We start from the raw sequence: 56,595 nt of genomic DNA, 5'->3' as shown, positions 1-56,595 counted from the left end.
CACTCCTTCAACCCCCAACTCCAAATTTAGAAATAACTTCTAACTCTTTTAAGGAAATGTCTTTTATTTCTTTTGGCCACTGTGATTGATTTCGTGAAGGATCCACGAACCAAGAAAGCCAATCAAGGCCAATAAGTTTCAATTTTGGGACTACTGTTTGAGCTACTGAGAAAGTAAGATCTCTTTTTTGTTGTTTGAAACTGAAACCTTGTCACTCCAAGGACAGTCAGTAAACACTTTTCAATGTTAAGGGAACTGAGAGAGAGAGAGAGAGCTTCCTGAGAGAACAAGAAGGCAGAGAGAAGAACGAGAAGTGAAAAATTGGTCCTGGCCATATTATTGTTCCTCTAGTCCAGTTTAACTGGTGATAAGCTTAACTTGTGATAAAGATCCTAGATCCCTTTCCAGTCCTGCTGCATCCAAATCTCCCAGGAAGTCCTAGAAAACGTCTAGTCTCCCCTGAAGCTAGCCCTACTGCCAGAATTTGAGGAAAATGAATCAATAAATTTCCATTATAGTTTAAGAGAATTTAAGATAGATCTGTGTATTAGTTTGTTCTCACACTGCTGATAAAGACAACTGAGACTGGGTAATTTATAAAGAAAAAGAGATTTAATGGACTCACAGTTCCACATGACTGGGGAGGCCTCACAATCATGGCAAAAGGTGAAGGAGGAGCAAAGGCACGTCTTACATGGCAGGAGGCAAGAGAGCATGTGCAGGGGAACTGTCCTTCATAAAACCATCTGATCTTGTGAGACTTATTCACAAGAACAGCATGGGAAACACATGCCCCTATGATTCAGTTACCTCCCACCAAGTCCCTCCCATGATGTTGGGGATTATTGGAGCTACAATTCAAGATGAGATCTGGTTGGGGATGCAGCCAAACTATATGAGTCTCTTATTTGCCAACAAAACATCCTAACTGATAGAGGCCAGATAGATTTGCTTCTTTTTGTTTTTTTCAATATTTTGTTGTGAAGAAGTAAGCATAAGCTCTCAATAGGTTATGTTTTACAAGCCTCTGATGAAGTTCAAAGGACAACCATGCTTAGGATTTCCAGGACAACCTTGAAAAAAAAACAGGTTGAGAAATAGGTGTGTTAATCTCCCTTCCCTCTGCTCCTCCCTCTGGCCTTCCTTTCTTTGATTGAATAGGCTCTAGGACACCTTTTTAAAAAGACTCTCTGTGGTGTTCAGAATCACTCCTACAATCGGATTCTCTCTCCACAATGGATCTCAGTGCTGCAAGTCACCGCATACCTCTAAATGATGGAAACAGCATTCCCATCATCGGACTTGGTACCTACTCAGAGCCTAAATCAGTAAGCTTATCTTTTCTCTCTTTGCTTGTTTGTTTCTTTTAACATTTGCCTATAGCATGATCTGCAATTTATTTTAAGCAGATCTCATTGACTTACTTTTTGTAGTAATGGAAGCAACCTCAATTTGTAATAATGAAAGGACTACTATTTACTGAATAGGTATTGAGCCACAGGTTAAACTAAATCAATTCATGATTAAAAATTAGTTTGGATTAGAGAAGGAGAACTTTCTGCTTCCTTTACTGAAATTTAGCTAAATGCTGATTACTAGAGTGAACTGAGTCACATGAAATTTGTGTGTTTATGACTTGTGTTTTTTTTAATATTAGATAATTTTTAGTTCAGTCTAACAAACACCTAGTGAATACTTGCCATGCACTAAGCATTAGGTGATAGAAGTGTCATATTGAGAAAAACAATGTCTGTGTTATCCAGGGATTAAAAATCAAATAGATGGGGCAGATTCTTTACAACTAATTGTAGAATGACAAAGATAAGGATCAATGCTATTCTAGAACTCTTTGTAAACAGTCTCTGAAAGCGTATGTATTAGTCAATTCTCATGCTGCTATTAAAGACATACCCTAGAGACTGGGTAATTTATAAAGGAAAGAGGTTTAATTGACTCAGAGTTCAGCATGGCTGGGGATACCTCAAGAAACTTACAATCTTGGCAGAAGGGGAAGAAAACATGTCCTTCTTCATAAGATGGAAGCAAGGAGAAGTGCTGAACCAAAGGGGAAAAGCCCCTTGTAAAACCATCAAATGTCATGAGAACTTACTATCCTGAGAACAGCATGGAAGTAACCTCCTCCATGATTCAATTACCTCTCACTGGGTCCCTCCCATAACATGTGGGGATAATGGGAACTATAATTCAAGATGAGATTTGGGTGGGGACACAGCCAAACCATATCAGCATAGAAATGGAAATAATTAAATTTGACCATGAAGATTGAAACAGGCTTCCTTTAAAACAGTAAAGTTTCAGTTTGTGAGAATATCTTTTCCTTGTTGCAGTTCAACATTTAATGCTGATTACGAGAATAAACAGTGACATGTGTAGAAATGCTACCGAAATTTGAGTGGTCATGTATGAATGAACTATTTGAAGTTGAGCATGAATGTACCAGACAGAGAAGCACACCTAAAGCAGGACATTTTTGGCAATAAGAAGTATAGAGATATTTTATTTAGACAGAGAAGGATATATGATATATCCAGGGAATGCCAAGCCCATAGTGCCTGGCACAGGGAATTAATGGTGATGGTAACTGAATCTGAAAATGCAGATTAAGACAGGGATTACCAAGGACCTTGAACACCATGCCAAGGAGTTGAAACTCTGTTGGATTACCAAGGACCTTGAACACCATGATAAGGAGTTGGAATTTTGTTGGATTACCAAGGACCTTGAACACCATGGTAAGGAGTTGGAACTTTGTTCGTTTGTTTGTCTGAGGCAGGGTCTTACTCTGTCACCGAGGCTGGAGTGCAATGATGCAGTCTTGGCTCACTGCAACCTCTGCCTCCCAGACTCAAGCAATCATCCTGACTCAACCTCCTAAGTAGCCGGGACCACAGGCAGGCGCCACCATGCCCAGCTAATTTTTGTATTTTTTGTAGAGAAGGGGTTTCATCATATTGCCCAGAACTCCTGGGTTCCAGCAATCCACCCGCCTCAGCTTCCCAAAGTGCTAGAATTACAAGCATGAGCCACTATGCTCAGCTAGGAGCTAAAACTTCATTCTATAGTAATGACACATCATCTAAAGTTTAGAAGCAAAGAGAGAGCATCACTAGATCTGTGTTTTTGAAAGATAAAACTCAGGTTGTAGCATAGAGAATGGAAGGCAGACGAGGAGAAATAAACTACCCATAGCAAGAGTAGTTAAAACTTGGATCACAATCCCACATTCCACTTCAACTGCCCACCTCCCTTGTTTTTGGTAATGCAATTGAAAATTACTCTTGGAACAATTATATGAGTTTGATCCTTGGCCCCTTTCTCTTCTTTCTTTGTACAATGTCTCTTTATGATCTCATTCATAATCTTGGCTCCAACCACATATATGCAGAGATTCTCAAAACTATATTCTCTATCATTTGTTATATCTCCCCCATGTAAGTCCCTTACAGGAGATAACTATTGTTCAAAGATGAAAGAAATGATGAGCAAGTCTAATTATGGGGTACAAGCTACAGAGAAGGCATGGCCCAGAAAGTTAGATGGGGGAATATTCCTTCCTGAGTGGCTCTGGTTGAGACTGCTGTAGTTGCAGCAAGTTTTCAGAATCTGAACGAGCCATGCGGCGAAGGAGAAGTGCAGTCCAAGCTCTTGGTGAGTACCCAGGAGAAGCCTAAAACACCCACTATATTTTTGCCCCTGAGCGGAAGGAGGTGGGGGTGCAGGGCTCAGAACCCATTTCTCAGGAATGTGCCATCCTTTAAACATTCCTTTTATTTTATTTATTTTATTTTTATTAGAGGCAAGTTTTTGCCATGTTGCCCAGGCTGGTCTCGAACTCCTGGGCTTAAGTGATCTGCCTGCCTCAGCCTCCCAAAGTGCTGGGATTATAGGCATGAGCTATGACACCCAGCCCTAAACATTCCTTACTTTCTCCCCAATGCCCATCTAATTCCCCTCTTCTGATCCCCCAGGGAGCTTTGTTTCACCTGAGGAAAGAAAAGCCTTGCTCTTACACCAAGTAATTTTTTCTGATCTGGTTTTAAGCTGAAGACAGGGTAAAGGTCTCATAAGCTCTACCTAAGGGGACCAGGGGCCAGGCAGAAAGCATAAATGAATGGTTTCAGAGAGTTAAGCCTATTTATCCATTTTGTCCTACTTCCCTGTTTTGATACTAGACATGAGTGCAAGCAATGCTTTATTTTCCTCTTTATTTCTACAAGAAAAAAGAAAAAACACAAGCAACTAACACTCGGGGGACTATTATTGAGGACACAGTAGAGATCACACTACAAGAGGGTGGCAGCTTGTCCTCCAGTACAGACAATCATCATGAATAATAATCCAGTTGTTGGCCAGTCTTGTAACACTTTTTGGAGAACACTGTAATTATTAATTTGTAAGCAACAGCAACTCATTCAGATTTTGGATGACATATGGATGGCATGCTGTCTTGTCCAACTTGTGTCTAATCACAAATGTGCCAATTATATCTTACAATGGATTGCCACTGACCCACCCAAACTTACGTTGTAGTGGATTTTATATAACCCAGCTCATAATGGGCAGCTCTGGCCACACAGTCACATCACAGCCCATGGCCAGATATACTATCTCTACAGGGCTCAGCAGCAATGTCATCAATGTAGATGGCATGACTTGCTCCAGAACCCTACAGGCTTACCTTGTAATTCTCCAACTGAGGCTTGCCATAAATTCCATGCCACATGTAAACAATAGGGCCTGCTGGGTCATATGGCCCAAGTGGCAGGGATGCTTGTGGTAAAGTCTAGACTTCTGCTGAGCCCTTCCCCATTCTGGGCCTACTGAAACCTGGTGTATTCATGTCACTCAATAAATGGGTAGGGATAGTACTGCAAGTATGGAATATGCCGTCTGTGGAGCCTGAGGGCGCCTTCTGGGTAGTGTGCTTCCTTCTTAATGCTTTTCCTAGTATACAGCCATACCTATGACTTTATCTTGAAAGAACTTCCATCAGCCTTCCAGTAATCCATTTTTTTGTTTAATTCTTAATAGAAACGAGATATTTCTATGTTGCCCAGGATGGTCTGAAACTCCTGGACTCAAGCGACTCTCCCACCTTGGCCTTCAAAATTGCTGGGATTATAGGCATGAGCCACCATGCCCAGCCCAATAATCCATGCAGACTGCTTTGGTTTCTGTAAATTATGCAATACACTTGTTGGCTGCCTATCTAACTTGCCTTTAGGGTAGGGTTGCCAGGTTTAGCAAGTAAAAATATAAGATGTCCAGGTAAATTTGAACTTCAGATGAACAATGAGTCATTTTAAAATATAAGTATGTTCCATCCCATTTAATATTTGGAATGTGCATATACAAAAAAGTCTTGCCCATTTGAATTTCAAATTTAACTGAGCATCCTGTATGTTGCCTGAAAACTCTAGGGATTTCATGTCTAATTAACCATCTCTGCAAAGCATCTCTGCAGGTCATTTGATAACAGTGCCCACTTCACTTCTGAAGTTAGTACTACCATGTAGCCTCTATTATTTTAAAATTCCATCATTCCTAGCTTTAAAAACAAGGACAGGATCTCACTATGTTGCCCAGGCTGGTCTTGAACTCCTGGGCTCAAGCAATCCTCCTGTCTTGGTCTCCTGAAGTGCTGAAGTTAGAGGTCTGGGCCACCACATCTGGGCCCTAATTTTTTTTATTAAACCTAGTTTTTCAGCATCTCACACAGTCTACCTTGTCTACAGAGGACAGCTGTAATTGAGCTCAACAACTCTGGTATTTTTGTCGCTAAAGCATTGCTATCTCTCTGGTAAAAGGAGTGTTATCTGGGCCCTGATGCAAAACATAGGTCATCCGTGGGTTTCCGGCCTTACGTAGTATATCCACTATAGTGGGCTCCCTTCTCTGAGCTTCCTGAGTCCTCTCTTGACCATCTGCCATGGTATTTCTGGAATGTCTACTTCATGTATGTGGATCTCACTTTTTCCAAGATTTCAAGAGTTACGCTGGCAGTGTGTTACCACTGTTTCCTGAGGTGTTAAGTGAGGTATCAGAGGATAGTGTTTCCATATCAATAAACTCTCCTTTATCCAACTTGAAATTCCACCTTCCTCTTGATGCTGCACCCCCAGATCCACTCTCACACCTGCTCTCCACCTGCATTGCACGTGGTGTCTCGGTGTGTAGTTCCCTCAGTGTATCACCCTCTGCCTTTATTCAGCCAGGAGATCTCATAAGGGATAATATCCAAAATATAAAAGGAACTCCTACCTTTTTTTTTTTTAGACAGACTTTTGCTCTTGTTGCCTAGGCTGGAGTGCAATGGTGCGATCGATCTCGGCTCACCAAAACCTCCACTTCCCGGGTTCAAGCCATTCTCCTGCCTCAGCCTCCTGAGTAGCTGGGACTACAGGTGTGTACCACCACACCCAGCTAATTTTTATATTTTTAGTAGAAACGGGGTTTCTCCCTGTTGATCAGGCTGGTCTCTAACTCCCAACCTCAGGTGATTCACCCCCCTCAGCCTCCCAAAGTGCTGGGATTACAGGCATGAGCCACCATGCCCGGCAAGAACTCCTACCTTTTATATTTAGAAGGATATATTCTAACGTGACTCCATGGCTGTGAAATTAGTCTCTCTACCAAGTGATATTCACTGGAAACCCCCTCTTGGAACAACTAATTATTGGTCTGGTGACTAGGAGGCAATATGCAGGTAGATCCTGCCTGGAGCACATGTTCCAAGGCAGCAGCTTCTGCGTCATTTTCAAAAGACATGGGGAATGCTGGACATTAACATGGAGAAGCAGTGCTGGATCATTTCTGCTGATTTACCTTCTTCCTTCTACCTAATTCCTTCTTGCCATGTCCGATATGCTACTGATGCATCCATTTAATTTTAGATGTCTTACCAGATTTTTGTTTTGTTTATAGAATTGCTGTGTTTGGTTCTTTCCTAAATCTTCTAGGGTACTTTTCATAGTTTCCTGTCCTCTACAGAGATTTTCACATTTATTTCTTTGTTTTTAAATTTAATTTTTTTTTAATAGAGATGAGGGTCTTCTGTCACCCAGGCTGGACCGCAGTGGTGCAGTCGTAGCTCACTGAAGATCTCAACTCCTGGGCTCAAGCAATCCTCCTGCCTCTGCCTCTCGAGTAGCTAGGAGTACAGACAGGTGTACATCACCGTGCCTGGATAATTTTTTAATTTTTGCTTTTATTTTATTTTATTATTTTATTGTAAGACAGGGTTTTACTATGTTGCCCAGGCCAGTCTCAAACCCCTAGCATCAAGCAACCCTCCTGCATCAGCCTCCCAAAGTGCTGAGATTATAGGCATGAGCCACCATGCCCAGCCTCAAGTTTATTTCTTTAATCAAAACAATCATAGTTATTTTAACTTTGGACTAATAATTCCGATTTTTTTTTTGTGGTATTACTCTGTGACTGAATTATTTCACTTAGTATAACGTCCCCCAGGTTCATCCATGTTGTTGCGTATTGCAGAATTTCCTTCTTTTTTGAGGCTGAATAATATTACACTGTTTATGTACCACATTTTCTTTACCTGCTCATCTGTCAGTGACCATTTTGGTTGTTTCCATATCTTACCTATTGTGAACAATGCTACAGTGAACATGGAAGTGCAAATATTTCCTCAAGATAGTGATTTTATTTCCTTTGGATATACACCCTGAAGTAGGATTGCTGGATCATATAGTAGTTCTATTTTTAATTTTTTTTCTTGACCAACATGGTCTAATATATCTTTAATTTTTTTAGGAAACTCCATACTGTTTTCCATAGTAGCGGCACCATTTTAAATTTCTACCAACAGTGAACAAGAGTTGTAATTTCTTTACATCCTCACCAATAATTGTTATCTTTCAGTTTTTTGATAATAGTCATCCTAATGGGTGTGAGGTGTTATTTAATTGTAGTTTTGATTTGCATTTCCCAGATGGATAGCGATGTTGAGTATCTTCTCATATACCTATTGGCCATTTGTATGTCTTCTCTGGAGCAATGTCTACTCAACTCCTTTGCCAACTTTTTAATCAGGTTAGTTTTTTCTTTGGGATGTTTTTGTTTGTTTTTTGTTTTTGTTTTTTTGCTATTGAGTTGTAGAAGTTCCTTTTAATTATATCTGGGATATTAACACCTTGTGAGGTATATGGTCTGCAAATATTTTCTCATATTCCATAGGTTGCTTTTTAACTCTGTTGAGTGTTTCCTTTTCTGTGCAGAGGCTTTTTAGCTTGATGTAGTCCCAACAACCTATTTTTGCTTTTGTTTTTTGTGCTTTTGGTGTCATATCCAAGAAATCATCACCTACCCCAACATCATGATGCTTTTTCCCTTATGTTTTCTTCTAGGAATTTTACAGTTTCTGGTCTTAAAAATCTTTAATCCATTTTGAGTTGACTTTTTGTGTATGGTGTAAGATACAGGTGCAATTTCATTCTAATGATAGTTCCAATATTAGGATCTATGGTTCTGTTTAGGCTCTCAATTGTTTCTGCCAGTCTTCCTTTATGGAACTTTGTTTTCTGGGGTACCTAAATTCTTCAACTGTGTGCAGGTTAATACTACTTTAAAAAAAGTATTTGTGAGCGTGCATCAAGGGTGAAAAACAAGTATTTTCTTTCAGACAGCATTTGTGTGTGTTTGCTCCAGGTGCCCTGGAGGCACTGCTACCCAGTGACCACATTAAACTGGTCAGCAGACTCTGGTTACATAGGTTATGAAATCTCCCAGGGACTGGAGGTGGCCATAGCCTTTCAGGGAGTTTTTTACTTAACTTTTTCATCTCCTGCACTTCTCATTTCTGCATTCAGACTTTCCCATAAAATTTAGTTTGAATTAATAAATGCCTACTGTCTTTTCAGCACTTTTTAAAAGTTTTAATCTAGTTTTGTTTCTTTGGTTTTTTTTTTTTCTTTTTTTGAGACAGGGTCTTGCTCTGTCACCCAGGCTGAAGCGCATTTGCATGATTATGGCTCCCTGCAAATTCTGCCTCTCAGGCTCAAGCGAGTCACCAGACCCGGCTAATTTCTGTAGTTTTTATAGAGATGGGGTTTTGCCATGTTGCCCAGGCTGTTCTCAAACTCCTGGGCCCAAGCGATCCTCCCACCTCAGCCTCCCGAAGTGCTGGGATTACAGGCGTATGCCACCACGCCGGCCTAATCTAGCATTTTTAATTTTCTTAAGTAGAAGGAGATGCTGTCAGTCATTTTAGGAAGCCGGATTTTTTTTGTTTTACTGTTCAGTGGGATTGTCTTCATTGTGGAATCAAATTTTTATATTTTAGATTCTCCTATCATATCATTTATGTGGTATCCTATTTGATCTTTCTGATTTTTTTTCAAAACTGGTTTTCCTAAAAAATGTGTCAGAATTTATGTAAAATTTCTTTGTGCCACATTTAAGAATTACAAAGTGTGGGCCAGGTGCAGTGGCTCATGCCTGTAATTTCAGCACTTTGGGAGGCCGAGGCTGGCAGATCACAAGGTCAAGAGATTGAGACCATCCTGGTCAACATGGTGAAACCTCGTCTCTACTAAAAGTACAAAAATTAGCTGGGCGTGGTGGCGCGTGCCTGGAGTCCCAGCTACTCAGGAGGTTGAGGCAGGAGAATCGCTTGAACCCGGGAGGTGGAGGTTGCAGTGAGTCGAGATCACACCACTGCACTGCAGCCTGGCGACAGAGCGAGACTCCGTCTAACAACAACAACAACAACAACAAAGAATTAGAAAGTGTGGTCCTCATGTCCACAGTCCCAACTAGTTCCTCCATATTGATTAGAATTAAGTATAAAATAGTAATACATCTCACTGCTGCTTCTGCCTTCTGAGGGACAATATTTTTCAGCAAGTATATAAATATAAACATATAAATAAATAAGTCAATAGTAAATATCCAGCTTTTAGAAGAGACTCCGCGGTGATAGCTGAATAATTGCAAGATTTTCACTACTATAACTTGTTTCTGTGCCATAATCCTTGTTAAATGAGTCATCATCCAAATATGCAGCACCATGGTGGACTACACTCCTGCCTTAACCTTGCCTTTACCTCTTTCTTTCCTTCTTTCTTTCCTTCCTTCCTTCCCTCCCTCCCTCCCTCCCTCCCTCCTTCTCTCCTTCCCTCCTTCCCTCCTTCCCTCCTTCTCTCCTTCCCTCCTTCCCTCCTTCCCTCCTTCTCTCCTTCCCTCCTTCCCTCCTTCCTTCCTTCCTTTCTTCCTACCTTCCTTCTTTCTTTTTTGAGACAGAGTCTCGCTCTGTCACCCAGGGTGGAATGCAGTGGCATGATCTCGGCTCACTGCAACCTATGTCTCCCAGGTTCAAGAGATGCTCCTGCCTCAGCCTCCCAAGTAGCTGGGATTACAGGTGCCCACTACCACGCCTGGCTAATTTTTGTACTTTTTAGTAGAAGCGGGGTTTCACCATGTTCGCCAGGCTGGTCTTGAACTCCTGACCTCAGTTGATCTGCCCGCCTTGACCTCTCAAAGTGCTGGGATTACAGGTGTGAGCCACAATCCCTGGCCATACTTTCTTTATCCTAAATGCTCTCCTCTGTAATTCATTTTTTGGGTTAATCTTTGAAAATACAAGCGCCTACTTTAATATGTATTTGTCTGGGGCACCCTTCATTGTGTACTTTAGCTCTTCATTTAAATGATCAGTTCCAGCCCACAAAATCTCAGTGATGTTTCTGAGATTCTATTTACCATCTAGTATTAAGCTTCATGTATTAATAATATATATGTAGAGGGAGGCCAAGGCAGGAGGATCGCTTGAGCCCAAGAGTTTGAGACCAGCATGGGCAACATGGCAAAACCCCATCTCTACAAAAATGTTAGCCAGGCATGGTGGCACATGCCTGTAGTCCCACTTACTCGGGAGGCTGAGGTGGAAGAATCACTTGAGCCCAGGAGGCCGAGGCTGCAGTGAGCCATAATTGTGCCACTGTACTCCAGCCTGGGTGACAGAGACCCTGTCTCCAATAATAATAATAATAATAATAATAATAATGTAGATACTTGAGAATGAAAGTAGATGTTTATTTTCTTCCCTGTAAATTTCTGGACACCATGCCTCACTTCCCCTTCCCACTGTACTTTGGTTGTCACACTTGTCATTCATAACATCTCATTTTACAGGCTTTTTCTGGCCTTTTGACTCAATTACTCTCCAAGTCCTATTAGTCATGTTGTTAATTAACCAAACAAATATTTCTAATATTCCTGGAATGTGTGTCTCCTCCTCCCAGCTATTTGATATTTGTGACTATGAATCTTATAATATCATCTACGTAGCCAGTTTGTTAATTTTTCGTATCCTCTTATCTTCTCTATAGTGACGACTTTCAGCTGAAGCGGCGGGGGGCAAAAATACAATATATGCTCCCAAAGCTTTCTGTTTCCTGCCCAGGACTATAAAGTCACTAGAAATACATTTCAGATTTATTCTCTTGCTCAGCCTACAACAAATCAATAGCTGTGGACCAGAGTTCATATGTCTGATGTGATTTGTCCAGCATTTGGTTAGAACACTAAAGAAAGCACAAGTAGTTGACCAACATTTGTTGAGCAAGATCAGAACAATCAACCTTCAATACCAAGTCAGCGCAAATCAGAAAATAGAACTAACCCTCTCACACAACACACTCTCTAAAAGATGCTTTGAAAATTATATTTGATGAGACTAGATGTTTGTCTTCAGGGAAATCTCATTGCTGTTTCTCATTAAAAAAATGTAACAAAAATGAAACACACTCGTATTTAAATGCCATCAAAACCGAGGCATAGGGATTTCTGTGGAATCTGAAAAATGGTGTCTTGCTCTATTTTGTGTGCTGTAACAGAATGCTTGAGACTGGGTAACTGATAAAGAACAGAAGTTTATTCTCTTACAGTTCTGGAGGCTGGAAAGTCCAAGATCAAGATGCCAGCAGGTTAGGGCCCAGTCTGTCTGCCTCCAAGGGTGCACCTTGAATGCTGCATTCTCTGGAGCGGAGAGACACCATTACTCACATGACAGAAGAGTGAGAACCCACTTCCACAAGCCCTTTTTAGGGTGGCATTAATCCCAAACTCCTCCCATTAGGCCCCACCTCTCAACACCGTTTTTTACATTGAAGATTCAGTTTCAACATGAGTTTTGGAGGGGACAAAAATAATCAAACCATAGCAAATGAAAAACCAGTGTTCAGGGGACAGGATATGCTCATTCTTAAGTTTAATGTGAGTTAATAAAATGAACAAAGATGTAGCTACCAAATTTTATTAAAATATATCCTAAAACATAAAATGTTCCTCAACAATATTTTTCCTCAGTTTTATTGAGACATAACTGACATATAATAAACTGTCCATATTTAAAGTATACAATTTGATGAGTCTGACGTATATTCATCTGTGAGGCCATCACCACAATCAAAATAATGAACATAGCTATCAACTCTATAAGCTTCCTCATGCCACTTTGTGATCCCTCCTCCCACCCACACTTCCCCGACTCCCAACCCCAGACAATCACTGATCTATGTCTGTCGCCACAGACTGTGATTCCATTTATATAAAATGCTAGAAGAGAAAAACTGAAGTATTTATTCTTTTTGGGCTGGCTTCTTTCACTCAGTATAATTATTTTGAGATTCATCCATACTATGTGTTGTCATCAATGCTACATTTCTTTTTTTTTTTTTTTTTTTTTTTTTTTTGAGACAGGGTCTCTGTTGCCCAGGCTGGAGTGCAGTGGCATGATCATGGCTCACCACAGCCTTGAACTCTCAGGCTCAAGCAATCCCCCTACCTTACCCTCCCAAGTAACTGGGACCAAAGGCGCATGCCACCACACCCAGCTAATTACTTTAATTTTTGTATAGATGGAGTCTCCCTATGTTGCCCAGGCTGGTCTCAAACTCCTGGCCTCAAGCAATCCTCCTGTCTCAGCCTCCCAAAGTCCTGGGATTACAGGTGTGAACCACCACACCAGGCCTACTTCATTCCTTTTTATTACTGAGGAGTATTCCATTCTGTGGATACATCTCAATTTGTTTACCCAACCTTTGATTTATAATTTAGCCTTCTTCAATCAGCTCGTGCCCTCCGATAAAAAAGGCTTCCATGAATTCTCATGTCACAAGAAATATCGATCAAATCACATTTTGTTTGTTTGTTTGAGATGGAGTCTTGCTCTGTCACCCAGGCTGGAGTGCAGTGGCACAATCTTGGCTCACTGCAAGCTCCACCTCCCAGGCTCATGTAATTCTCCTGCCTCAGCCTCCCGAGTAGCTGGGACTACATGCACCAGCCACCACGCCTGGCTAATTTTTTGTATTTTTAGTAGAGACGGGGCTTCAACGTGTTAGCCAGGATGGTCTCAATCTCCTGACCTCGTGATCCTCCCGCCTCAGCCTCCCAAAGTGCTGGGATTAAAGGTGTGAGCCACCGCACCTGGCCCAAATCACATTTTTGATGCCACAAAGCTGAGGGCAGACCTGGGACAGATAGTGTCTCCCACTGAGGAAGGGGAGGCCCCTGGGAGGTCAGTTTCTCCTGCTGCTGAACACCATCTTCCAATCACAACAGCAAGGAATTGGGAATGTGTCATTCTAGCTGTAAAGGAACGTACATGCAAAGTGTCCTGATTAATGATGATTAAAGGAAAGACCATTTCTCTTTTCCCCAAACCCAACCTCTTTGTCACTTCAGACCCCTAAGGGAGCCTGTGCAACATCGGTGAAGGTTGCTATTGACACAGGGTACCGACATATTGATGGCGCCTACATCTACCAAAATGAACACGAAGTTGGGGAGGCCATCAGGGAGAAGATAGCAGAAGGAAAGGTGCGGAGGGAAGATATTTTCTACTGTGGAAAGGTGAGATCTTGCCTTCAGCCTCCAATGGGGACGGTGAGAAGGTTTCAGGTGTTCATTTTATTATTCATCTTCTGTGTGTGTGTGTGTGTGTGTGTGTGTGTGTGTGTAATTGCATTCATGAGTACGCAGTACTTAATAACAGTTTGGGTTGTTTCTTTGTTTAAAAGATAAGTGTTAAAATGAACCAAAATCATGTAAAATAGGATTTTCGACATTCTTGTATCATATTAATGAATTATTTATTAATTTGGGAGAAGTAAGCAGAGTAGCATTTGGGGGAGAGAAAGAGGGTTTTAAAAAAGTACTTGGCTGGGTGCAGTGTCTCACGCCTCTAATCCTCACTTTGGGACGCTGAGGCAGGTGTTTTGCTTGAGCTCAGGAGTTCAAGACCAACCTGGGTAATATGGCAAAACCCTGTCTCAACAAAAAAAAAAAATACAAAAATTAGCCAGGCATGGTAGCTTGCACCTGTAGTCCCAGCTTTTTGGGAGGTTGAGGCAGGAGGATGGCTTGAGCCAGGGAGGTCAAGGCCGCAATGAGTCATGTTCATATCACTGCACTCCAACCTGAGTGACAGAGCAAGACCCTATCTCAAAAAAAAAAAAAAAAAAAAAAAAGAATTTGAGCAAATGTAATTAACTCAGAAATGGCATTTAGATTTTATTTTATTTTTTTTTTTGAGACGGAGTCTCGCTCTGCCGCCCAGGCTGGAGTGCGGTGGTGCGATCTCGGCTCACTGCAAGCTCCGCCTCCCGGGTTCACGCCATTCTCCTGCCTCAGCCTCCCGAGTAGCTGGGACTACAGGTGCCCGCCACCGCGCCCGGCTAATTTTTTTGTATTTTTAGTAGAGACGGGGTTTCACCGTGTTCGCCAGGATGGTCTCGATCTCCTGACCTCGTGATCCGCCTGCCTCGGCCTCCCAAAGTGCTGGGATTACAGGCATGAGCCACCGCGCCCGGCCTAGATTTTGTTTAATAAAAGCAAACAAATGTAAATTTAAAACAAAAACAAGCTCATAAGGTCACCAATCCAAAAGCCAGCTATATGGGCTTCCTGGGCAGGCACATTATACAAGCCTTTCGCTTAATGACTCATATTGTAAGAGTCATTTCTCACTATGATGGGGCTAAAGTTAGCATACAAGGAAAAGGTGGTCAAAACATGCTTTAAATTGTCCTTTAACTTTAATCCTTTAAATTGTCCAAAAAGTACAGTTGTGAATGGAAAGCAATATTCGTACATATACAATGTCAATATGGGCTGTATGTAATAAAGCATACGTGGGCGAAATATTGGTGTTTACTTAAGTAAACAGAAATAGCATGTGCAGCTGAGTTCATGTAATTGCCTCATCAGGATTGTCTTCGCTGCAGTTCAGCAGCACCTGAGAGGCAATGTGGGGGTGATTGAGTGCCCAGACTGGTACAAGATTGCCCAGGTCAGAGGCCCAGATCTGTCACTATTGGCTGAGTTGCCTAGCATTTCTGGACCTGAGTTTTTTTTTCTCTGTAAAATGGGGATAATAATGTCAACTATTTCATAAAGTTGTTTTGAGTTCACATTTACAAAGCAGTCACACCGAACCTGGTACAAAGCTAATACTATGTATGTTTGTTGAATAAAAGTAAATTAAAATATCATCAGCCTACGCCCAGGAATGAAAAAAGAAAGTAAATTAAAATATCAAACAGAATTTCCACTTAGAAGGGATTACAATAGTAACACCAAAGGGACCCAGAGTAGCCATCAAAACACATGTGACACATTTTTCCACTACTCTCTTCATGTTACATTTTCTCTGTGTTTTTAAGGCGAGAAAAAAAATCATTGTCCAACAGAGGAAAAAAATTAGATTTTACCAATTTTGCTTGCCCTTTCTGGTGACCAAAAAAAGTATGATTCAGGCCAGGTGCAGTGGCTCATGCCTATAATCCCAGCACTTTGGAAGGCAGAGGAGGAAGCATCACTTGAGGTCAGAAGTTTGAGACCAGACTGGCCAACATGGGGAAACCCCATCTACTAAAAATACAAAAATTAGCCAGGTGTGGTGGCAGGTGCCTGTAATCCCAGCTACTTGGGAGGCTGAGGCAGGAGAATCGCTTGAACCCGGGAGGCAGAGGTTGCAGTGAGCCAAGATCAAGCCACTGCGCTCCAGCCTCAGTGACACAGCAAGACGCCGTCTCGAAAAAACAAAAGAAACAAAAAAGTATGATTCTAAACTTATATGCCCCCAAAAAATCTGTGAGCAAAACTGATAATCCAAAAGATGTACTAATTTGTCCTGTGGGTATGAGCAACCTTGGCACCATATGTCTCAGACACCTAAGGGTACACATGCTCCAGTAGGATCAACCAAACCTTGATCCTTCATTATGTAATAATGCCTTAGTGAAAGAGTAACTTAATTGCTCTGGGGTCTAACTAGGGCCCAACAAGAACAAAAGATCAGTGAAAGCAAATGTAAATCTGTGCACTAATTTAAATTTTCACCAGGCTTTCACACCACCTGTCACAATGCGAAGGACCCGGTGAAGCCACACACATAACCATATTCCTTGCTCATTTTATCAGAGTGGCATGACAATAAAGTATCAGGCTAGGTCAGGACATCTAGAACATTGCGTAACCCTAGTTATACAATGAGGAAAAATGCAAGCACTAAGGATCAGTTAGGAAATTCGCCCGGAAATGGGAAAGACTGCCATCAAATTAGGTACTCTGTGGTCAGGAGGATCTGTAAGTCTCTTGTAGTAGAATTGCATAAAATTATGTCTGGAGATGTGAGGGCGATCTGGCTGCAACATCTGTCACCCCATTGGTCACCAGGGCTAATTCAGCTGGTCTGGCTGTCTGGGCAATTGTACCTCTTGAATCTGCACTCTCAGCAGAAGAGGACGGCTTTCCCTGATGAAGGAGGAGGGTTTCTAGGTCAAGGGTATGTGAGTAGCTGCACTCCCCTGCTAGAACCTCCAAACAAGCTCTCAAGCTAGGCTCTGAGTGTCAAGAGTTTTATCAGCTCATCCTATACTCAGATGACACTGCATCACAAACATGTTTTTGTGAAATGAAATGTGTGAATAAAATGTGTACAAGGGGCCAGGCACGGTGGTTGATACCTATAATCCTGGCACTTTGGGAGGCTGAAGTGGGCAGATGGCTTGAGCCCAGGAGATAAAGATCGGCCTGGGCAACATAGTGAGACCCCTATCTCAAAAAAAAAAAATGTGTACGAGTGCTTTACAAAGAAAAAGGGGCTGCATTATTGTAAAAATCGTGTGAACATTAGTTAATGATCCCTCTTTGATTCTTTCAGCTATGGGCTACAAATCACGTCCCAGAGATGGTCCGCCCAACCCTGGAGAGGACACTCAGGGTCCTCCAGCTAGACTACGTGGATCTTTACATCATTGAAGTACCCATGGCCTTTAAGGTGAGTTCAGATGCCTAAGTCAGGTCTCTGCACCCTGGCGACCATCAGCCAATAGCTATGTGCATGAAGCTAGCTTATTACTTAGCACCACTGAATATTGTGGTGTTTTGTTACCATAGATCAGAGAGTACTGACCTAGCCTGACAAATACCCAAGAAGATTATGTTAGCAGACTCAGGCTTGGTTTCCAAGTTTCTTGATTTTTTAATTCAATGCAATTTCTATTATACCATGTTTTTACAACTATAGTTTAAGCTCTCTGCATCAAACCAACATGTAGTCCCCTCACCGTAGCCCAGCCTTGAGACGCACACCCTTCTTCCCACTCACACAGTCATAATCTCAGCCCTCATCCTCACTTTGTTCATGTTGATTCTTGTTCAAATGTCAGATTTCTAACCTAAGTCTTAAAAATTTGGAAAGACCCAGTGTACATGTATGTGTTGCTTAGCGATGGGATACATTCTGAGAAATGTGTCATGAGGCAACTTTGTTGTTCTGCAAACATCACATAGAGTGTACTTATACAAACCTAGGTGGTAAAGTTTTACTTACCATGGTAGATGGCATTACTTTTGTAATAACATGAATAAAGCGCAAACACGTTGTGCCTAGATGGTATAGCCTATGGCAGACTTAGGCTAGATAGCCCAGCTGATTGCTCCTAGGTTACAAACCTGCACGGCATGTTACTATTCTGATTCTGAATACTGTAGACAATGTTAAAACAATGGCAAATATTTGTGTATATAAATATAACATAGAAAAGGTACAGTAAAAATATGGCATAAAAGATAAGATACACCTATACCTGGCACTTACCAGGAATGGAGCTTGCAGGATAAAAATTGGGTGAGTGAGTGAGTAGTGAGTAAATGTGAAGGCCTAGGTCATTACTGTACATGACTGGAGACTTTATATAAACACCGCACACTTAGGGTACACAATTAATCAAATAATAGTTTTTCTTCAACAATAAATTAACATTAGCTTATTGTAACTGTTTTTACCTTATAAATGTTCTAATTTTTTCAACTTTTTGATTCTTTGTAATAATACTTAATAATAACACTAATACTGATTACTTTTTTTTTTTGAGACGGAGTCTCGCTCTGTTGCCAGGCTGGAGTGCAGTGGCGCGATCTCGGCTCACTGCAACCTCCGCCTCCCGGGTTCAAGTGATTCTCCTGCCTCAGCCCCCGGAGTAGCTGGGACTACAAGCAAGCGCCATCATGCCAGGCTAATTTTTGTATTTTTAGTAGAGACAGGGTTTCACCATGTTGGCCAGGATGGTCTCGATCTCCTGACCTCATGATCCACCCACCTCAGGCTCCCAAAGTGCTGCGATTAATTACTTAATTAATTACTTTTTTAATAACATGAATAAAACATTATTTGACCCCTGTGTCACTGCCTGACCAGTGTCTTACGTTCTCACACCTGTATTCCCAGCACTTTGGGAGGCTGAGGCAGGTGGATCACTTGAGCCTAGGAGTTCGAGACCAGCCTGGACAACATGGTGAAACCCTGACTCTACAAAAAAATATACAAAAGAATTAGCTACGCTTGGTGGTGCACACCTGTAGTCCCAGCTGCTCAGGAGGTTGAGATGGGAAGATCACCTGAGCCTGGGGACATCGAGGCTGCAATGAGCCATAATCATGCCACCGCACTCCAGCCTGGGCAGCAGAGTAAGACCTTGTCTCAAAAACAAACAAACAAAAAACAACAACAGAAAAAGAATGCTATGATTCAGAAACATTTCCTTTAAAAGAAAAAGAAAAGAATGCCTGACACTGGGTAGTAGATAATAAACAGAAATGTATTGGCTCAGAGTTCTAGAGGCTGGAGAGTCCAAGACCAGCACCTCACTAGGGCCTTCTTGCTATGTCATCACATGCTGGAATGAGGCAGGGCAGAGAGCACAAGAGGGCACCCCTCCTCATCTGAGCCCTTTTTACAATGTCATTAATCCATGACTGAACAACTCCCATTAGGTCCCACCTCCCAACACAGTTGCACTGGGGATTAAATTTCCAACACATGAATTCGGGAGGACACATTTAAACCACAGCGATTCCCAATAAGAAAATCCCGATTACCAAAGTCAACAAAGACTTTCATCCTGCCAAACCCAATAGACATTTTGTCCTCCTATTATTTGATCTCTTTCAATACAGTTGACTACCAACTCCTTCTGTAAACATTTTCTTCTCACGGTGCTCATGACATCTCATGACCTTCCCACGGTCTTTGGCAGCTTCTTCTCTGCCAGCTTCCAAATGTTGTTATGCCCAGTCCTCTACCCTCAATATTCTTGTCTTACTAGCTACACTCTCTCTATAGGTGACTTAATCCAACCTTGTGTATTTGATACCATTTTACATGCTAATGACTCCCAAATTTTATCTGTAGTATCTGTAGCCATGACCTCTCTCTGAGCTCCTGACTTCTCTGTTCAACTGCCTGCCTCAATATCCACTTGAATGTTTAATGACCATTTCAAAGTCAAAATATCCAAAATGATATTCCAGATTGCTAGCCCCAACCTCAGGAAATGGTTACCACGACCCACCCAAGGTGTCTGGGAATCATCTTTGATTCCTCCCTATCCCTCATTTCCACCACCCTACCTCATTTCCAAGTCAACATTAAGGCATGCTGGCTCTACTACTTGTTCATGTGCTAATCTGTTCCCTTCTTTTCCTCTCTACTGCAGTTGCCCCAGTCCCAGGCACCATCAGCTCTCCGCTATTGCATATAGCACCTTAGGCTGAGTTCCCCAGGAGCAGACCCTGAGATGAAGAGAATGCATACAAGAGTGATTTATTTTGAAGTACAACCAGGGAAAACTGATAAGCGAGTGGGGAAATGTGGCTGAAAAATAAGAGGTTAAGCAGATGTGAGGTAGAAAGCAGAGTCCTACAGAGAGCAACTTAGGCTAAATGTCACAGAAAGCTCTGGACACAAAGTTGTTCACATCTCAGAATTACATGGTCATGGGGCAAAGAAACAAATATTGATACTTGCAACTTTAGCTCAAAGGCTGCCCCAGCAAGGGGAGTAGGGTGTAAATTCCCGGGCACATCTAATTGAGTAGATACACAAGTCCCAGTAGCCTGAGGTCTGTCCTCTAACAGATGCAGGTGTCAGCTGTACAGAGTGAAAGGACAGTACACACAAGACAGGTACTGGCATCCCAGCGGGCATGGGCAGGTGTCTTAATCCAGCTGGGCCGCTACGACAAAATACTTTAGACTGGGTGATTTAGAAACAATAGACATTTATTGCTCACAATTATGAAAACTGGGAAGTCTAAATTCTATTATTTTAATTCCCAGGTATAAATAAAATGAATTACATTTATTCTTTTTTTTTTTTCAGCCAGGAGATGAAGTATACCCTAGAGATGAGAATGGCAAATGGTTATATCACAAGTCAAATCTGTGTGCCACTTGGGAGGTAAGTTCAAATGTGCTTCTTATTTTAAAAGACTATATTTTTAACACTGTGATCTGATTATTCCTGTCATATTTATGGAGAAAGATGCACTCTTTTCTTCCAATGAAAAGTAACAGTCAGAACAGGCATTCCTAACCGTAAGTACAGGTATATGAAATCTCCACTGCTGAGTACTAAATAATTCTTACTTTTGTTTTGCTGGAATGCCAAAGAAAAGAGAGCGGTGTGGAAGGAAAAACAATGTAAACAAAATATGTTCTAATATAAAAGTAATTAAAATATGTGAATAAGATAAATTCACAAAATAAAAAAAATAAATCTTAAGTTGTTAATATGATGCCTAAAAGAAACAAACTTAAAATGATACATAAAAAACTGAAAAACAGGCCAGTCGCAGTGGCTCATGCTTGTAATTCCAGCACTTTGGAAGGCCAAGGTGGGCGAATCATCTGTGGTCAGGAGTTCGAAACCAGCCTGGCCAACATGGTGAAACTCTGTGTCTAATAAAAATGCAAAAATTAGCCAGGCGTGGTGATGGGCGCCTATAATCCCGGCTATTTAGGAGGCTGAGGCAGGAGAATTGCTTGAACCTGGGAGGCAGAGGTTGCAGTGAGCCGAGATCATGCCACTGCACTCCAGCCTGGGTGACAGACAAGATGCCGTCTCAAAAAAAACCTGAAAAGCAATTGTGTTTTTCATTTCTGAGCAAGCTGCTGGCTCTTTTCCCAAGATCACAAGAGTAGAGAACTATAGGAAAATAATATATAAACCCTTACGGATTCATGGCGGGGAGGGATATTTTGAACCTGTTTGCTTAGAGGTGGTGTGGCAGCTCTGACCTAGAGTAGCAGTCAACCCAACAAGCAGGAAGAAGATAGTACAGGAGAGGAAGGGTTGGTCCTTTTGCACTTCCTTCACCCCTGCCATAGCCTGGGAACAAATATTTCCACACAGTTGGAAACTCAGGGCTCAGTCAGGTATTTTCAGGAATCACAGTAGAGCAGCCTTGAAATTCTGAACTTGTGAAAAGTTGAAGAAAAACATAAGTTACCCACTGACTTCTGGCAGTTTTTTTCCCACTGATACAATTCTAAACTCCAAAAGCTTGGAAATTACACTCTGGTAAGTACCTCTTTCTATATACTTGCCTCTGAGGCGAGAGCTGAAGGTCTGAGCTGCGGAGTTGTTTAGAGGGGTGAGGAGGAATATTTATTTCCCAGTGCCTGGGGCTCCGTCCGAAAGAACACACAGTCACTCCTGACCTCATGGGAGCGAATCAGGTTTGGATAGCTGGACATTTTGAACATTCTCTTCTAAGGGACTACCTAACAGGACAGCCAGTATCTCCATGAAAAAATGATTTTACAGCCCAAAGTAACACGGCATTTTTTTCACAAGAAGACAATACATCTCAATTACTGATCCCAACATAAACAGAACAGAGAACCAGGAACCTTTAAATTAACCAATTAATATATTAGAGAGCATAAGAAAAGATATTAGCAATATGAAATATGAACAAACAACATTTTAAAAAACAAGCGAAAATAATAATTAAAAAATAAAAAGAGTGCAATAGGTTGGGATAATAGAAGAAAATCGTCAAAGTGAGATATCAGAATGAGGAAATCTCTCAATATGAAGAAGAAAAGGACAAGAATTTTTTTAAATATGAAAGAAAAGCTAAGAAATTCAAAGAATAAAATTAGAAATTCCAATATCCACACAATTGGAGTCTAAGAAAAAAGAAAGAAGAAAAAACAAAAGGAAACAAGAAAGTGGGCATAGTGGCTCATGTCTGTAATCCCAATGCTTTGGGAGGCCAAGGCTGGAGGATCACTTGAGCCCAGGAGTTCAAGACCAGCCTGGGAAACATAGTGAGACACCATCTCTACAAAAAAGAAAAAAAAAAAGTAGGGAGTAGTAATTACAGAAAAAAAAAAAAAAGATCTTAAAGGGATCATGGAGCACAAAAGAGGAAAGATGAGGAATATCTTTCTGAGAAAGAGAATAATTCACATTTATAGTCAGAGATTCTATTAAAATGGTATCATACTAAAATGAAAAGTATACAGAAAGAGCTATAGGATATAGGAGATTTCAACATTATCAACCTTCTTAACCTGGTTGACATTTATAGAACACTTCACCAAAATATAACAGAGTGTTATTTTTCTTTTTTTCTTTTTTTTTCTAGACGAGTTTCGCAATGTCGCCCACGCTGGAGTGTAATGGCATGATCTCGGCTCATTGCAACCTCTGCCTCTTGGGTTCAAACAATTCTGCCTCAGCCTCCTGAGTAACTGGGATTACAGGCTCACGCTACCATGCCCAGCTAATTTTTGTATTTTTAGTAGAGACGGGGTTTCACCATGTTGGTCAGGCTGGTCTCGAACTCCTGACCTCATGATCCATGCGTCTTGGCCTTTCAAAGTACTGGGATTACAGATGTGAGCCACTGCGCCCGGCAACATAGGCCATATTTTGAGACATAACGTAAATCTCAGTAATTCTAAAATAAAAGTATTTTAATTATGTAAGGTATGCTGTCTGATCAAACAGGAGGCACACATGTAAATAATCCATAAGACCTAAAAAAATTAAAATCTTTATCTAGATGTAATTTATATATTAGCAACACACGATTGGAAATTATTTTTAAAAACAATACTAAACATTAAACATTTAGAGATAAATCTTTAAAAATCTGTGCAAGAGCTAAACAGTAAAAACAACAACTTATAACTGAAAGAAATCAAAGATGATCCAAAATTCAATGGAGATTTACCATGTTCCTTGATCAGAATATTAAGATGTTAATTCACCTCAAATTCATCTGTAGATTCAATGTAACCCCAGTCAAAATCTCAATAGAAATAAAAAACCTACTTCTAAAATTTATATGGGGCCCGGAGCAGTGGCTTATGCCTGTATATCTCAGCACTTTGGGAGGCGAAGGCAGGTGGATCACATGAGGCCAGGAGTTCAAGACCAGCCTGGGCAACATGGCAAAACCCTGTCTCTACTAAAAACACAAAAATTAGCTGGGCATGGTGGTGCCCATCTATAATCCCAGCTATTTGGAAGGCTGAGGCATGAGAATCGTTTCAACCTGAGAGGCGGAGGTTGCAGTGAGCCGAGATCTCACCACTGCACTCCAGCCTGGGTGACAGAGTGAGAGTCTGTCTCAAAAAAATAAATAAAATAAAATTTATATGGAAGTACAAATAATCTATAATAACCACAACAACTTTTTGAAAAAGAGCAATAGCCAAGCACAGTGGCTCATACCTGTAATCCCAGCACTTTGAGAGGCTGAGCAGGGAGGATCACTTGAGCCTACGAGTTCAAGACCAGTATGGGTAACAGTGAGACCCCATCTCCACAAAAACATAAAACAATTAGCCGGGCATGGGGGTGGCATGTGCTTGCGGTCCCAGCTACTCAGGAGGCTAAGGTCGGAGGATCACTTGACCTGGTAGGTTGAGGCTCCAGTGAGCTATACCACTGCAATCCAGCCTCAGTGACAGAGCAAGACTCCATCTCACAAACAAAAGGCAATAAGTTTGGAGGGCTTATACTAATTTCAAGAATTATTATACAACTACTGTAATCATGACAGTGCCATATTAGCATAAAGAGGAACATATAGGTCAATAAAACCTAATGTTAAAATAGACTCTATACATATATGGTCAACATGGCCTGGGCAACATGGCAAAATCCTGTCTCTACTAAAAACACAAAAATTAGCTGGACGTGGTGGTGCCCATCTATAATCCAAGCTACTTGGAAGGCTGAGGCATGAGAATCTGATTTTCAACAGAAATGCCAAGGCAGTTCAATGGGGGAGGGTAATCTTGTACTAAAAGTGGCCCATACCAGCTTGCAAGAACCTGTTGTGCAAACCTCTTCCTAACTCTACATTCAGTGATGTTGGATTGTTAGCTTGAATAACCTGGTGTGACTAGTCACATCACAGACATTGACAAATACTACAAACTGGGGAGCTTTTTTCTTCCTGGATAGCTGGTTGTTAAACATTTATCAGTATTACACTGGAGGTGTTCATGATCTTGATTGTGATGATAATTTTACTGGTGTATGCATACATTAAAATCCTCAAAATGTATACTTCAAAATGTGTAGTTTATTGTACATCAGTTATAACCCACCAAACTATAAGGCAAAATGATGCAGGATAAAAAGTTCCACATCTACACATGCTCAGAAATTTTGCCACATAAAGACCCACACTGGAAATCATTAGGTCTGAGTGATGTACTAAGTAAAAGGAATAAAAATCTAACAGATGCTCCAAAAAAATGCATAAAGCAAAAGTGATCAAATTAAACTTAAAGTATGTATTATCTGTGAACATATTTAAGATCAAATAACAAGAGGAAAATGAACCCATAAGATGCTACAATTAAAGTTTATATATATACTATTAGCATCACAGATGTTGAGGGTAGACATAAATTCTGCATAAACATGCTAAGTTATTGTCTTTATTAGAAAACTTCTTAAAAGTAATAAAGAGTTAAGAAGAAACAGAATAAATGGGATAAATTGAAATAAATCAAGATGGTGGAAACAGTTCAAATATATGTATGGTTGCAATAAATGTAGATAAAATAAACTCACCTAGACAGAGATTGACAATTTAAAAGGAGGCACCTAAGCAAAAAGACATGTGAAAGTTAAAACTTTACAGTAAACACACACACACACACACACACACACACACACACACACACCAGTCAAATACCAGAAAAAGTTGGTATTACTATATTAATATCATATAACACAGACTTAAAAATTAAAAGCATTATTAGGGATAAAAAGAGTTGTACATAAAGATGAAAGATTGAATTTACCAAAAAGATATACTAATTTAAGCACATATATACCAAATAAAGTATCTTCAGAATATATAAAACAAAAAATTGACAGAATACAGAAGGACATTGGCTCATGCCCGAAATCCCAGCACTTTGGGAGGCCAAGGTAGGAGGATTGCTTGAGGCCAGGAGTTTGAAATCAACCTGGGCAATCTAGTGAGGCCCCCTCATCTCCAAAAAATATTTTAAAAACAAAATTTAACCAGTGTGGTTGCACATGCTTGTAGTCCAGCTACTCAAGGGGCTAAGAAGGTAGGATCTCTTGAGCCCAGAAGTCAAGGCTGCAGTGAGCAAAGATCCCACAACAGCACTCCAGCCTGGGTGACAGAGCAAGATACTATTTCAAAAAAAATAAAATAAAATACAGAAGAACATTAATATTATCACCAGTATAGTAAGAGATTTTTGACATATTCCTTTCAGTTTTTGACATATTCTTTCTGTTAATTTTGACATATTAATTTCAGTTACTGAGAAGCCAAGAAGAGCTAGACCTAATTTTATATATAACATGTATGTATGTATATTTGTATACATATAGGTATGAGAGAGACAGAGAGTGTTACATCCAAAAATGGGAGAATATATCTATTTCACATATACCAGAATGTTTATAAAAATTGCCAGCCAGGCGCAGTGGCTTACGCCTATAATCCCAGCACTTTGGGAGACTGAGGCGGGTGGAACACCTGAGGTCAGGAGTTCGAGACCAGCCGGACCAACGCGGCGAAACCCCATCTCTACTAAAAATACAAAATTAGCCGGGCATGGTGGTGCATGCCTGTAATCCCAGCTACTCAGGAGGCTTGAACCCAGGAGGTGGAGGTTGCAGTGAGCCGAGATTGCGCCATTGCACTCTAGCCTGGGCAACAAAAGCGAAACTCCGTCTCAAAAAAAAAAAAAAAAAAAAAAAAAGGGCCCAGGTATTATGCCATAAAGAAAGTATCCAAAAATTTCAAGAAGTAGGATCATTTTTTAAAAATGTTTTTAATTGAGACAGGGTATCACTCTGTTGCTCAGGTTGGAGTGCAGTGACAGTTATAACTCACTGCAGCCTCAATTTCCCCAGCTCAAGTGGATCCTTCCACTTCAGCCTCCTAAGTAACTGGGACTACAGGCATGCACCACCATGCCTACTTAATTCTTGATTTTTATTAGAGATAAAGTCTCACTCTGTTGACCAGGCTGGTCTTGAACTCCTGACCTCAAGTGATCCTCCTGCCTCAGCCTCCCAAAGTGCTGGGATTACAGGTGTGAGCCATCGCACCCTACCTGGGATCACTGAAGTGTGCTAAATACCTTGAGAAAATACAAGGGGAAAATATGGCATACACATATTTTCCAAACTCGATCATAGAATTCCTGCCTTTTCCCACCATTCTTCTTTTATTTTTTTTCGCAGGATGCTTATTAACATACCCAGGAACTTTCCTTTTTAAAGAATTCACAGTCACCCTTATAAACATTCATTCTTGCTTCTTGTGAGGCTTGTTTATTGACCTCTTGACATTTACTCTACAGGCTATGGAAGCTTGCAAAGATGCTGGCTTGGTGAAATCTCTGGGAGTGTCCAATTTTAACCGCAGGCAGCTGGAGCTCATCCTGAACAAGCCGGGACTCAAATACAAGCCAGTCAGCAACCAGGTACAGCCTAACAGCTTCCAGTGGGGTGTGGGGAGTGGGGGCAGGATTTACATGACACGAAAAAGCCTCAGCTGGGAATCGGGAAGGCTCATGATTGCTCCACCTGAGTCTCATCATGGGCCCCTATGCAAGTCTTTAGACTTCTTTCTATTGGTGTCACTTTAAAAAAACGGACTTGGGGCTGGGCGCAGTGGCTCACACGTGTAATCTCAGCACTTTGGGAGGCCGAGACGAGCGATCATGAAATCGGGAGTTCAAGACCAGCCTGACCAACATGGTGAAACCCCGTCTCTACTAAAAATACAAAAATTAGCTAGGCATGGTGGCACATGCCTGTAATCCTAGCTACTCAGAGGCTGAGGCAGGAGAATTGCTTGAACCCGGGAGGCGGAGGTTGTAGCGAGCCGAGATCACACCACTGTACTCCAGCCTGGGCGACAGAGTGAGACTCCGTCTAACAACAACAACAAAAAAGAATCTAATAAAAATCAATGACAAAAACAATGAGAAAAAACACTAAGGTTCAACAGAAAAAGGACTAAAAGAAATGAACAGAAATTCACAAAAGACAAATTGCAAGACTGGTAAACATGAAAAATGTTAAACTCACTATTAATTAGAGAAACTTAAATTGTAGTGTGATTTTTCTATTGCACATCAAATTAGCAAAGTTTTTGTCTTATTAATATTTTTAAATATAATGCCCCAATGTAGGCAAGTGATTAAATGCTAGTGAGTGCAAATTGGTTTAGCTTTACTAAAAAAAACAATTTGTCAATATGTATCAAGGCCCCTAAAAAATGTTCACAGTCTTCTATTTCTAGTAATCTACCCTAATAAAAAATATCAGAATGCCTAGATAGACTGATATGTGTTTACTATAACATTGTTTATAATAGAAAAAAGTGGAAACAAAAAAAATTAAGGGAATGATTAAGTTACAAGATATTCATATTATGTGAAATCTTAACAAAAGATGTTCTCAAATCCATTTTAAGGAAGCAAAATGAACAAGATACGAAGGGACAGACTAGGACACAAAATGTACACAGCATGAAGGAGATTCTATTAATAAAATGGATTCTATTGAATAACTTTTCTTTACTATAAAATTGCATTCAACAACGTGGCCTTGATTGTGTGCTCTGCTCTCCAATGCAACCACATAGGTTGAGTGCCATCCGTATTTCACGCAGCCAAAACTCTTGAAATTTTGCCAACAACATGACATCGTCATTATTGCGTATAGCCCTTTGGGGACCAGTAGGAATCCAATCTGGTAAGTAAAACTTTAGGAAGTATTTCCTTTGATGTAGAGTGTGAGGCTCATGTGAACTACTGTACTTGATTGGAATGCCTTTTGGTTTGCCTATGCAACCCCTTCAAGTCATTATCTGTATATATGAATTAGAACTTTTCATACTTTCCTCACTGAGCTGTTGTGAAATTGATTACGTTATAGATATGAAATTGCCTATCAGTGCCCAATATATAGGAATGCTCAGTAAATGTTACTTTAATTATTATTTGACAAAGGAGTTTCTATGGCCATGTTTTGCAAATTTTGAATTTTTTGATCCTATATTCAATACTGATACTTTTACTATGATGTGTTCCATAAATATAAGTAGAAATTTTTCTACTTTAAGGTGATTGCAAAAGTTGCGTCTCTATTTCTTCCACTTCAGTCTTCCTGCCTTTCCCTATATGCTGGCTGTCTCTGTAAGACTCATCAAAAAATATTATTTACCCTCTGAAGGAGGCAGCTCCATAAACTTGCTTTGCTTGATCTTCCCATACTAAGAGTACCTCTCCCTTCAATGCATACTCTGCACTCAGAGAAACTGGTTACAGGTGACCTGCAGTGTCCTGGTAGGTGACTGGGTGAATGGGAAGACAGAGGAGGAAGATGGCTTATTAACCTTTGGTTCTGATTACATAAACTAATTATGATGCATGTTTTGATATTTTTAAGGGTGAATGTTTCTTCTCCACCTTTGTTAAAGGATGCGCTTCTAAACTCATTGGGGAAAAGGTACAATAAGACAGCAGCTCAAATTGTTTTGCGTTTCAACATCCAGCGAGGGGTGGTTGTCATTCCTAAAAGCTTCAATCTTGAAAGGATCAAAGAAAATTTTCAGGTAAGAGAATTGCTTTTGGAAATGTGAAAAGATGGGTATGTTTGCTGTTTTTGCTTTTATAGAATATGTTCAGCTTAATAGGAAACTTGTAACACTCTCATATTGTATTTTATACCAGCTCCTTGACCCGTGTAGCCCATATCTAGGTTTAATTTTCACTGAATTTGAGACAATTGTTAGTACTTCAGAGATTGTTTTGCTACTTGTTCACTATCCAGATCCCTTATATTTTCTCTTTCCTTATCTACTTTCTGTTTCTTTAAAAAAAAAAAAAAAATTTTTTTTTTTTTTTTTTTTTTTTTTTTTTTTTTAGAGACAGGGTATTGCTATGTTGCCCAGGCTAGACTGGAACTCCTGTCTTCAAGCGATCCTTCCACTTTGACCTCTCAAAGTTCTGGGATTACAGGCGTGAGCCACTGTACCCAGCCTCTTCTCTTATCTATTGACTCTTGACACTACCTACTCACTTCTCTACCAGCACAACAGAAATTGAGTGAATACAATTTGGAATTCATAATAGTCAACTTTCCACCTTCTTAATGGCTCTGGTAAAAGTTGAGGACAAATTCGAAAATTACTGACGAGGACCTTTTAGACTCTTGAATGCTAATTGCCTTTACTTCCCTCAATAAGTAATCTATGACTTACATTGTAACTTCCAGGTGAAGAAAGAACTAGACAAATGGGGTAATTCATTGATTCCACTACTACTAAAGACTAAACTGCTAGGTAAATACAACCATAGAAAAGTGCCATATAAAATTAATTAATTACCCATTAGTTAATTTACATTTCAAAAGTAAATTGCCTGTTTAGCCCTACTCATAATTAAAGATAAATAAAAAATAGGATACTAGTTGTCCCTTCATATCAGAAAATAATAAAAATACTTGGTAATATTTGGGGAAACAGGCGCTTTCACATACTATTGTTAGAAACATTGATTTGTATGAGATATGGAAGAGTAGGTTAAATTATTTCATGTCCATCAAAATTCAAATGCGCACGTTACATGATTTCTTTATATATGGAATCTAAAAAAGTTAATCACATAAAAGTAGGGAGTAGAATAGTGGTTACCGGAGGCTGAGATTATTGAAGGGAGGGTGCTATGAAGAGATGTTGGTCAAAAAATGCATAATTACAGTGAGAAGGAATAAGTGTCAAGAGATCTATTGTACAAAAAGGTGTCTATAGTTGATGATGATACAGTGTATTCTTGAAAAACATAAAGGGAGTACATCTTATGTGCTCTTACCACAAAAGTGATAACTATATGAGGTAATGCATTTGTTAATTAGCTAGATTTAGCCACTCCACAATTTATATGTATGTAGAAACATCATGTTGCATATGATAAAAACATACAATGTTATCTGTCAAATTAAATAAATCCAAATACACATATCCATTGACTCAGCAGTCTTATCCTATAGATGTATTTGCACATATATACATGGATGCACACACACACAGACAGATGTTTATTATAGAATTATTTGTAATATTTTAAAAACTCAAAACAATCTTCAACAGGATTTTATAAAACAAATTGTACATTGAAATATCATATAGCCATTTAAAAAAAAAAAGTACTGACATAGGAAGATATCCACAATATTAGACAATTACATCTTCAGAGCTTTTTTGCTACATGATAGAATGCAACTCAAACTTTAGCAAAGAAAAAAAAGATAATTTATTGGCTCGCATAACCAGAAAGTCCATGAGTAGATCAGAAATGGCCAGACACAGGTACTCAAATGATTTATAAAAAGATTTCGTTCTCTCTCTCTCGCTCCCTCTCTCTCTCCTTTCTCTCCACCCACATGGTGACACAGACAATTCCTAACAGCTCCAGGATAATCAATTACTCATACTCGGTGAAGAGTGAAGATGATCAGAAACAAAGGCTTCTATCAGGGTCTCTATCAATCCCTGATTAGCTCTTGTAGGTCACCCTCATATTACCCACTGTGGCCACAGAGTGGGATACCCTGATTTGCCCCCAGGGCTATATGCCTATTCCTGTGCTGAAGAAGTTAACAGCTCCACTAGAAAGGGGAAGGAAAGTTCATAAAAAGAAAAAAGGAGAAAAGATGCTAAATAGTTACATCAACTCCTGACAGTACTTTAACATTTGCCAAAATGCCTCATGCTAAAAAGTGGTTGACACTCTTTTCCACAGTCTTAGAAAGAGATCAACTGCATGACTAATGTGTTGGTTCACTGAAGATTAAAACACATTTTGATGGACTTTTCAAGGACTGAAAATTTTGCTGTTTAAAAATTACATGAGGGTGTTACAAGTGACCTTTGCAATGGAAGGCATTTGGACTTTATGGCATCTAGCAAATCGCAATTTTGTACCAGAGAAAATGCCACTGTCCTTGAAATTTTCATAGTAACTAATTATGTTATATTCCATATGTTTCCATAGCCTTGATAATAAAAGAATGGAACTCAGAGGTCACATATTCTAAAAAAATATAAAAGGGATACAGATTTAGAAGGAAAATGAGAATGAAAATCACAGCCAATTCTCACTTTTTAGGGAATAGACTCACCCAATAACCAAGAATTTTGCTGGGTATGAAAGCAAGAAGCAACAAAATAAAAAATTATGCTCTCTTAGAATGAAGCTAAAATAAACTGTTAGAATATTTTAAAAGAATGGCAAAGATCAATAAAACATAAAGAATAAACAGAAAAATAAATATTTTGATGATGAAAGAAAAGCAAAAGACAATAAAAATTATGTAATAAAAAGTTAAGACTGGGCACAGTGGTTCACACCTGTAATCCCAGCACTTTGGGAGGCCGAGGCAGGAAAATTGCTTGAGGCCAGGAGTTTGAGAGCAGCCTGGGCAACAAAGCGAGATCCCATTGCTTTAAAATAAAAAAAGTTAAGTTAAACCATCAGTTTAGGCCGGGCATGGTGGCTCACTCCTGTAATCCCAGCACTTGGGAGGCTGAGGCGGGTGGATCACCTGAGGTCTGGAGTTTGAGACCAGCCTGGCCAACATGGCAAAACCCTGTCTCTACTAAAAATACAAAAATTAGCCGGGTGTGGTTGTGGGCGCCTGTAACCCCAGCTACTCAGGAGGCTGAGGCAGGAGAATCACTTGAACTAGGCTGGCGGAGGTTGCAGTGAGCTGAGATCACACCATAGCACTCCAGCCTGGCTGACAAGAGCGAAACTTTGTCTCAAAACAAACAAAAAAACTATGAGTTTAAAAACTAGATAAAATTAAAGGTAAAAATGAAGAAAACTAATATGGAGCCAGGATATTTTAAAAGTTAAAATTTAAAAAAAATATATGAAATCATACCAGGTGTGGTCCAGCTTTGTTGCCGTCATCCATTGGACGCCATTCTTTGAAGATGTTATCTCTGGGCTCACTTTCACTTTCTCCAACACTCTCCCTCTCATAATTCTTAGTGAATTCAACATCCACACCAGTCGTTCTCCACCCTTACCTGACAGCTCTGTGACTTCCTCTCCCATAAGAATCTTGTCCTATATATTTCAGCTCCTAATTCCCATGGCTATCCCTTGGAAATTACAATGACAACTTCCTAATAAATCCTCCATAGCCTCAATTTCAAACATCCCCCTCTCTTTCCTACACTAGCAATTGTTTCTCTCTACTGTGTAACTCCCACCAACATTCGCATGTATAGTAACCTCCTATCATAAAAAATAAAATCCAATCTAGACTCACTTTCCTCCCCAAGTATTACCCACTTCTCTCTGTTTCAAACATCTTGAACGAGAAGTTGTTCTCACTGCTTCTCATTCCCTTCCCCCACTATCTCTTGAGTCCATTCAAACCAAACATTTACCCTGACCATCCCACTGGAACAGCCCTTGTCAAAGTTACCGGTGACCTCCACATTGCTAGATCCAGTAATTCTCAGTCCTTGTCCCACTTGGTCTTTCAGCCACATCTGATACAGTCAACAATCTCTCCTTCTTCAAACATTTACTGGAATGGAAAACTGTAGGAGAAGCAGTTTGAGAGGAACTATCAGGAGCTCAGTTTTGTAATATGAGATCCTCATTCACTTAGGATAATTTGTGCCATGGGAGAAAAAAAAAGACCACCACTGAAAATCAATCCACATACAACAAGAAAAAACATGACGTAGAAATAATGTAGAGAGGGTGAATTTGAAAGCTTCTATTAAGATCGAAACCAAAGTTTATGAAAGTAAGTTTACTTTTATTCTCAACACAATGTAGGTTACAATTGCATGTTTATTAACTCAGAAGAAACAGTGAATCAGTGTTGATCTTTTCAAAATATGCTTGACAAAATTACATAACACAACATGACATCCTCTATTTCACAGAAGTTTTGCAGAATGTTCATAAAGAGAATAATTCTCACAAAAATTTTGGAGGGCTTTATCTGAAGGAGATTTGTAACTCTTTAATTTTTTTTCAAGTCACACTCTTTTGACATATCTATCAAAGGAGATTTTTAACTGTGCAGGATTCTTCTTTGAAAAACATCATACCTATCATTAGAACAAATCTCCAAGTTCACTTTCTTTGATTTCATAAAATCCCGCATCTTTGCAAGATTTGCAACCTCACTTTGCCATTAGGGTATGCCATATATTTACTGGATAAGAGGCTGGCCCACCAAGACTTAAAGGACAGGACTAGTGTTTAGCAAAAAAGAAGTCTGGGTAAGGATTCGTTTTATAGGCGATTCATTCATTTTTATATTGTGCGAATTTTTCATTCCTTATATAATCTCATAAACACCAATAATTGGATAATAAATCATAAAAGAAAATGGTTCCCTGAAAAGAGTACTTGGAAATAATCCATGGAGGGAAAATTAACTAAATCATGTTCCATCTACACAATGAATACCGTGGCTAAAAGAATAAAGTCAGGTTGCATATTGTGATAGAACTATCACTGGGGTCACTAAGATATTATGTGAATAAAGGAAAGTTGCAGAATCATAAAGGTATGTTCTAATTACTGCATTTTCCTCTTAATGTGTGTAGTATTTGGGAGGAATATCTGGGAAGGGAAATAAGAATGGGGTGATGAGTGACAAGATTTTCATTATTTATTCCGTATAGGTCTATGTACTTCTACAGTGTTTCATTTCTTTGCAAAGAGCATATATTTATGTACTACTTATATAATTAAAATCTATTAATCATTAAATATATTAAAATAAAAGTTAAAGGATAGAAAGATAAAATAATAAAGAGAAGATAGGTTATACACAGATAACCCAAATGTTAAAAATAAAAGGAAGTGAAAATAAAATATATAAATGTTAATAAGGGACAATTATAAAACCAGAATACAAATAAAGCATAAAAGCTAAGAAAAATAAAACAATGAAAATATAATTAGAATAAAAAGGTAGAAGAGACATCAAAGATGTTGAGAGAAAGGATTTCAACATAGCTAATTAAAAGTTAAAAACAAAGCAAATTAAAAGTTTTTTTAAAAAGCAAATTTAGGCCGGGTGTAGTGAGGCTCATGCCTGTAATTGCAGCACTTTGGGAGGCCGAGGTGGGAGGATTGCTTGAATTCAGGCATTTGAGACCAGCCTGGGCAGCATGGTGAAACCCCATCTCTACAAAAAATGCAAAAATTAGCCAGGCGTGGTGAAACGTGTCTGTCCCAGCTACTTGGGAAACTGAGGCATGAGAATAGCTTGAACCCAGGAGGCGGAGGTTGCAGTGAGCCAAGATGGTGCCACAGCACTCCAGCCTGGGTGACAGAGTGAGACCCTGTCTCAAAAAAAAAAAAAAAGCATATTTAGAGACTCAGAATTTTTTAAGTGTAAGACAGTAGTTCAGAATCAAAAGCCCAGCATTTCATACAGAAATAAGAGTTGTTCACATTTGAAATTTTAGGGGATTTCATTAACATTTGTGGTTTCAGAGCATTTGGAATTTCTTGTAAGATGTCCCCAGAAAGACTGTCTCAAAAACAAAGGGCAGATCAGAGTATCCAGCTCCACCTCAGTGGGTAACCCCCCAACACCAGCCTGACTCCTCTTAGACATTTGCAAAGATATTCATACATCTTTCAGAGGCTCTCACTGGTGGTCCCACTTTCTGATCCCAAGCTTGACCTTCAAAAATATTCCATTATTTCCATTATTTCAGATCTTTGACTTTTCTCTCACTGAAGAAGAAATGAAGGACATTGAAGCCTTGAATAAAAATGTCCGCTTTGTGCCATTGCTCATGTAAGTTCTGCGGATCATTAATGGGTACTGGCCAGTGGTATTGAATGGTCATGTGTCAAGCAACAAGGCTTATATGAACCCTGACCTATGTCCATAGCACCAGGGCAAAGCATGGTGGGCCGCATATTCTGAATGTTAACATGCCTGAGGGAAATACATCCACTACAGGCCTTCCACAACCCTACACTCTCACTGAAAAGGAAGGTCCTGGCATCTGTGACATTCCGTGACTTAGGTGAAACCATGCAGACTAAGGAGCCTGAGGATAATTAATTTATCATGTACATATGCTAAAACAACAGCAGCACAAATGTTGAAACAACTTATTTATTTAATCCTAAAAATCAAAGTGATGCACCAATCAGGGCAAAATTATAAAAAAAAAAAATTCTGAGAGGCATGACAATGTTGCAGAAAGAACACTAGATTGAAAAACAAGAACTTAGACTTTCAGATAAATACTTTCTTGCTGATAAGATTTTAGTTTCTAGCTCTACCTATTAGCTGACTTCCCACAAGCAAAACTCGGTATACTCGTTCAAAATGTCAAGTTCGGCCAACCAACTGAAGTAGCTCTTTATTCTCTAAATATTACAGGCCCTTTAAAAAAAATAGTTTGGGCCAGGTGTGGTGGCTCACGCCTGTAATCCCAACACTTTGGGAGGCCAAGGTGGGCGGATTGCCTGAGGTTGGGAGCTAGAGACCACCCTGGCCAACACGGAGAAACCCCGTCTCTGCCAAAAATACAAAAATTAGCTGGGTGTAGTGGCACATGCCTGTAATCCCAGCTACTCAGGAGGCTGAGGCAGGAGAATCGCTTGAACTCAGGAGGCAGGGGTTGCAGTGAGCCGAGATCATGCCATTGCATTCCAGCCTGGGCAACAAGAGCAAAACTCCATCTCAAAAAGAAAAAAAAGAATAGTTTCTATATATGTGTGTATAGATATACACACACATATATATATTCATATACACACACATGCATTTTTTTCTTCTTAATCATTTTCTATTAATCTTTCAGTTCTTCAAATCACCTGAATAGTCATCTTCATCTTGAATCGTTAAGTGAGCATTCAGAAAATGCTAAGATGACTCATATGGTTTGGACACTTACTTTATTGATCCCACTGTTTTTCATGGGCCAGAAAGTACACTGGCTGGATTAATATTGAATTTCTGAATTAATAAAACAGCTTCCTAATGGAAATTTTTCAGGGGGAAAATTGTTTGACATCAAAAGGCACCACCACCCAGCCTCAAGAACAAAAGAGTAAACATAAACACATAAATAACACTTTCCCAGAACTAACAGTTATAGGTTAATTAATAGCTCTTGAAGATAAATGATTTCTATTGAATTGATATTATATCATTAAGTTTAGAAGAGAAGCCAGGTGCAGTGTCTCATACCTGTAATTCCAGCACTCTGGGAGGCTAAGATAGGAGAATCACTTGAGGCCCAGAGTTCAACACCAGCCTAGACAACATAGCAAGACCCCATCTCTACAAAAAATTTAAAAATAAGCCATCGTGGTGGCAAGCACCTGTAGTACTAGCTACTCAGGAGGCTGAGGTGGGAGGATCACTTGAACCCAAGACTTTGAGTGAGCTATGACTACACTCCATCCTGGTAGACAGAGTGACGCCCTGTCTCAAAAAAATACAAAAAACAAACAAACAAAAACAGTATAATCCGTCAATGTACTAATTGTTTTACAGACGGTTGGTGACATTATTCATCTTGACATTTGTCATTATAGCAACTTGGGGGAAAAAAATAACTCTTACCAGGAAATAACTAGAAAAATCAGCAAGGTGAAACAAGAATTAGACCCCATTAATCACAAATACTGTATCATTTAGAGATACTGGACCATGATGTTTTTCAGCTTTTATCAAGTTGATTTTTAACATTTGAAAATCTTAATATTTTCCATTTTAATTTACAGTACCTACAGAAAACTAAATCAGGAACACATACATTCCAGACATTTCACAGACCATTTCATCATTGTTATCTAAGAGCTAAATTCACTGCCATCATCATTGTCATAATCATCAAGGAAACTTATTTTTCTACTCATCACGTTTCTAGATCTCAAACTCTCAACAGGCAGGAGGTCTGGTGAGAGGGGCAAGTAAAAATGCTAATGAGACTGGGTGTGGTGGCTCATACCTGTAGTCCCAGCACTTTGGGAGGCCGAGACAGAGGGACTGCTTCAGCCCAGGAGTTCAGCTTGGGCAACTGTGGTGGCACATACCTATAATCCCAGCTACTTGGGAGGCTGAGGCAGGAGGCTTGCTTGGGAGCCCAGAAGTTTGAGGTTGCAATGAGCTATGATGATGCCACTGCACTCCGACCTGAGTGACAGAGCGAGATTCCATCTGTAAAAAAAAAAGAAAAAGAAAAAAGTGCTCATCAGCAGAGGGTGACACTGGTAATAAGAGTTTTGAAGAGAAATGCCCACGTAGTGGATTGGAGAAGGAGGCAGCCAGCGTCAAGGGAACAGAAAGGGGGAAGGAGTAGGGAAGAGGTGTGCACACCTGACATGCCTAAGACATGACTCACCTCTGGGGATTCTGTTCTGAGTAAAATGTTGATAAGGTGGCCACTAACCTTCCCTCAACATACTCACATTCAGGAGGCTGTCCAGAGCTTCAGGAAAAGGTGCTGGCTTGAGGGAAAACAAAAGAGGAGAGTAGGTAAGAAACAGTAAAGGAATGAATAGGAGAGAGGGGTAGTGTCAGTGAAATTCTCAAAGGATGCTAGTGAAACATACAGCTGTGCAATTTTTGAGTGAACTTTTTTCTGTGGGGGAATTGTTTTGGCAGGTGGCGCGATCATCCTGAATACCCGTTTCATGATGAATACTGACTGCAGGGAGTTCCTGAACAGATTTTTCACTCCCATGAGTGCCAAGACGGTGCGATGGGTAGTCCCCTGGATGTGAAAATGAAAAGGGTTTTACCATCCTGAGAAAAAATAATGATGGAAATGTGTTTGATGTTTGTGTAGTGTAAGTGACTTTGACTGAGTCAAATTGAAGTAAAAATATTAAAATCTGTTGAAATAACTCTTAGGAAATTATCAACTAATTTTTTCAGATCAATATCTTCTACGTTCCAGACAGAAAAAAATTAGACTTCGGAAGAAACATCAAAGGCAACATATGACAAGAAGCTCATGAATCTGGGTAGTAGCGTTGGCAATCTGAGTTCTTTAAGGGTTAACAGGACAACAAAGTGCATGTGGCAGTGTGCTGGCAGTGGCCTTGAGGCTTTGGACCATTGGTTATAAAACAGACACAGCCAAGATAAGACCACACATGCATTATTAACAAGGAAGTGATTTGCTGCACCTTGAGTTGAGAGGGCTACATGTAGAAAAGTCTTAAAATAGAGCTAAATACCACAGTGGTCAACAAAGCCATCATGATGTTGTTGTTTGTTTCCATCCAATGTATGTTTGTTTAGTTTTTATCCAACTTGAAGAATGAAAACTTAACTGGATCTCTCTTGCATCCTTAAAGGGCCTGAGTCTCAACATGGCTGCTGATCCATACTCACACATCTTACCATCGATCTTGCCTACATTGATTATAGAACCACTACTATGTGAAAAGGCTTGAAACAACCAACATACACAAATAAAACCCTGCCTTGTAAAATAGTTCTGAGATGCTATTTTAAAAGAGGGATTTAAAAAGGAAACTTTGGGAGATATATTGAAATAAGGTGCTTTATAACATTACTGTATTTAAGACTTTAACAGTGTTACTTGGATAGCTTATATGAATTTTGAGAAAGTAGCAAGTTCAAAAGAACTCTGGTAATTTTACTGTATGTACAATTTAAAGAGTGAATAAGATTATTAGAATTCAGCCATAGAAATATATCTGTTTTCAGTTCAACTACAGAAATATATTTTATTCATTCACATTAGGTCACTGTCATAGGATGAGAGAGTTCTTCAAAAATTATGTTTTCCCAAGATCAGTTGCTTATAGATAATGTTCAACGACCTCAAGACATATATTTCTGAGAAATTATCATTTTAAAAAATTTGGTCTATATTGATTGTTTTCACTGATTCCAATATTATTGCTTACAATGGTGACCTCTGGAAAATATTTTGTTCACAAGAAATAATAAAGTATAATGATTTGTTGCATCACATGAATCTCCATTCTGTTTCTAAGGTTGGGGCAGGGGAAGAATAATCTGAAGCCAAATTAAAAGGCCTTTGATTTGATTTAATTCCTGCTGTACATTTAGCATTGGAAAGAGAGGAAAGAAAAGGGGGTGCCACCAGGCATGGTGACTCATGCCTATAATCCCAGCAATTTGAGAGGCCAAGGCGGGTGGATGGCGTGAGCCCAGGAGTTCAAGACCAGCCTGGAACAACATGGTGAAACTCCATCTCTACCAAAAAAAAAAAAAATTAGCCAGGAATGGTGGTACACACCTGTGGTCCCAGCTACTCAGGAGGCTGATGTGGGAGGATCACTTGGGTTGGGGGGCAGAGGTTGCAGTGAGCCAAGATTGTGCCACTGTACTCGAGCCTGGGTGACAGAATGAGATTCTGTCTCAAAAAAAAGGAAAGGAAGGAAGGAAGGGAGGAAGGGAGGAAGGAAGGAAGGAAGGAAGGAAGGAAGGAAGGAAGGAAGGAAGGAAGGAAGGAAGGAAGGAAGGAAGGAAGGAAGGAGAAAAGGAAGGAAGGAAGGAAAAGAAGGAAGGAGAAAAGGAAGGAAGGAAGGAAAGAAGGAAGGAAGGAAGGAAAAGAAGGAAGGAAGGAAGGAGAGAAAAAAAAGGGGGTACCATTATGAAAGAGCATAAACTTGAGTCCTGGTCCCTGTTGTCAAAGCCCTTCAAAATACTTTAAGGGTATTAGTGTAGAGGTGAGAATGGAAACAACACCTATCAAAGCATTTTAAAGACAGGCATTGGAAAAGAGTCCCATCATTTATCAGCAAAAAGGTATTTCTAAAAATTGGAAGAGAGGAATCCTCTCTTAGTCATAACAGAGATGGAGGAAAAAAGATCTGGAGACAGAAAGTAGGAACCTCAGGAAAGAACAACAGCCTGATGGAAGCTTCTGCATGTTCCTTCTCCCTCCACTGTCACCCCTCTCAAGCTTCCCATCTGTTATGGGTTGAACTGTGTCCTCTCAAAATTCATACATTAAAGCCCAGCCCCCAGTACCTCAGAATGTGATCTTAAATAAAAATAGGGCCAGGTGTGGTGACTCATGCCTGTAATCTCAGCTATTTGAGAGGCTAAGGTGGAAGGATCACTTGAGGCCAGGAGTTTGAGACCACCCTGGTCAACAGAGGGAGACCTTATGTCTACAAACATTTAAAAATTAGCTGGATATGGTTGTGCACACATGGCTGGTTGTGCAGACACATAGCACCCAGCTACTTGGGTGGCTGAGGCAGGAGAACTGTGTGAGCCCAGGAGTTTGAGGCTGAAGTGAGCTGTGATCATGCCACCATACTCTAGCTTGGATAACAAAGCAAGACCTCATCTCTTAAAAATAAATAAAATAGGGTCATTGCATATATAATTAATTAAGATGAGATCATACTGGGGTAGGGTGGAGTAAGGCAAACCCTAAACCAATAAGACTGTGTCCTCATAAAAAAGGAAATTTGGACACAGACAACACACAGGGTGAATGTCATGTGAAGATGAAAACAGAGATCACGGTGATGCTTCTACAAGGTAAGAAATGACAAAGATTGCCAACAACTACAAGAAACTAGGCAAAAGCCTTGGAACAGATTTCACTTCAGCCCTCAGAGGGAATCAACATTGCCAACACCTTGATCTCAGATGTCTAGGCTTCAGGACTGTGAAACACTACAGTTTTGTTCTTTAAGCCACCCAGTTTGTGGTACTTAGTTACAGCAGCTTTACAAACGAACACACCACCCCTCAGTAAAGATTTCCTGTCTCTCCAGTTAACATCAGTTGTAAAAATGTCCTTGCCAAATCAATGCTGTGCTGGGCCCAAGTATTGACAACCAATAATCTTGATCTTTTGGGGACTTTTGCAACCCCAAAGAGATGTTTGTTAACCCAAATCAATTTTTCTTATCAATGGCCTCTGATCAGCTATGTAGAAAGATCCATCAATAGTGATGCAACCTGCCTGAAAAAGTAGAGGAAACCCATGGCATGCCATGCCTACTGGTCCACAGAAACATAGCGGGCTGGAGCGGCAAAGACATCCTGCCCCAGTACACAGAATGTTTCTGGATCTGCAGTGTTTCTTGGTAAGATTGCTTCTTGGCCGGGTGCAATGGCTCATGCTTTTAATCCCAGCACTTTGGGAGGCCGAAGCTGGTGGATCATGTGAGGTCAGGAGTTCAAGACCAGCCTGACCAACATGATGAAACCCTGTCTCTACTAAGTATAAAAAAAAAAAATTAGCCGAGCATGGTGGCACATCCCTGTAATCCCAGTTACTTGGGAGGCTGAGGCAGGAGAATCACTTGGACCTGGGAGTTTGCAGTGAGCCAAGATTGTGCCACTGCACTCCAGCCTGGGCAACACAGTGAAACTCCATCTCAAAAAAAAAAAAAGGAAGGTTTCTTGATCATTTTGTAGTTCATGAGCATGATGACTAAGTGTTCATGTGCATGTGTGAGATGTGCCACCCTCAAACCTTGTTATAACATCAGCACATTACCCATACAACATGAAAAAAATGTTTCTTATCCCTGACAGTTCTCCAGTTCTCCAAGAGGGCCTCCCTCAGGCACTGTCATTCCTTCCACAGTAATGACACAGCACCAGGAGAGGCCATCAGAGGGGCACAGGCAATGATCCCATGTCTTCAGCCTTCAACACTTTGAGGTGTGTGCATTCCAAGGTCACAGTCATAGGGACTGACAAAGATGAACAAACTCATATTTCCAAGACTTGGTATTTCTCAGAACTCTCAGAATGTCAGGCTTCTGCTGATAACTTCAATGTCTGCTTCTTGAATCAGAATCCTCCCTGAATCCGAATAGCAACCTTAATGTTTCTGTCTCTACACATGAAATCCCCAAATTCTCACTTTAGCTTCTTCCACCCTAGTCTCTGCCTCCCACTCATGAGAAACAGGACTAATAGGCTTACTCTCTCATCCAAGGGGCATTTTGGTAAAAGACTTTTCTGGTGGGTCATATCTCCTCTGGCAGGAGCTATCCCCCTGACTTCCCTGTTAGAATTCCTCAGGATCTCGGCTTGAGCTCAGGCTACCCTCCCTGGATGTACTAACTGCCTTGAGGCAAAATTCTCCATTTGCACGTCACGTGCTTGCCTGATTCAGCTCAAAGCAGATCAGACTTTCTTAATAAGGCCACATTCTCTTCTCTCTTTGCCTTCTGCACACCAAGCTTGAACCAAAACTTGGTTCCTTTATGAAGGACTTCACTGAAGGCCACAGGAAGCATCGAGCACAATCTTCTAACCCAGCACCAAAGCCTGAGCCTTGGCAGACACATGGTCCAAGTTCCAAAATGTAAGTTACACTTTAAGTGAATCTGGTGAATGGGCTGGAGCCTTGGTCTGGTGGGGAGTGCGGGGGTTTCCTGGGGAGGTGAGGAAGGGACGGGGGTGTTGGGGGGAAGCCCTCCTATCCATCTTTTTTTAACAGTTACTCCTCTTCCTTTTTCTCTCTGGTTTCTCATTACTCCAACCAGCAGAGACCAGCCCAGGATGAAGACTGGGCAGTAGCCTGGGAGGAACCGGGCTTTGGTAACCAAAGGGGCCCCAGGCGGCCCGGGAAGCGTGGAGGTCCCAGCCTGCGGGCAGGAAGCTCAAGCCGAGCGCTGCGGCAGCTCCATGGGGCCCTGGCGGAGGCAAAGGCACAGCGTGGCTGGCTGCGTATGTGAACAAGGTGCGCGGCCGGGCCACGGTCGTCGCGGAGCCTGAGCACATCAAGGAGCGCATCAGACTTCAAGGGCTGAAGTGCAAGGCAGCAGCTTTTGATTTCGGGGGCAACCAACTGGGACTCGATGGGTGGAAAAGAAGTGCCTAAACAGCAAGCTGCTTACCGCAGTCTCGGTCAGAATTTGTGGGGGCCCCATAGATGTGGGTGCCTGGCGGGGTCCTGGCGCCAACAGCACTCTCGGGTTTGTGTGCTGCGCACAGTATCCTCATCACCGCACAATGGAAGCTGCAGAGCTGGGGTCAAAATGAGAAGGGGCAGCTGGGACCTGCGACACCAAGAGAATGGAAGCCCCCAGACTCACTGAGGGTCTCTGCCAGGAAGTGAGTGTGTAGGCGGCCTGTGGGCGGAACTTCACCTTGGCCTTGCCAGAAACGGGCTCTGCGTTTGCGTTTGGGGAGAACACGATGGGGCAGCTGAGCCTCAGCACCCACACAGGAGCATCCCCAGCCCCGCACAGATCCTGGACAACGGGCAGCCAATTACTAGAATGGCCAGTGGAAATGAATTCTGTATAATGGGCGGCAAAGGAGACCTCTGTTCCTTCGTGTGCCCTCAATATGGTCAGCTGGGACCCAGGCACAGTGATTAGTGTAAGGCTGCGAGCTGGTGCCGGTGCCACGATGAGTGGCCCACCTTCACTGAGAATGAAAGATGGGCAGATTCTGCCTGTACCAAAGGTGGTTTTGAGACCCCCAGAACAGGGCAGGGACCCCTCCCATTTTCCTTACATGCTGTGCTGACTGAAGCTACATTCAGCCTTGCGGCCACGCAACCACAAACGTTTCCTTTCACAAAAATAGACCAATCAAATCTGAGACAGAGTACTCTGAGCACAAGCATCTTGGCTAACAGTGGGCACTTTGCAAAAGATTCTCCCCAATGCACTTGCCCAGTAATGTCCCAGCCTGTCCTAACCTGGCCTTTGCTTCATTTCAGTAGTAAAATTCACACCCCTGGGTGGAGATTCAAGATGCTAATGAGACATGCATCACATGAAGAAGCATGTCCAGAGACTGCCTAGGTACAACTGCCGCCAGACTACCCCAAACATACAATGATGTCACATGGAGGAGCTCCAAAGCAAATGAAACCCCAAACGAACCTGCTGCCAGGGAGCTAGCTGCAGGTCTCTTCCTGTTGCTACCTCCCCTTCTGCTCAAGCTGAGAGCTCCAATAAACTGCCTTGCTCAAGTCCATCTCAGATTCTTGGTCTATTTCTATTTACTAAGGGTCAAGAACCCACCAGCCAGTAACAGTTGTGCAAGTCGCGGCCTGTGATGCTAACCACGCATTGATTCTGGACTCCAACAAATGAGTCTTCTCCTGGGGCTTTGGTTGCTATGGTTGGCTGGGCCACTCAGAGCAGAAGGATGAGATGGTCTCCGCTTGGTAAAGTTGGAGTTTGACTTCCTTGGGTGTGGGGCATCCCAGATCCATGTTGGTTACACCTGCTCCTTTGCTGTCTGTGAAGTTGGTAGTCTCTTTTTCTGGGGAGCCCAATATCTCCCGTGAATCTTCCAAGTACCTGAAAGCAGTGCAGGACCTCTGTGGCTGCAGAATCAGGAGGCTGGCTTGTGGGAAGAGCAGCATCATTGTAGCCGCCGATGAGAGCACCATCAGCTGGGGGCTGTAACCAAACTTTAGGTAATTGGGATACAGGGAGCATGAGCCCAAGTCTTCCACTGCAGCCCAAGAGGTGAAGACTCTGGATGGCATCTTTTCAAAGCAGGTCTCCAAAGGCTACTCACACTCCTTCGTGATAGTGCGAGATGAAATTGAGACCAGGAAAGAGAAGATCAAGAAACTGCTAGGGCCGGGTGTGGTGGCTCACCTGTAATCCCAACACTTTGGGAGACCGAGGCAGGCGGACCATCTGAGGTCAGGAGTTCGAGACCAGCCTGGCTAACATGGTGAAATCCCGTTTCTACTAAAAATACAAAAAAATATCCAGGCATGGTGGCACATGCCTATAATCCCAGCTAATCGGGAGACTGAGGCAGGAGAATCGCTTGAACCCAGGAGGTGGAGGTTGCAATGAGCCGAGATCATGCCATTGCACTCCAGTTTGGGAACAAGAGTGAAACTCGATCTCAAAAAAAAAAAAGAAAGAAAGAAAGAAAGAAACTGCTAGAATACAATCCCTGAACCCTTTGATGTTCCTGGGGACTCCTGCAACTTCACACATCTCCCAGAAGCTATCATTCCTGTGCACTGGGAGGGGAGGTCAGACAAGCAATTTTAAAAAGCAAAAGTTAGCCAAAGGTGCATTTTTGTTAGACTCCCTGGGGTTCCATTTTTACAAGGGATCTAATGTTAATTATCCTTTTCTGCATACTTTTAAAAGTCTGTTTTTTTCTCTTCATGTTTAAAATATTTAGAAAAAATATGAGTTGTTATAAAATAGTGGTAAAGACATCCGGACTCCCAGTGACGACCGTGTTTCCCATTACACTTCACCCAAATTAACTCAGTCGATTCTGACTTTCAGCAGTGTTCACTTGTTATGCCGCGCTTCCATATAGCGATTTTTCCATCAGAATGTTATTAGTTCCTAGTAACAGAAATGCAATTCAGACTAGTTTAAGCAGAAATAGTGAATTCAATTTATCACAGAACTGGAAACAAAGAAGTGCAGGGGCAAAGTGGCTGTAAGCAGCTAGAACTCGGACTCAAACTGTGTCTTTGCAACTTGTGGCTGTTTTTCCCCCGCTTGGACTAGCCATCTCCAGAGAGCAGGCATGATAGCTCTCAGAAACACTCTCCTTCAACCAGATTAGGAACCTAGAAGAGAGTGAGAGTCTTTGGGAATAGCTCTATCAAGGAAGTAATCCTGGGAAGAACTCTGATTGGCCAGCATGCATCATGCTGGAACCAATGGTGATGGCCTGGTGCAGACTGAATAGAAACGCCTGAGACATAAACTCATCCCTGTGCAGAGAAGAAGAAAGAGAGGGATGAGGGAGACAGCGGGAGGGGGAAGGAAAGGCAAGAGGGTAGGAGCGGGTGGAACGAGAGGAGCACTGAGGAGAAAGGAATCATAAAGAACTACAATCTTGCCTGAATCACCAGAAATAGGTTACCCCAAGAAGCAGACAAAATAAGAGATGTCTGCAACAGGGACTTTCAGGGCCGGGAGATAAATAAAATTTAAAAGCTATTGGAACCCCCCAAAACACATTAAGCTCTGAGTGAGATATGGCTATGATCTGAGTCACACATGGTTACAACTTCTATTCTCAGATAGATTAACTCACTTTCTTATTTTTCTTGTTCTGCACAATGACTAGAGAGAATTCAACTGCACCACAGATATATGCCTCCTGCCTTCTTCATTAATGGCCCTGGTCATAGATTCACTTCCCCTTTGCTGCCTCACTTTGCTTAGACCAGATGAAAAAAACACATGACTATTACACCCTCTGTAAAAAGTGTTAAATGTCCCCTTCCCAAAAGGAAACACTGCCTATAACCAATCAAATTGCTGTAACTATGCACCAACTTTGTGTAAATAGTGTTGTAATCCCACTAAAGTATCTGTCCCTGTCTATATAAATGGAATCTTAAATTCCCTACTTCAAAATCCTGACTCCATTCCTTTAGAGTTGCTGTTTTTGGGTGGTCCATCCTCACTCTTTGAGCTTGAATAAACTCTCTTTAAATTAGATTCTGAACCTTTTGATTATTTTAGATTGACAGGAGTTTTGGAGTACTAGGATTTAGCTTCCTGCTTCCCTCACTTCAGATTCCCACAAAAAAGATAGAGTAGATATCTCTATCCACGCTGAAAATTAAGAAGGTTGCTGCCTATCAGAGAGGGTAAATGAGAAGAAACTGTCAAAGTATAATTTTTTAAAAATCAGGCCGGGCACAGTGGCTCACCCCTGTAATCCCAGCACTTTGGGAGGCCAAGGCGGGCGGATCACCTGAGGTTAGGAATTCAAGACCAGCCTGACCAACGTGGAGAAACCCCATTTCTACTAAAAATACAAAATTAGCTGGGCGTGGTGGCACATGCCTATAATCCCAGCTACTCGGGAAGGCTGAGGCAGGAGAATCACTTGAACCCGGGAGGCGGAGGTTGTGGTGAGCCAAGATTGTGCCATTGCACTCCAGCCTGGGCAACAAGCACGAAGCTCCGTGTCAAAATAAATAAATAAATAAATATTAAAAACATGATTCTTATGTAAATACAAAATGAGTACATACCAGTAATTTAATTATCTCATTAATGATGGAAACAGAAAAATGGTAAGAGAACTACCAAGAGAATTGGAGAAAGTAAAATATTTTCAGCAGCTGGAAGAAAGGATGCTTGGATCAAATTGCTCGTTTAGATCAGTTTAGCCTTCTGAAAAGCAATACAACTATATAACTTTTGAGTTTATCTTTTCTACTAGATTTAATAATTTACAACTCTACAATAAAAGATCCATTTGCATTGTTATTGGACAAAAATCATTTTCATCACTACCAGGTTTCTATTAGTTAACAACTACTCTTACAAAATTGTAAATTACCCTATTAAATGATTCACTCAACTGATCTGGGAAATCCAAACCCTGCACCTTCCAAAGAAAGGTCTGGCCATTAACCACTTATTGAGGATAACCTCTAAGCCCTTGGAATGTCATTCCTGAGAAGAATGTCTTTGGTTATCTGGGGCTTTGGGCCACACTAGACAGTTTATGCTAACAATGTGATTTATTAAGGAGGAGGGGAGGGAGGTGGCTACATGATGTCAGTTTGACTCCAAAGGGCTGGAGACTGAGTAACTGAGGTCAGCTATGTGGGCACTCCAAGCCTATATGACTGACCCCCAATAAAAACTCTGGATCTAGGGCCAGGTATGGTGGCTCACACCTGTAATCCCAGCACTTTGGGAGGCTGAGGTGGGCGGATCACAAGGTCAGAAGATCAAGACCATCCTGGCCAACATGGTGAAACTCTGTCTATACTAAAAATACAAAAAATAAGCCGGGCGTGGTGGCAGGCGCCTGTAGTCCCAGCTGCTCGGGAGGCTGTGGCAGGAGAATGGCGTGAACCCAGGAGGCAGAGCTTACAGTGAGCTGAGATCACGCCACTGCACTCCAGCCTGGGCGACAGAGCAAGACTCCATCTCAAAATTAAAAAAAAAAACAAACAAACCTGGATCTCAAAGTTTAGATAAGTTTCCCTGGTTGACAATACTGCTTATGTGTTGTCACACATCACTGCTGGAAAAATTAAGCACTATCCATAGAACTCCACTGAGAGAGAACAAGTAGAAATTTGTGCCTGGTCTCTCTCTTGGACTCTACCATATTCTCCTTTTACCTTGGATAATAAATCTAAATTCTTTTTCTATAATAAACCATAACTATGAGTAGAACAGCTTTTCTGAGTTCTGTGGTTCCTTCTAGCAAATTATTGAACCTGAGGGTGGTCTTAGGAACCTCATACCACAAATAATTAACAGCAAATCAAAAAAAGTTACAAAGTTTCCCCTGGGGGGAATCAGTCCTTGAGGAAGCCTGCTAGACAATCCCCACAACAACACTGAAAGTGGGCACTGATTTTTCTATCCACTTTCAAATTTTAGATAGTTTTTCTTAATGTATCTTAGAGAAAATACAAAGTTTTGTACTTTAATGAGTTGCGGCAGGAATGCAATAATAGCTTTAATGTCATGATAGGCCCTTACCTACTCTACAAATTTGTGGTAACAAAGTATATTGAAAACTACATGAATCACCCTGATGCCCACAGAAAACAGATGACTATGCACACTGAGCAATACTGAATTCACATCCCTTGATAAAGAATTTTGCCTTCATATTAAACTATTTGTAATTTATTTGTTATGCATATATACGAGTATATATAAATATAATCACAGTAAAGTACATAAAGTACACTAATCTGATATGTACAGCTCAGTGATATTTTTTACATATATACACATCTGTATTATTCCATTCTTGCATTGCTATAAAGAAATACCTAAGATGGGGTAATTTGTAAAGAAAAGAGGTTTAATTGGCTCACAGTTCCACAGGCTGTACAGGAAGCATGATGCTGGCATCTGCTCAGCTTCTGGGAAGCCCTCAGGAAACTTATAATCATGGTGGGAGGTGAAGGAGAAGCAGGCTCATCTGACATGGGCCAAGCAGGAGCAAGAGAGTGCAGTGGGGTTTGGGGAGGTGCCACACACTTCTAAACAAACAGATTTCTTTAGAACTCTTATCAAGAGAATAGCACCAAGGGGATGATGCTAAACCATTCATGAAGGATCCACCCCCATGCCCCAATCACCTCCCACCAGGCCCCACCTCCAACACTGGGGATTACAATTAGACATGAGATTTGGTGGGGGGGGGACACAGATCCAAACCATATCAACACCCATGCCACTGACATCCAGATCAAGAGATAAAATATCTCCAGCACTCCAGGAGGTTCTCACCTGCTTCTCAATTCATATCCTCCTTCCAGAGAAAACCAATATTATGACTTCTCTTATTTGTGGCATTTATAACTTTCTTAGCAAATAAACTTCAGCTTTGTTTAGTTCCCAGTGATTGCAAAGTTGCATATCCTGAAGATTATTGGAAAATGACATGAGGGCTAGATTCTGTTATTTGTAGACTTCTTTATGCGAAAATAATTTGAGCTTAGTCATGCTTTTATACAAGTAATGTATTTTTGTTTTATTTTTCTCATATATATCAGAAGAAAAGGGCCAGACATGATGTGCATGCCTGTAATCCCAACACTTTGGGAGGCTGAGCCAGGAGAACCACTTGAGGCCAGGAGTTCAAGACCAGCACAACATTGTGAGATCTCACCTACACAAAAGAAGCAGAATCTGAGACTTTGTTTGGATGTTTTGTTTCTTTGCTGCCTTTTTTCTAAACACTTATTTACTAAAGATTTAGACACAAACTTTTTAATTACTATGTTTATTAAATAATAAACTAAGACCAGAAACTATAGACATACAATCCCCTAGGTACAGTTATGTAATCTTTTTGTTACTTAATTTAACCTTTATTTTATCACTAAACTTGGCTATATCTCAAATAATTGTTTAAATATTTTTCTTTTTTTTCTTCAGTTGTTCTTATTGGAGATTTTCTCTGTTTCAGAAATCTCTGCCTAGAATTATTCATGTGTGGCTTAGAATCCATATGTGGCTGTTTTTCCTATTTTTTAGCTTTCTTCAGGTATAATTGACATATAAAAATTATATATGTTCAAGGTATATGTGATATTTTGATATACCTATACATTGTGAAATGATTTGCACAATTAAGCTAATTAACATATCCATCATCTCACATAGTTACTTTTCCTTTGATGTGTGTGTGTGTGTGTGTGTGGTGAGAATACTTAAGATCTATCTTAGCAAATTTCAAGTATACAGTACAGTATTATTAACCATAGTCACCATGCCATACATTAGGTCTCCAGAACTTATTCATCTTCTAACTGCAAGGTTGTATCCTTTGACCAACATCTCCTCATTTCTCTCCTACCTAACCCTGTTACTACCCTTCTATTCTTTGTTTCTATGGGTTCAACTACTTTAGATTCCACATGTAAGTATTCATCTTCTTATATCTGACATTTAATTAGCAAAATCTCCTCCGGATTCATCCATGTTGTTGCAAGAGGCAGGATTTCTTTCTTTGTTAAGGCTGAGTAATAGTTTGTTATAATATGTGTGTGTGCGTATACTTGATATATATATCAAGTATAAATGTATATTTGGTCTCTGTCCCTGGTTCCTGGCACACAGCTGCTAAAATCTTTGGAATCTACAAAGTGATATGTCTTTTTGTATGCTAATGAGATGGCTGATCACTGAGTACTCCTAGATAACCACAGGATAGTTGCCAGGGGTGCCAACCATGTGGTTGGAGGGTTGCAACTTTCAGCCCCACCCCCACCTCTAGGAAGGGGAGAGGGTTTGAAGGTTGATTTGGTCATCAAAGACCAATCATACCTACCTAATGAAGTATGTGTGTATTTTTTATATATATATATATATATATGTGTGTGTGTATATATATGTATGTATGTATGTATAATTTCCTTGTCCATTCACCCACTAACAGACATTTAGTTGTTTCTGTATCTTGGCTATTGTGAATAATGCTGCATGGGAGTCCAGCTATCCACCTTTTCAAGATCCTAATTTCGGTTCTTTTGGATACACCCAAAAGTGGGATTGCTGCATCATGTGGTAGTTTTATTTTTAATTTTTTGAGCACCCTTTATATTGTTTCCCATAGTGGCTGCACCATTTCACATTCCCACCAATAGTGTACAAGAGTTCCAGTTTCTCCACATTCTTGCCAATACTTGATATCTTTCATGGTTTTGATAATTGCCATTCATTGCTTTTTTCTGTTGAGTATTTGTATATCTTCCATGGAGAAATGTCTGTTCAGGTTATTTGCTCATTTTAAAATCAGGTTGTTTTTCTACTACTGAGTTGTAAGAGTTCCTTACATATTTTGGATATAAACTTCTTTTGGGTTTTCTGGTTTGTGCATATTATATTATGTCTCATTCTGTGGGCTGACTTTTCGTTTTGCTGATTGTTTCCTTTGCTTTGCAGAAACTTTACTTTGATATAATCCTGCCTGCTTATTTTTGCTTTTGTTGCTTGTGCTTTTGGTGTCATTGACAAGACCTCTGTCGTAGAGCTTTTCCTCTATATTTTCTTTTAGGAATTTTATAGTTTTAGGTCTTAACGTTTAAATCTTTAATTAAGTTTGAGTTGATATTTGTGCATGGTGTAAGATAAGAATCCAATTTCATTTTTTTGTTTGTTTTTGAATGTCGATATCCAATTTTCCCAACATCATTCACTGAAGAGACTATTCTCTCTGCATTGTATATTCTTGGCATCTTTGTTGAACATTACTTGATCATATACGTATTCATTTATTTGTTGGTTTCTTATTACATCCCATTGGTTTATGTGTTTGTTTTTATGCTAGTATCATATTGCTTTGGTTACTATCACTTTGTAATGAAATTTGAAATCAGAACACAAAGCCTCCAGTTTTGTTCTTCTTGATCAAGATTGCTTTATCTATTCAGGGTCCCTTGAGGTGCCATATAAATGTTATGATTTTTTTTCTATTTCCATGAAAAATGACATTGGCATTTTCATAGGAATTGCATTAAATCTATAGATTACTTTCAGTAATATAGACAAGTTTCCAATATTGATCCTTCAGATCCATAAACATGAAATATCTTTCTATTTATTTGTGTCTTCTTCAATTTTATTCATTAATTCATTAATGTTTCATAGTTTTCAGTGTACAGATATTTCACCTTTTTGGTTAAATTTATTCCTAATTATTTTATTCCTATTGATGCTATTATAAATGTGACTTTTAAAAAAATTTCTTGTTCAGATAATTTATTGCTAAAGTATAGAAACACAAGTGATTTTTATATGTAGATGCTGTGTCCTAAACTTTACTGAATTCATTTATTAATTCTAACACTTCTGGATAGAATCTTTAGTTGTTCTATATATAAAATCATGTAATCAGCAAACAGAGACATTTTAACTTCTTTTCTGATTTGGATGACTTTTATTTCTTTATCTTGCCCAATTCCTTTGGCTAGGACTTCAGTACTATGTTGAAAAAAAAAAAAGTGGTGAGAGTGAGTGTAATATTGTGATATAATAAAAAATATATACTTGGTCTCTGTCCCTGGTTCCTGGCATACAGCTGGTAAAATCCTTGAAATCTACAAAGCGATATGTCTTTTTGTATGCTAATGAGATGGCTGATCACTGAGTACTCCTCGATCACCTCAGGATAGTTGCCAGGGGTGCCAACCGTGTGATTGGAGGGTTGAAACTTTCAGCCCCACCCCCACCTCTAGGGAGGGGAGAGGGGTTGAAGGTTGATTTGGTCATCAAAGGCCAATCGTACCTACCTAATGAAGTCTCCATTAAAAACCTAAAGATGGCTGGGTGCAGTGGTTCATGCCTGTAATCCCAGCACTTTGGGAGGCTGAGGTGGGCAGATCATCTAAGGTCAGGAGTTTAAGACCAGCCTGGCCAACATGGTGAAACCCCATCTCTACTAAAAATACAAAAATTAGCTGGGCATTGTGGTGCGTGCCTGTAGTCCTAGCTACTTGGGAGGCTGAGGCAGGAAACTCACTTGAACCCAGGAGGCATAGGTTGCAGTGAGCTGAGATCACACCACTGCACTCCAGCCTGGGCAACAGAGAAGGAACTCTGTCTCAATTAAAAAAAAAAAAGAAAGAAAAAAAAACCCTAAAAAGACAGGTTTTGGAGAGCTTTCTGATGGGTGAACACATTTACATACTGGAAGGGTAGTGTACCCCAACTCCATAGGGATGAAAGCTCCTATGCTCAGGACCCTTCCAGACTCCACCCTATGTATCTCTTCATCTGGCTGTTCATTTGTATTTTTTAAAACATCCTTTGTAATAAATAGGTAGATGTAAGTAAAGTATTTCCCTGAGTTTTGTGAGCCACTCTAGAAAATTAATAGATCCCAAGGAGGGGGTCTTGAGAACCCCAATTTAGAGCTGATCGGTCAGAAGCACAGGTCACAACCTGAGGCTTACCATTGACATCTGAAATGCGGGCAGTCTCAAGGGGCTGAGTCCTTAATCTGTGGGATCTGACTCTATCTCTAGGTAGATGGTATCAGAATTGAGTTAAGTTGTAGGACACGCAGTTGGTGTCTGCTGGAGGATGGCTTGGGAGTCTGGTGAAGAGCCCCTACATATTTAGAATTAGAAGTGTTGTGCTGAGGGGTACGTGGGATTAGGAAAAACATTTGGTGTTTCCCATCTCTTAATAGTGGACATCCTTGTCTTCTTCCCAATCTTAGAGAAAAGGTTTTCATCTTTTCACCACTGCATATGATGTTAGCTGTGGGCTGGTAATATATGGCCTTTATTGTTCTGAGGAACATTCCTTTTATACCTAATTTGTTCAGAGTTTTAATCATTAAAAGATGTTGAATTTTGTCAAATGCTTTTTATGCATCAGGAGATGAGATGATTTTTGTCCTTCACTTTGTTAATACAATGTATAACATTTATTGATTTGCATATGTTGAGCCATCCTTGCATCCCAGGCATAAATCCAAGTTGATCATGGTGAATGATCCTTTTAATATGCAATTGAATTTGGTTTGTGAGTCTATTGTTGAAGATTTTTACATCTATGTTCCTCAGGAATATTGGGCTGTAATTTTTTTGTTGTTGTTGTTTTGTAGTGTTTTTGCCGGGCTTTCATGTCAGGAAAATGTTGGCCTCACAAATTGAGTTGGAAAGTGTTCCTTCCTCTTTAATTTTTTGAGAAGTTTGAGAAGTACTAGTACTAATTCCTTAAATGTTGGTAGAATTCAGCAGTGAAGCCATCAGGTCTTAGGCTTTTTTTCTTTTTTCTTTCTTTCTTTTTTTTTGATGGCAGAGTTTTATTAGTGGTTTAATTTTTTTTTTTTTTTTTTTTTTTGGAGATGGTGTTTCACTCTTTCGCCCAGGCAGGAGTACAGTGGTGTGAGCTTGGCTCACTGCAACCTCTGCCTTCCAGTTTCAAGCAATTCTGCTGCCTCAGCCTCCCAAGTAGCTAGGATTACAGGCACCCACTACCACACCCGGCTAATTTTTGTATTTTTAGTAGAGATGGGGTTTCACCATGTTGGTCAGGCTGGTCTCGAACTCCTGACCTCGTGATTGGCCCACCTCAGCCTCCCAAAGTGCTGGGATTACAGGCGTGAGCCACCACATTGGCTTATTAGTGATTTAATATTTAATCTCCCTACTTATCTGTCCAAATTTTCTGTTTCTTCATGATTCAGTCTTGTTAGGTTGTATATTTCTAGGAATTTATCTGTTTATTCTAGGTTATCCAACTTGTTGATAGATAATTATTCATAGTAGTCTCCTAAAATCTTTGTATTTCTTTCTTTTTTTTTTTGACAGAGTCTCACCCTGTTGCCCAGGCTGGAATGCAGTAGTGTGATCTCAGCTCACTGCACCCTCCGCCTCTTAGGTTCAGATTATTCTCATGCATTAGCCTCCTGAGTAGCTGGGACAACAGGCGCACACCACTATACCCAGATAATTTTTGTATTTTTAGCAGAGATGGGGTATCGCCATGTTGGAGAGGCTGATCTTGAACTCCTGACCTTAAGTGATCCACCCACCTCGGCCTGGGCCACGGTGCCCAGCCAATCCTTTGTATTTCTGTGTTACCTGCTGTAATGGCTCTTCTTTGGTTTCTAGTTTGATTTGAGTCATCTCTCTTCTGCTCTTAGTCTAGCTAAAGGTTTGTCAATTTTGTTTATGTCTTCAGAAAAGTTTTGTTGATCTTTTCTATTGTTTTCCCAGTCTCTTTTTTTTTTTTTCCCCTGTTCTGATCTGTATTATTTCGTTTATTCTACTAACATTGGGCTTAGTTTGTTCTTCTTTTTTGAGTTCCTTAAGGAATAATGTTAGGTTACTTGTTTGAGATCCTTCTTCTTTTTTAATGTAGGTATTTATTGCTATAAACTTCCTTCTTGGAACTGTTTTTACTGCATTCCATACATTTGGTTATGTAAGGTTTCCATTTTTGTTTGTCTCAATATATTTTTTCAATTTCTCCTTCAATTTCTTGTTTGACCCATTGGTTGTTCAGGAGCATGATGTTTAATTTCCATATATCTGTGAGTTTCCAGTTTTCCTTCTGTTATTTATTTCTAGTTTCATACTATGGTTGTTGAAAAAGATAGTTGACATAGTTTCAATTTTTTTATTTTTATAAAATACACAAAAATATACATAAATAGATAAATATAATAGATTTTTACAATAAGTATACATAAATATATAAAAAAATACATAAATAGAGTCTTGATACATTGACCAGGCTGGTCTCAAACTACTGGCTTCATGTGAT

At 40.4% G+C, this 56,595-nt stretch overlaps 1 protein-coding gene, 1 non-coding gene and 1 pseudogene across 3 annotated transcripts; all 3 read left to right on the top strand.

The window, feature by feature from the left end:
• The first annotated feature begins 1,135 nt into the window (after positions 1-1,135).
• Positions 1,136-39,110, top strand: AKR1D1 (aldo-keto reductase family 1 member D1). Its single transcript, XM_050785014.1, has 9 exons — positions 1,136-1,328; positions 13,729-13,896; positions 17,210-17,326; positions 20,711-20,788; positions 27,214-27,336; positions 28,506-28,615; positions 29,312-29,477; positions 35,631-35,713; positions 38,546-39,110. The coding sequence occupies exons 1-9, from the start codon at positions 1,236-1,238 to the stop codon at positions 38,586-38,588; spliced, it is 981 nt and encodes a 326-aa protein (XP_050640971.1). The 5' UTR covers positions 1,136-1,235; the 3' UTR covers positions 38,589-39,110.
• A 2,788-nt stretch (positions 39,111-41,898) lies between these two features.
• LOC126950801 (protein RCC2-like) lies at positions 41,899-46,719 on the top strand (annotated as a pseudogene). The gene is made up of 4 exons (XR_007724296.1): positions 41,899-41,991; positions 43,473-44,338; positions 44,905-45,475; positions 46,595-46,719. The product of XR_007724296.1 is annotated as a protein RCC2-like (transcript).
• On the top strand, positions 42,314-42,417 carry LOC126951860 (small nucleolar RNA U13). The gene has a single exon (XR_007724703.1). It is a non-coding gene; the product is annotated as a small nucleolar RNA U13 (small nucleolar RNA).
• Positions 46,720-56,595: the final 9,876 nt, after the last annotated feature.

The sequence above is a fragment of the Macaca thibetana genome, chromosome 3, assembly GCF_024542745.1.
Source record: "Macaca thibetana thibetana isolate TM-01 chromosome 3, ASM2454274v1, whole genome shotgun sequence".
Taxonomy (NCBI): domain Eukaryota; kingdom Metazoa; phylum Chordata; class Mammalia; order Primates; family Cercopithecidae; genus Macaca; species Macaca thibetana.
The sequence above is the reverse complement of the archived record's forward strand: the minus strand, read 5'-3'. Positions and strand labels throughout refer to the sequence as shown.

Coding starts and splice junctions, on each gene's coding strand:
- AKR1D1 (XM_050785014.1), top strand. CDS start 1,236: ATGGATCTCAGTGCTGCAAGTCACCGCATACCTCTAAATGATGGAAAC. Junction 17,327..20,710: donor AAGTACCCATGGCCTTTAAG/GTGAGTTCAGAT, acceptor TTTTTTTTTCAG/CCAGGAGATGAAGTATACCC. Junction 28,616..29,311: donor ACCAGTAGGAATCCAATCTG/GTAAGTAAAACT, acceptor GATATTTTTAAG/GGTGAATGTTTCTTCTCCAC.